The 72,089-nt window shown below is 41.5% G+C and overlaps 2 protein-coding genes, 1 long non-coding RNA gene and 1 pseudogene across 3 annotated transcripts; 2 read left to right on the forward strand and 2 right to left on the reverse strand.

Annotated features, from left to right (window-relative positions):
• Positions 1 to 6,764: 6,764 nt before the first annotated feature.
• On the forward strand, positions 6,765 to 26,100 carry LOC120037241. The gene is made up of 6 exons (XM_038983413.1): positions 6,765 to 6,864; positions 7,678 to 7,767; positions 7,876 to 8,766; positions 22,670 to 22,735; positions 22,929 to 23,000; positions 24,931 to 26,100. The coding sequence occupies exons 2-6, from the start codon at positions 7,686 to 7,688 to the stop codon at positions 25,884 to 25,886; spliced, it is 2,067 nt and encodes a 688-aa protein (XP_038839341.1). The 5' UTR covers positions 6,765 to 6,864; positions 7,678 to 7,685; the 3' UTR covers positions 25,887 to 26,100.
• A 3,606-nt stretch (positions 26,101 to 29,706) lies between these two features.
• On the reverse strand, positions 29,707 to 42,799 carry LOC120037248 (serine/threonine-protein kinase 3-like). Its single transcript, XM_038983422.1, has 9 exons — positions 42,665 to 42,799; positions 41,022 to 41,185; positions 34,776 to 35,106; positions 34,433 to 34,581; positions 33,632 to 33,693; positions 32,939 to 33,094; positions 32,646 to 32,728; positions 32,211 to 32,331; positions 29,707 to 32,081 (listed from the first exon to the last, which is right to left on the reverse strand). Exons 1-9 carry the CDS (start codon positions 42,668 to 42,670, stop codon positions 31,096 to 31,098), a joined length of 2,058 nt encoding a protein of 685 aa, XP_038839350.1. The 5' UTR covers positions 42,671 to 42,799; the 3' UTR covers positions 29,707 to 31,095.
• Positions 42,800 to 46,178: 3,379 nt separating this feature from the next.
• LOC120037235 lies at positions 46,179 to 48,788 on the forward strand. Its single transcript, XR_005474788.1, has 3 exons — positions 46,179 to 46,413; positions 46,908 to 46,981; positions 47,961 to 48,788. It is a non-coding gene; the product is annotated as an uncharacterized LOC120037235 (long non-coding RNA).
• A 7,091-nt stretch (positions 48,789 to 55,879) lies between these two features.
• The window catches only part of LOC120037242, a 16,833-nt pseudogene continuing 623 nt past the window's right edge, over positions 55,880 to 72,089 (reverse strand).

A 72,089-nucleotide genomic window follows, 5' to 3' on the forward strand; every position in this document is an offset into this window, starting at 1 on the left:
AGTGTATGTATTTAGTGGGGATACATAGAATAAATTAAATGGTAGTGTATGTATTTAGTGGGGATACATAGAATAAATTAAATGGTAGTGTATGTATTTAGTGGGGATACATAGAATAAATTAAATGGTAGTGTATGTATTTAGTGGGGATACATAGAATAAATTAAATGGTAGTGTATGTATTTAGTGGGGATACATAGAATAAATTAAATGGTAGTGTATGTATTTAGTGGGGATACATAGAATAAATTAAATGGTAGTGTATGTATTTAGTGGGGATACATAGAATAAATTAAATGGTAGTGTATGTATTTAGTGGGGATACATAGAATAAATTAAATGGTAGTGTATGTATTTAGTGGGGATACATAGAATAAATTAAATGGTAGTGTATGTATTTAGTGGGGATACATAGAATAAATTAAATGGTAGTGTATGTATTTAGTGGGGATACATAGAATAAATTAAATGGTAGTGTATGTATTTAGTGGGGATACATAGAATAAATTAAATGGTAGTGTATGTATTTAGTGGGGATACATAGAATAAATTAAATGGTAGTGTATGTATTTAGTGGGGATACATAGAATAAATTAAATGGTAATGTATGTATTTAGTGGGGATACATAGAATAAATTAAATGGTAGTGTATGTATTTAGTGGGGATACATAGAATAAATTAAATGGTAGTGTATGTATTTAGTGGGGTGTATGTATTAAAGTGTTTTAGATACATTTTTAAATTAAGCTGTTTTTTGATGATTTGAGGTGACAGTTGTAGCCAATGTTGTATCGTGTTTCCAAATTGTCAACAAGACTATAATAAAATTAATTGATCTTGTTCTACACTTCATGTATATACTCTTTGTTTCTTGGTAAAGTCTGTTTGTTCTGAGAGGTGGAGGAAAGAACAGGAGACAGAATGAGTGGAAATATATAGTCAAGAAGAAGGAGATTTAAGATGGCTTGTTGACAGTAACAGCAGTTGTTCTGACGGTGGTAGCAGCTGTTTTAACAGGGTATTTTCAGGGTTCAATGTCTTCAAAAAGACTGAAAGACCCTGACATATAAAGATGTGGACGATAAGAGGTTGGAGTGGGGAAAACACTCAGAGGGGTTTAAGTGTAGCAGTAGAGTAGATTAATACTGTACAATGAGAATCAACAGACGTCAGATTCAAAGCAAACTTTATTTGTCACATGCACCAAATACAACAAGTGTAGACCTTACCGTAAAGTGCTTACTTACAAGCCCTTGACCAACAGTGCAGTTCAAGAAGTGTTAAGAAAATATTTACCAAATAAACTAAAGTAAAAAATTACATAAGTAAGTAACACAATAACATAACAATAACGAGGCTATATACTGTACAGGTCAGTTGAGGTCATTTGTACATGGGGTGAAGTGACTATGCATAGATAATAAACAGCGAATAGCTGCAGTGTACAAAACAAATGGAGGGGGGGGGGGGGTTCAATGTAATAGTTTGGTGGCCATTTGATTAATTGTTCAGAAGTCTTATGGCTTAAGCTGTTAAGGAGCCTTTTGGTCCTAGACTTGGCGCTTGCTGTGCGGTCGCAGAGAAGACAGTCTATGACTTGGGTGACTGGAGTCTCTGACAATTTTATGGACTTTCCTCTGACACCGCCTATTATCTAGGTCCTGGATGGCAGGAACCTTGGCCCCAGTGATGTACTGGGCCGTTCGCACTACCCTCTGTAGCACCTTAACGTCAGATGCAGAGCAGTTGCCATACTTGGCGGTGATGCAACTCGGTCAGGATGCTCTCGATGGTGCAGCTGTAGAACATTTTGAGGATCTGGGGACCCATGCCAAATCTTTTCAGTCTCCTGAGGGGGTACAGGTTTTGTCGTGCCCTCTTCATGACTGTCTTGGTGTGTTTGGACCATGATAGTTTGTTGGTGAAGTGGGTACCAAGGAACTTGAAACTCTCTACCCGCTAAACTACAGCCCCGTTGATGTTAATGGGGGCCTGTTTTGGTCTTCCTTTTCCTGTAGTCCACAATCATCTCCTTTGTCTTGCTCACATTGAGGGAGAGGTTGTTGTCCTGGGACCACACTGCCAGGTCTCTGACCTCCTCCCTATAGGCTGTCTCATCGTTGTCGGTGATCAGGCCTACCACCGTTGTGTCGTCAACAAAGTTAATGATGGTGTGGAGTCATGTTTGGCCACGCAGTCGTGAACAGGGAGAACAGGAGGGGACTAATTATCAAGTATACCGGTACTAAGTATGCCGCCTTATCTCAGCTCACTTCTCACCATAGCAACACCCACCCGTAGCATGCGCTCCAAAGCCAAAACCTCCTTTGCTCGCCTTTCCTTCCAGTTCTCTGCTGACGATGATGGGAACGAATTGCAAAAATCACTGAAGCTGGAGACTTATATCTCCCTGTCTAACTTTAAACATCAGCTGTCAGAGCAGCTTACCGATCACTGTACCTGTACACAGCCCATCTGTAAATAGCACACCCAACTACCTCATCCCCATATTGTTATTTGTTGTAATTTTTTTTGCACTTTTGCACCCCAGTATCTCTACTTGCACATCATCATCTGCATATCTATCATTCCAGTGTTAATGCCAAATTGTAATTATTTTGCCGCTATGGCCTATTTATTGCCTTACTTCCCTAATCTTACTACATTTGCACACACTCTACATGGACTTTTTCTATTGTGTTATTGACTGTACGTTTGTTTATCCCATGTGAAACTCTGTGTTGTCATTTGTGTCGCACTGCTTTGCTTTAATCTTGCCCAGGTTGCAGTTGTAAATGAGAACTTGTTCTCAACTGGCCTACCTGGTTAAATAAAGGTGAAATAAAAAATACAATAATAAAGAAGTACACACTCCTGTGGGGCCCCCGTGTTGAGGATCAGCGTGGCAGACGTGTTGTTGCCTTAACACCTGGGGGTTGCCCTTCAGGAAGTCCAGGATCCAGTTGCAGAGGGAAGTATTTCATCCCAGGGTCCTTAGCTTAGTGATGAGCTTCGTGGGCACTATGGTGTTGAACGCTGAGCTATAGTCAATGAATAGCATTCTCACATAGGTGTTCCATTTTTCCAGGTGGGAAAGGGCAATGTGGAGTGCGATTGAGATTGCGTCATCTGTGGATCTGTTGGGGCGGTATGCGAATTGGAGTGGGTCTAGGGTTTCCTGGAGGATGCTGTTGATATGAGTCAGCCTTTCATGGCTACCGAAGTGAGTGCTACGGGGCGTTAATCATTTAGGCAGGTTACCTTCGCTTCCTTGGGCACTGGGTGCATACACGTCTTATCTTTATAGATATTAAATTATTGGTAACACTTTACTTGACACCCAGCGTCATAACATGTTATGAGACGGTTATAACCATTTTTTATTTTTATTGATCCTTTATTTAACTAGGCAAGTCAGTTAAGAACAAATTCTTATTTACATTGAAGGCCTACACCGGCCAAACCCGGATGACGATAGGCCAATTGTGTGCCGCCGTATGGGACTCCCAATCACGGCCGGTTGTGATACAGCCTGGAATCGAACCAGGGTGTCTGTAGTCTGCACCTGACAATAATGGGCTACTCTCCCTTTTATTTACCTGTCACTCTCCTGTCATGTCTCTGATATGAGCTGAGACGGCAAGGAAGGAATCCATAGGACTCAATATGATCGATATGACAACAGCCAGTGTCAAATTCAAAACAACAGAAATCTCATAATTAAAATTCCTCAAAAATAAAAGTTTCTCATACCGTTTTAATGGTAATCTTGTTTTTAATCCCACCACAGTGTCCGATTTCAAATAGGCTTTACAGCGAAAGCACCACAAACAATTATGTTAGGTCAGAGCCAAGCCACAGAAAAACACAGTCATTTTCACAGTCACTTTTATTCACAAATAGAGATAAAATGTATCACTAACCTTTGATGATCTTCATCAGATGACACTCATAGGACTTCATGTTACACAATACATGTATGTTTTGTTTGATAAAGTTCATATTTATATCAAAACATCTGAGTTTACATTGGCGCATTATGTTCAGTAGTTCCAAAAACATCCGGTGATTTGGCAGAGAGCCACATCAATTTACAGAAATACTCATCATAAATGTTGATGAAAATACAAGTATTATACATGGATCTTTAGATACACTTCTCCTTAATGCAACCGCTGTGTCAGATTTCAAAAAAGCTTTACGGAAAAAGCAAACCATGCAATAATCTGAGAACGGCGCTCAGAAAACAAATACATATATCCGCCATGTTGGAGTCAACAGAAATCAGAAATAGCATTATAAATATTCACTTACCTTTGATGATCTTCATCAGAATGCACTCCCAGGAATCCCAGTTCCACCATAAATGTTTGATTTGTTCGATAAAGTTAATCATTTATGTCCAAATAGCTTCTTTTGTTAGGGCGTTTAGTACACAAATAACGTTCCAACTGGAGAATTCCTATGTCTGAAGAAAAGCAAAGGAACACAGCTCCCTCATGTGAAATGCCTATGACCAGCACGTGGCTCTCTGCCAGACCTCTGACTCATTACCCTCCCATTCGGCCTCACTTCACAGTAGATGCCTCAAACAAGTTTCTAAAGACTGTTGACATCTAATGGAAGCCTTAGGAAGTGCAACATAACCAATATCCCACTGTATCTTTAATAGGGGCTGAGTTGAAAACCTACAAGCCTCAGATTTCCCGCTTCCTGTTTTTTCTCAGGTTTTTGCCTGCCATATGAGTTCTGTTATAATCACAGACATCATTCAAACAGTTTTAGAAACGTCAGAGTGTTTTCTATCCAATACTACTAATAATATGCATATATTAACAACTGGGACTGGCAGTTTACTCTGGGCACCTTATTCATCCAAGCTACTCAATACTGCCCCCAGCCATAAGAAGTTAAGAGCTGCATAACCAAGACCAAATTTGTGGGCTAGAAGAACCATCCTCACATTTATATTAAATGCCCTATCTCCCCTGGAGCACTCCTGTAACCTGGAGGAAAGTGTGAACACTCCTCCTAAATGCATCACGATCACCTTCAGTGTGCACATTCTATCCTAACAGAATCCCTGGTTGGTGGGGTCTATGGTGATTTTCAGTCCAGTGTTTAGACACTTAGGGCAAATCAAATCACGTACAAGTTGGTTTATTTGACGTGGAATAAAAGCAACTGTTGGCTGGCTGATATCTGGTTGATCGTTGCTATCTGTCATCTTCATCTCAACTAATTTGTGACGCGCTGCTGCCTGCTACCTCCTTTTCCTCCTCTACCTGTACTACCACTGTCTCGATCGGCTGATCAGGCAAATGTTTTCTTTCATTCACTGCTTTTCTCGTATTGGCTTACTGAGATCGCCTATTTTTATTCACATACTGTCGGTATATTCTTGTTGATTTTCTCCTTTTGTCTCTCTTTACGTGGATTCCTTGCGGGAGATATTTTCAAACAAGAAAGTGCTGCACGGGACGCGAGGCATTTTAACCAATCAGATTGCCGGAATGGGCGTTTAAATACCAGTAACCAATCGGATATCTGGAAATTACTCATCTTTCAGCGTGAAGTACTACGTCTACAAAGGATATATCCATTTATGGACCAAAATGCGCCTGAAAACTAGCTTTAAAAAATAATGGTTGATATGCTACATGTAACGGACGTCGTCGGGAGAAGGAGAAGAGTACCAAGGTGCAGCGTGGTAAGTGTTCATATTTTTTTTATAAAATACGAAACACTTGACAAAACAAAAAAAACGACAAACGAACAGTCCTGAAAGGTGAAACAAACACTAAACAGGAAACAACCACCCACAAACACAGGTGGGAACAGGCTACCTAAGTATGATTCTCAATCAGAGACAACAATAGACAGCTGCCTCTGATTGAGAACCACACACTGCAAAACACAAAGAAATAGACAACATAGAACACCAGACATAGAATGCCCACCCAAACTCACCAACCAAATACCAACCAAAATAGAGACATAAAAAGGATCTCTACGGTCAGGGCGTGACACTACATGAAACATGCTAACAAAAACTAAATGTATGCTAGGTGTAGTTGACGGAGTTGGGATACAAATATACAAATCAAGTATTTATATACATTTTTGTCGATTTATTTGTACATTTTATAGTTGCAAAATATCCCCAAATCTGAAAATTGACAGATGGAAGCAAAATCTAAATGTTTGCCTGTGGTGCCTGGCCTTAATATGTCTTAACAGCTGACATAACTTGTCATAATATGGTCATAAGACTGTCATGATACATATATTTAGACCTGTTGTGACATATCTTACATTATTTTATGGCTGGTTATGACACCTACATATGTGAAAAATGAAAGGTGGAAAAATGAATGGAACCATTTCCCTCTTTGACAGCTAGGTTTTATGGGTAATATGACTCATGCTGTGGTACTCTATGTATAAAGTTACAACTACAGTTACATTTCAAAATGCAGTTTTATTTGTTATTTCATTTTATCCAAAGATGTGGCCTATCTTATGATTCTGGCAAGCAGCCAAGGTTGAACAGCGATACCCAATCAAAATTCAGATTTTGCCTATCCTGAGTAGAATAATGTTTGCCTAGCAACATTCTCTCATTGGCTAGAATTGAGTACGTGCTGGGAAAATGAAACTTAACAGAATGTAAGCTGCAGCACAATGGTATTGTAAGGTGCAGCACTTTAGTTTTGCATGAGTTTTAGACCATTCCATTGGTCCTTAAGGTAAATCTCCACCCACCTGCGGCACCTGGCTATGCAAAACCAGCAGGACCACTGCTTCAGCTCTCTGTGACAACAGCAGACAACAATATACAGATCTGTGCAACCACACTAAAAGTGAGTATTCAACTTAACTACCTTACTAATTAAATGTTGTACAACAATCTACGTTAAGTATTTGAATAACTGTAGCACAATATTAGGTAGACATTTTATTGATACCAGGTCTGTTAACATTTATGCGTAAATAATCATAATCATCATAATCAATCAATCATCATCAATCAATAATCATAAATAATCATATTTATGTGTAAATACAGATTGCTTAAACATATGATGTGGTTAGCTGATATGTAAAATACCTATCCAGGCGTTGTAAGATCTGGTGTCAGCAACGTCAGAGCAGAAGAACAGAGGAACACATGCTTTGTGCTCAGACACCTCCTGATTTACACATTAAGTACTGGTTTCAGTTATACTGATTCCACTTGTTTATTGTCTGAACTCTTCCTGTCTGTCTACACAGTAGATGTGCTGTTTGATGGTAATGGGACACCACCTCTAACTGGGCTATCTGGTCTTAACAGCAGCAGCCAGGAAACTGTAGAATAGTAGCCACGTTTAGAATGTCATTTGATACGCCCCATATGAGTACATTATGTTCACCTGATGTAGGCTACTTTGTTAGGGAATGTAATTTTTCTTACAACAGTTATACCACATAACATTACTCTTTTTATAGTTTGTAGTTTAATAGTTTTTATCAGTTGAAAGTCAAATAGCTGAGAAAAATATATAATTTAGTTTATTCTCATCTGTAAACATTGGAACTCTGCCAAACACTCTCAGATGAGTCATTGAAGAAATGTGGACTTTTTATTTTGTAATGAGGTCATCGTCTGTTTCCATGTTTTTGACTGGCTGCAGTAGTAGTAATGGCACGAGGAAGAGGAAGGACTCTGAGGATTATGTTCCTGTTGACACTCTGTCTGCAAGACTTCACTGGTCAATGCCAAGGTACGCACACACACACACAGACACAGACACACACAGACACACACACACAGTTTTCAGAAGCCTTTTATCAAGACACTATCAACTCAAGCACTTCTTGTCTGTTTCCAGTTTCAGGGCAGCTCTCTGACCTGAGGATAGTTCTGGTAGGGAAGACTGGATCAGGGAAGAGTGCAACAGGAAACACCATCCTGGGGAGGGAGGGGTTTAAAGAAGACTCCTCCCCTGAGTCTGTTACCTCACACTGTATGAAGCAGAGTGGAATGGTGGCTGGAAAGAAGATTCATGTGATTGACACACCAGGACTCTTTGACACAAAATTGACTGATACGGAAATGAAAAGTGAAATAGAAAAGGCCATCTACATGTCAGTCCCAGGACCCCATGTGTTCCTGCTGGTGATCAGACTGGGGGTAAGGTTCACAGAGGAGGAGCAGAACACTGTTAAGTGGATCCAGGAGAACTTTGGAGAAGAAGCCTCAATGTACACCATCTTGCTGTTCACACATGGAGATCAACTGAAGGGAAAATCAGTGGAGGAGTTTCTGGCTGAGAGCAAAGAGCTACGGAAACTCATCAATATCTGTGGGGGCAGATATCACTCCCTAATCAATGACAAGAGAAAAGACAACACTCAGGTTACAGAGCTGCTGGAGAAGATTGAGGAGATGGTGAAGAAGAATGGAGGAAAACACTACACCAATGAGATGTACCAGGAGGCCCAGATGAAGATCGAAGAGCAGGAGGAGAGGAAGAAACAGGAAGAGGATAAGATAGAGAAAGAGAGGCAACAGAAGGAGAGAGAAAGGATCAAAAGAGAAGAAATATTGTCTCGATGCAAGATATCAGCATTGGTCAGTTCGGCCGTATTGGGGTGGGGATACAAATTCTCCTCTCCATTGTGGTTAGCAGCAGGGTCTGTATCAGCCATTTTTGAAGGTTATCAATGCATGGACGCCTATTTCAATTGGGGTGGTTCTGACTCAAAAGAGCACGAGGAATAGAACTTCACCATCTCAGATTGTTCTGAAGTTAAGATTAGTTTTCAAGCTATTTTTTGGGGGGGGTGGAAATATAATTTGATCACTGAGAAATTAAGCTAATTGACTGCACACAAATTGGCTATTTTAATTGATAAGATATTCAATAAATATACACTATATATACAAAAGTATGTGGACACCCCTTCAAATGAGTGGATTCGGCTATTTCAGCCACACCCGTTGCTGACAGATTTATAAAATTGAGCACACAGCCATGCAATCTCTATAGACAAATATTGGCAGTAGAATGGCCTTACTGAAGAGCTCAGTGACTTTCAACATGGCACTGTCATAGGATGACACCTTTTCAACGAGTCAGTTCTTGAAATTTCGGCCCTGCTTGAGCTTCCCTGGTCAACTGTAAGTGCTGTTATTGTGAAGTAGAAACGTCTAGGAGCAACAACAGCTGAGCCGCGTCTCTGTCCTCGGTTGCTCATCTCTGTCCGTCTCTGTCCTCGGTTGCTCGTCTCTGTCCTCGGTTGCTCGTCTCTGTCCTCGGTTGCTCGTCTCTGTCCTCGGTTGCTCGTCTCTGTCCTCGGTTGCTCGTCTCTGTCCTCGGTTGCTCGTCTCTGTCCTCGGTTGCTCGTCTCTGTCCTCGGTTGCTCATCTCTGTCCGTCTCTGTCCTCGGTTGCTCGTCTCTGTCCTCGGTTGCTCGTCTCATTACCGAGTTCCAAACGGCCTCTGGAAGCAACGTCAGCACAGGAGCTGTTCGTCGGGAACTTCATGAAATAGGTTTCCATGGCCGAGCATCCGTACACAAGCCTAACATCACCATACGCAAAGCGTCGGCTGGAGTGGTGTAAAGCTCGCCGACATTGGACTCTGGAGCAGTGGAAACACGTTCTCTGGAGTGTTTAATCAAGCTTCACCATCTGGTAGTCCGACAGATGAATCTGGGTTTGGCGGATGCCAGGAGAACACTACCTGCCCACATTCTGTTTGAATTTTGTTTGTTTCCATTCCTGTCATAACATTCTTTATCTGACCTGGACTTTACTTGCATAAAAATGTTGGATGTGAAATGGAAGGAATTCGCGTCTCGACATCAACAAAGTTACAGTAACCTATAATCACAAAACATTAAAAATATTCATATCATGTGTAATAGTACAGTATAAACACCATTAATCATATAAACTTTATAAGTCTAAAAACACTATTCTTTACATCTGCCAAGAGAAACAGAGATTCGTCCTCCTCTTTGAAGTGGGGCATCAACAAAAGAATGGCAGAATGGTCTTTTGGCTTTTAAAAATTTTGACAATTCTCTTACTCTTGTCCAGGAGAGCTTGAGTCAGGCGACTGTCAATCACGATGTCAGGGAGGGTTTTGAAGTGGTCGCAGGAAAGGCCACTGTTCCTGGAGGTCACTGATGCTTGGAGGAGGACAAGAGTCCTATCCATTGTTACAGATAATATCCATTCTTCATTTTCTTAAAAAATTACAAAGAAAAAAATGTGCTCCATACCAGCACAACAAGACAAACAAACAATTTAAAGAAACATTTGTATTATTTTGTACTTTTATGTATTTTTGGCATTTCTGTCCCTTTTATTACATTTGTCTCGCTCCCTCATAGCATAAACCATTTATTTTGAGGGCAAACAAATTAACTATTTCCAGAACCTTTTTAACCTTGTGTGTGTGTGTACACTTAGAAAAAGGGTTCCGAAAGGGTTCTTTGGCTGTCCCCATCGGAGAACCCTTTTTGTTTCCAGGTAGAACCCTTTTGGGTACCATGTAGAACCCTCTGTGGAAAGGGTTCTGCATGGAACCCAGAATAGTTCTACCTGGAACCAAAAGGGTTATAAATGTAATGTTACCTGGAATCAAAAAGGGATCTTCAAAGGGTTCTCCTATGGGGACAGTCAAATAACCATTTTACGTTCTAGATAGCACCTTTATGTAAATTTGTTACATTCGCCAATCAAGATCTCACCTCTTTGGTTGAAGGACTGAAGCAATTCCCGGCACTATGTTGGCGTCAAATGGTCTTTGATGTCCTCCGGTTGAACATAGTCAAGGTCTTTAATATTCTCCACTCCAACATTTGCCCTCAGATGCTCTGACAAAGATCTCACCGTCTCGGTCTCCAACTGGCCAATTGGTGTTTTATTGCATCTTGAAGACCCTCCATGCCTACACTGGTTTAAAACCTCTCTGGGATATGTGGGACGGTAGCGTCCCACTTGGCCAATAGCCAGGGAAAATGTAGAGCGCCAAATTCAAAAAAATTATATAAAATCAAACTTTCATTAAATCACACATGTAAGATACCAAATTAAAGCTACACTCGTTGGGAATCCAGCCACCATGTCAGATTTCAAGAAGGCTTTTCGGCAAAAGCATAAGATGCTATTATCTGATGATAGCACAACAGTAAACAAAGAGAGTGTAGCATATTTCAACACTGCAGGCACGACACAAAACGCAGAAATAAAATATAAATCATGCCTTACCTTTGACGAGATTCTTTTGTTGGCACTCCAATATGTCCCATAAACATCACAAATGGTCCTTTTGTTCGATTAATTCCGTCCATATATATCCAAATTGTCTATTTATTTGGCGCGGTTGATCCAGAAAAAAACAGCTTCCAATTTGCGCAAAGTCACTACAAAATATCTAAAAAATGACCTCTAAACTTTGCCAAAACATTTCAAACTACTTTTTTAATACAACTTAAGGTATTTGTAAACGTTAATAATCGATCAAATTGAAGACGGGTCTATCTGTTTTCAATACAGGAGATCAACAAACTAACGCTACTTTTCTAGTCTTGCTCAACTCTCAAACAGTACACATGACGTTACACTGTTTCCAGGTGGCCTTACTTCTTCATTTCACAAAGGAATAACCTCAACCTATTTCCAAAGAGTGGTGACATCCAGTGGAAGCGGTAGGAACTGAAAACAGGGTGATTAGAAATCCACTATTCCAATGAAATCTCATTGAACAGACAGTGACCTAAAAAAAATAAAAAAAATAATGGTTAGTCCTCGGGGTTTTGCCTGCTACATAAGTTCTGTTATACTTACAGACATGATTCAAACAGTTTTAGAAACTTCAGAGTGTTTTCTATCCAAATCTACTAATAATATAAATATCTTATATTCTGGGGATGAGTAGAAGGAAGTTGAAATTGGGCACGCTATTTATCCAATAGTGAATTTGCTGCCCCCTATCCTAGAGTTAAGAAGAACACACTAAGGGATTCAGGGAAACAGAGAAACCTGAAAGATCAATGCAACAGACCGACATGTCAACTTGGCTACTGTTGGCTAACACAATCCTAACAAGCTAACGTTAGCTAACACAATCCAAACAAGCTAACGTTAGCTAGCTAGTTAGCAGCTTAGTTAAGAAAACCTGCAGCAGGTATATAGAATAATATAGTGTATGGAATTACTACATACTAATCAGCTGCACAAAAATATTTAGGCGACTTTTCCACAGCAATAAAATAGCTAGAGTAGAACATAGAGCTTATTTTCTCATGAGTCTTCCCTCACAGACCGTTTGGCGAGGCGCATCGCATTAGTGGAAATCAAGTCTTTTATTGAAGTTATTGAAGTTAGTCATTCGATGTTAGCCATATTTGTTCGGTAACATTGAAAATGTTGGCACTGAAGATTACAGTCATTGCGGTTGTATTGATTCATGTGTGGGCAGTAGCAGCAATTTCATTGCAGTGAAAATCTGCTCTACTCAATAAAGGGCAAATAGTTAACTGACAAAAGCTTTCTACAGCTCAAGGTCTCAGAGTAATATCCTGGCTGATGGTTACCTCATAGCTTGCAATGACCGTTTCTAATCTCATATGAAAATATATGTACTTAATTAGGGTCAGTTAACCTGCCTGGTTGTAGATAGATTCGAGTTGCTTCGGGGACATTGTTAGTATTTTAGCTTTCCCTAACCTTTACCTAATTCTCCTAACCTGCTACGAAAAGTATATTCTGCTAGTCAAATCCGGCAGAGCTGCCCTGAGAACAGTCTTGGTTTCAACTATGAGATTACAGCTCTCTTTCTCTCTCTCACACACACCACAGACCGTTTGGCACCGCCAACTACAGCAGTGTTCCTGCACTACTGTAAAGAAATACAGTAAGTTAGAGTAATTTTTTACAGGAGGCTTACATTTACAGTTAACAGTATTTTTCAGCATTTTACCCATGATGCAGTGCAATCTACAGTATTAATGCTGTAAAACACATTTAAGTTATTTTACTGTGAATTCTACCGTGTTTTACTGTTGAAATTACAGAACAGTCTTACAGTGTACAGCATGGTCCAGAAGGTTAATGTTTTCTACAGTTTACTAAACCACTACTGATTTAGAACCATGAAGTTACCTCAAGTCAGCACAAAGACAACAGGAGCACCGCCTCCGCTATTCCAGCACCATTTACACTTAAACATTTAAACGTCATCAAATCAAGAAAGCTATATCTGCATAGTATAATACACAGAAAGCACACTTAAAGGTACCAAAAACAATTTAGTCCAATCAATGTTGCTAAATATCATGTGGCTTCCCTTGGTACTGATTTCTGTGTGCGCAAGTAAAACAAAACATGTTGACTCACCCTACTTGTAGACTAGTTGAACGCCAATGTCATCCTCCTTTCTTTCATGTTGGCTAAACGGTCTATGACTCTGTCATACAGTACACCATTCATTTTTTGTTGTCATATGCTACCTAGCTAAAATGCTTGCTAGCTTAAATTCCTCACATTGGCAACAATGAACCAGCTAAGTTAGCTAGCTAGTTAAAGTGAGCCTACTAGGCTACATCTAGGCTAAGATAGAACTTCAATCTTCTTAGGCCAGTGGCACAACATATTAATTTCTGGTTAGATCAGAATGCTGTCATAATCATTGACCTGTACAGAGAATTAAGTCAAAACTAGTCTCCATCCATGGCTTAGGAAAGGGCCAATTTAGCAAGCTAGCTACTGCAGGACACAAACACAAACAGACCAGAAACAGACACGTTTTTATGAAGATTAGGTTTTTCTTAGGATGTGATTTGATTGGTGTATCCCTTGGGGCCGTTTTGCTGCACCAGCACAACCCACATTTCAGCTCAACGCTGATCAGCAAATTATTTTATAATGTTTTTATCAAGAGAGGCTAAATGCTTGCTGGCATCAATCAAATTCTATGGCGGCAACATGTTATATATTCTATTTTGGTCCAGACGGCATCAGACACATGGGCTACACATCCTGAGACAGAGGGGCATTTTACTCGCTCGGATCATTTCTCTGTTGAGATTCAGCCACTTGCAAATTAACGGAAAATGATGTTGACATGGGTGAAAAGTGATTGCATTCGTTTTAGAAGAGGCTGCTTCCCGGGCCTCACTTTCAACAAAAGTGACGAAAGTTATGCACGTAGAGTTAAGAAAGATGCCCCTCCTTTTCCCCTTTTATCCGTTCACGTCACGGGCCAAAGCACGATGCACCACGGTTCAGGTTAATCAAACTCCCCCAGTGGAGGACTCAGGTAATCAAGGCAATGTAACTGAAATCCTCCTTCAGAAGTGTGGGCCTTTTTGAAACCAGCACCGCCTATTCTGTCCTCCACCTCCACCTCCCTCTTCCTCTCTTCTCTTCTTCCTATTCCAATCAGCACCTCCCTCTTCCTCTCTTCTCTCTTATTCCATCCAGCACCTCCCTCCGCCTCTCTTCCCTCTTATTCTGTCCAGCACCTCCCTCTGCCTCTCTTCCCTCTTATTCTGTCCATCACCTCCCTCCTCCTCTCCTCCCTCTTATTCTGTCCATCACCTCCCTCCTCCTCTCTTCCCTCTTATTCTGTCCACCACCTCGTTCCGCCTTTCTTCTCTTCCCTCTTATTCTGTCCACCACCTCCCTCCTCCTCTCTTCCCTCTTATTCTGTCCACCACCTCCCTCCTCCTCTCTTCCCTCTTATTCTGTCCATCACCTCCCTCCTCCTCTCTTCCCTCTTATTCTGTCCACCACCTCCCTCCGCCTTTCTTCTCTTCCCTCTTATTCTGTCCATCACCTCCCTCCTCCTCTCTTCCCTCTTATTCTGTCCACCACCTCCCTCCGCCTTTCTTCCCTCTTATTCTGTCCATCACCTCCCTCCTCCTCTCTTCCCTCTTATTCTGTCCACCACCTCGTTCCGCCTTTCTTCTCTTCCCTCTTATTCTGTCCACCACCTCCCTCCTCCTCTCTTCCCTCTTATTCTGTCCACCACCTCGTTCCGCCTTTCTTCTCTTCCCTCTTATTCTGTCCACCACCTCGTTCCGCATCTCTTCAACACCATCTACAGGACAATAAGAAATACTGCAGGCAAGTTATGGTATATTTTTCTGTGCTATGATGCCATATTTTTTAAATGTAAACAAATAACCTAAATTCTTCAACTTTTGCTCGTGGGCGTGGAGAGGTGTGGCCCTTTCTGTCCAATAAGATCACATTTCTGGGACCCGATCAAATGAACAGGGTCCCAGTGCTCCTGTCTTGAGGAGCAGACAGATAGGGAAGCCCTGGCTGCACAGACCAGAGTCTGAGGGACCTTTTCCTGTAAACAAACTCTTGTTTTAGACACTTCCCCTCTTTCGGGTCTTTTAGAGGTCACTGTAGAGCGTATGTGTGGTCTTATAGAGGTCACTGTAGAGTGTATGTGTGGTCTTTTAGAGTTCACTGTAGAGCGTATGTGTGGTCTTTTAGAGGTCACTGTAGAGCGTATGTGTGGTCTTTTAGAGTTCACTGTAGAGTGTATGCCTGGTCTTTTAGACTTCACTGTAGAGCGTATGTGTGGTCTTATAGAGGTCACTGTAGAGTGTATGTGTGGTCTTATAGAGGTCACTGTAGAGTGTATGTGTGGTCTTATAGAGGTCACTGTAGAGTGTATGTCTGGTCTTATAGAGGTCACTGTAGAGTGTATGTCTGGTCTTTTAGAGGTCACTGTAGAGTGTATGTGTGGTCTTTTAGAGGTCACTGTAGAGTGTATGTGTGGTCTTTTAGAGGTCACTGTAGAGCGTATGTGTGGTCTTTTAGAGGTCACTGTAGAGCGTATGTGTGGTCTTTTAGAGGTCACTGTAGAGCGTATGTGTGGTCTTATAGAGGTCACTGTAGAGCGTATGTGTGGTCTTTTAGAGGTCACTGTAGAGCGTATGTGTGGTCTTTTAGAGGTCACTGTAGAGCGTATGTGTGGTCTTTTAGAGGTCACTGTAGAGCGTATGTGTGGTCTTATAGAGGTCACTGTAGAGCGTATGTGTGGTCTTATAGAGGTCACTGTGTGGTCTTTAAAAACTTCTTACGGCTGTCTGAATACTTTTCGAAGGTACTATAATTATGTTACAACATCTTTGACAGAAATGTCACATATTTTTGGACTCACTGCCTCTTTAAGTGTTAAGAGTTCACATTTTACAATATTCACTACCAACCCTGACACTTGAGTGAATTGCTGTACAGTATGTATGGCTACTGGAACCTGATTTTCATTTCTCAAATACAGGGTTGTATCGTCGACTATCTGGGAAATCTTCACCTCTTAATCACATACAACAATTCCTTCAAATTGACTCTTGGTGACCATTGAACAAAGAGTTAGTGATACTAACAGGAATAGAAAGGGTGATGCTGGACAGCCCTGACGAGTCCCTTCATAATGATCAAGTCTAGGTGAGGATCCATGGGAAAGTTTATTACCACCATTATAAAGAGTTTTAATCATATTGATTAGAAAAAGACAAATTTGAAAGAGTGCAATGTTTAAAAAATGTACTCATGATGACTAACAGTATCAAATGCTTTTTTGAAATCCAATAATAGAATAACAGGATTGTCATCTAATTAATCGTTATATTCCATCAAGTCCAAGACCTGCCTGATATTTGTTTTTAGATTTGACGCTCTTTCAAAAATCCAGATTGGCACTCATTAATAAAACTACACAGACCAGATTTCTTGCATTTTGCTGGAATGGAAGCGAGTATCTTATCTTTGTTTAGGAGTGTGATTGGGCCTCAATTATCAAGAAAGAATGTAACCTTATGTGTTTTAGGGGTAAGAGTTATAACACCTTATTTTAATGACGCTGGAAGCTCTCGTTTTCCGATGTCTTTCTTAAATGTGGCAAGTAAGAATTAGAGGTTTGCCCATCAGTACCAGGGGATGTGATATTCTTTAACTGTGTGACATCAAATCTGATCTCCTTTGTGGTCAAATCTTCGCAGCAAACTTTATTGAATTCCTCATCAACAGAATTGCCATCAGGAATGGAGCTGAATAATTGATTTGAATTCAATCAGGCAAGAGTCATATTAGTATGAATTCTTCTAAAAGTTTCCAGTGAAGTCTAATATTGATTTATTATCCACAGTGACTATGGCATCAATGATAAGTCTCCTAACCATATTCAGTTCACCTCTTCTCATCAATGTTGAGTCTCCTAACCATATTCAGTTCACCTCTTCTCATCAATGTGCCGTCTTTCGGATGGGACGTTAAACGGGTGTCCTGACTCTCTGAGGTCATTAAAGATCCCATGGCACTTATCGTAAGAGTAGGGGTGTTAACCCCGGTGTCCTGGCTAAATTCCCAATCTGGCCCTCAACCATCACGGTCACCTAATAATCCCCAGTTTACAATTGGCTCATTCATCCCCCTCCTCTCCCCTGTAACTATTCCCCAGGTCGTTGCTGCAAATGAGAATGTGTTCTCAGTCAACTTACCTGGTAAAATAACGGTAAAATAAAATAAAAAAATAAAAAATGTTGAGTCTCCTAACCATATTCAGTTCACCTCTTCTCATCAATGTTGAGTCTCCTAACCATATTCAGATGACCTCTTCTCATCAATGTTGAGTCTCCTAACCATATTCAGATGACCTCTTCTCATCAATGTTGAGTCTCCTAACCATATTCAGTTCACCTCTTCTCATCAATGTTGAGTCTCCTAACCATATTCAGATGACCTCTTCTCATCAATGTTGAGTCTCCTAACTATATTCAGATGACCTCTTCTCTTTTACAAATGAAATAAATACCTGCTGTTCTTTTCTAACCACTGTTTTCTAGATCTTATAAAAGCACCTCTATCTTTAAACGTGACATAGGAGAATGCAGTGGATTGAGACGCAAACCAATGCAAAAAAAACATATGTCTAGCTTAAATTGAGAGAATTTTATGGGGATTTTGGTATTATGCTAATTTGATTTGCATGTGGCATTGACCTTAGGGGGTTAAGTTCTCAACTGGAAATAAAGTGCAATGAATTTAGGAAAATGTAGACATCAACTGTCTGCCGTACAGGAAGTGCACATTGCTAATAGTTCATTATATCTCTATGATGTGTATTATTGTGTACAGAATCGTTATTAGAGGACGGGACATGGTGCGTCTGTCGAGTGAGTATGTATACTCATGTTTTACCACACTAATTTAGTTCTGATTATGTTTCTAGTCAACGTGCAGTAATTATATTTAAGTTTTTAAAATGTAGTTGCAAGAGAAATCGTTACAGTTGTTATGTGAGGCTGAGAGAGTAATGTTGATGATTATAACGACAAAAATGTACTTATTCTGTCTCTCTATCTCCTCTTCCTCCTGTCTCATCATCCTCTCCTCCTCCTGAGAGAGAGAGAGAGAGAGAGAGAGAGAGAGAGAGAGAGAGAGAGAGAGAGAGAGAGAGAGATGACCTCTATCTCCTCCTCCTGAGAGAGAGAGAGAGAGAGAGAGAGAGAGAGAGAGAGAGAGAGAGAGAGAGAGAGAGAGAGAGAGAGAGAGAGAGAGAGAGAGAGAGAGAGAGAGAGAGAGAGAGAGAGAGAGAGAGAGAGAGAGAGAGAGAGACAGAGAGACAGAGAGACAGAGAGACAGAGAGTTGTAGAAAACACATGTCTAGCTACTTCCCTTACAGGTTCAGCAACACCTACCCCAGAAAGTCAGAGAAGTTTGAATCATCATTTTTTTATGTACAGATTTAAAATCTTAATTTGACCAATATTGTTGTAGCAAAATAACACTGCGGCAACAGGATTTTAAAGTTTTGTCGATAATGTTGCTTGATCGGTGGTTAGGCTATTAGCTAGACAAAAGTACTGTAGTACTGAGCAATAGTGTTAATATGACAATGTGTTAGTGTGAGTTTTCAGTTCATTTATGTTAATCACAAAGCAGGAAACTTCTCAGCAACAAAACAGTGATTAAATTAAGATCCTACAGCTGTATGCATTGCTGTACGTGGCTGAATCAACTCTATATGTATTCAAATCTGTCAAATAAAAATATTCATTCATTCATTCTTCAGAACTTGGCCTATATTGTCAATACCCACCCTATTGGGTCTCCAGGCCCAGTCCAGATTCAATCAACCCCTAGTCTGGCCACTGCCTGCCCACTACAGCCTGGCCCCTAGCCTGGCCTTGGCATGGCCCCTAGAGCCTGGCCCCTTACAACCAACCCCTAGCCTGACCTCAAGCCTGGTCCTTACAGGCTGGCTCCTTACGACCAACCACTAGCCTCATTACTACAGCCTACATACTTCCTGTAGATCTGGAGGAGATGGACAGGTATAAGCAACATGGTAGTGACTTCATCTTGCCTGCTGATAGGTTAGGTGGAACTTCCACCATACTGCTGATAGGTTAGGTGGAACTTCCACCATACTGCTGATAGGTTAGGTGGAACTTCCACCATACTGCTGATAGGTTAGGTGGAACTTCCACCATACTGCTGATAGGTTAGGTGGAACTTCCACCATACTGCTGATAGGTTAGGTGGAACTTCCACCATACTGCTGATAGGTTAGGTGGAACTTCCACCATACTGCTGATAGGTTAGGTGGAACTTCCACCATACTGCTGATAGGTTAGGTGGAACTTCCACCATACTGCTGATAGGTTAGGTGGAACTTCCACCATACTGCTGATAGGTTAGGTGGAACTTCCACCATACTGCTGATAGGTTAGGTGGAACTTCCACCATACTGCTGATAGGTTAGGTGGAACTTCCACCATACTGCTGATAGGTTAGGTGGAACTTCCACCATACTGCTGATAGGTTAGGTGGAACTTCCACCATACTGCTGATAGGTTAGGTGGAACTTCCACCATACTGCTGATAGGTTAGGTGGAACTTCCACCATACTGCTGATAGGTTAGGTGGAACTTCCACCATACTGCTGATAGGTTAGGTGGAACTTCCACCATACTGCTGATAGGTTAGGTGGAACTTCCACCATACTGCTGATAGGTTAGGTGGAACTTCCACCATACTGCTGATAGGTTAGGTGGAACTTCCACCATACTGCTGATAGGTTAGGTGGAACTTCCACCATACTGCTGATAGGTTAGGTGGAACTTCCACCATACTGCTGATAGGTTAGGTGGAACTTCCACCATACTGCTGATAGGTTAGGTGGAACTTCCACCATACTGCTGATAGGTTAGGTGGAACTTCCACCATACTGCTGATAGGTTAGGTGGAACTTCCACCATACTGCTGATAGGTTAGGTGGAACTTCCACCATACTGCTGATAGGTTAGGTGGAACTTCCACCATACTGCTGATAGGTTAGGTGGAACTTCCACCATACTGCTGATAGGTTAGGTGGAACTTCCACCATACTGCTGATAGGTTAGGTGGAACTTCCACCATACTGCTGATAGGTTAGGTGGAACTTCCACCATACTGCTGATAGGTTAGGTGGAACTTCCACCATACTGCTGATAGGTTAGGTGGAACTTCCACCATACTGCTGATAGGTTAGGTGGAACTTCCACCATACTGCTGATAGGTTAGGTGGAACTTCCACCATACTGCTGATAGGTTAGGTGGAACTTCCACCATACTGCTGATAGGTTAGGTGGAACTTCCACCATACTGCTGATAGGTTAGGTGGAACTTCCACCATACTGCTGATAGGTTAGGTGGAACTTCCACCATACTGCTGATAGGTTAGGTGGAACTTCCACCATACTGCTGATAGGTTAGGTGGAACTTCCACCATACTGCTGATAGGTTAGGTGGAACTTCCACCATACTGCTGATAGGTTAGGTGGAACTTCCACCATACTGCTGATAGGTTAGGTGGAACTTCCACCATACTGCTGATAGGTTAGGTGGAACTTCCACCATACTGCTGATAGGTTAGGTGGAACTTCCACCATACTGCTGATAGGTTAGGTGGAACTTCCACCATACTGCTGATAGGTTAGGTGGAACTTCCACCATACTGCTGATAGGTTAGGTGGAACTTCCACCATACTGCTGACACCTACACAAGCCTTTCAGATCTACTCCAGTCCCTGGGGGGTTGGGGCGAGGGGATGCAGGGGGGTAGGGGCGAGGGGATGCAGGGGGGTAGGGGCGAGGGGATGCAGGGGGGTTGGGGCGAGGGGATGCAGGGGGGAAGTTTAGAGAAACAGTCCACGTGTTCGTACCAAATGGCACTCTGTTTCCTATATAGTGCACTACTTTTGACCAGGGCCCTGCTCTAAAGTAGCAGACTATGAGGGGAATAGGGTGTCGTTTGGGACGCAGGCCATGTTTGTCAGAACTGTAGACAATCCAGGGAAGCAGGAACCTCGCCTCCATTCTGCCAGATGCACAGGATATTCGTTTCTTTGTTTGTGAGAAAACTTCAGTACTCAGACACTTGTTCAACACAGGCAGAGGAGCTGAACGAGCTGGTTCAACACAGAGGACCTGAACGAGCTGGTTGAACACAGGCAGGGGAGCTGAAAGAGCTGGTTGAACACAGGCAGAGGAACTGAAAGAGCTGGTTCAACACAGGCAGGGGAGCTGAGAGAGCTGGTTCAACACAGGCAGAGGAACTGAGAGAGCTGGTTCAACACAGGCAGAGGAACTGAGAGAGCTGGTTCAACACAGGCAGAGGAACTGAAAGAGCTGGTTCAACACAGGCAGAGGACCTGAACGAGCTGGTTGAACACAGGCAGAGGAGCTGAAAGAGCTGGTTGAACACAGGCAGGGGAGCTGAAAGAGCTGGTTGAACACAGGCAGGGGAGCTGAAAGAGCTGGTTGAACACAGGCAGGGGAGCTGAAAGAGCTGGTTGAACACAGGCAGGGGAGCTGAAAGAGCTGGTTGAACACAGACAGGGGACCTGAAAGAGCTGGTTGAACACAGGCAGAGGAGCTGAAAGAGCTGGTTGAACACAGGCAGAAGAGCTGAAAGAGCTGGTTGAACACAGGCAGGGGAGCTGAAAGAGCTGGTTGAACACAGGCAGGGGAGCTGAAAGAGCTGGTTGAACACAGGCAGGGGAGCTGAAAGAGCTGGTTGAACACAGGCAGGGGAGCTGAAAGAGCTGGTTGAACACAGGCAGGGGAGCTGAAAGAGCTGGTTGAACACAGGCAGAGGAGCTGAAAGAGCTGGTTGAACACAGGCAGGGGAGCTGAAAGAGCTGGTTGAACACAGGCAGGGGAGCTGAACGAGCTGGTTGAACACAGGCAGGGGAGCTGAAAGAGCTGGTTGAACACAGGCAGGGGAGCTGAAAGAGCTGGTTGAACGCAGGCAGGGGAGCTGAAAGATCTGGTTGAACGCAGGCAGGGGAGCTGAAAGAGCTGGTTGAACACAGGCAGGGGAGCTGAAAGAGCTGGTTGAACGCAGGCAGGGGAGCTGAAAGATCTGGTTGAACGCAGGCAGGGGGGCTGAAAGAGCTGGTTGAACACAGGCAGGGGAGCTGAAAGAGCTGGTTGAACGCAGGCAGGGGAGCTGAAAGAGCTGGTTGAACACAGGCAGGGGAGCTGAAAGAGCTGGTTGAACACAAGCAGGGGAGCTGAAAGAGCTAGTTGAACACAGAAAGGGGAGCTGAAAGAGCAGGTTGAAAACAGGCAGGGGACCTGAACGAGCTGGTTCAACACAGGGGAGCTGAACGAGCTGGTGACATTTGACAATATATTGGCAAAGAGGGACAGAACCATGGCTGAAGGTAAAACTCAATATTTGGTTTAATATCTTATATTATATAATGAAATATCATATACGTTCACTGTTTGAGAAGGATGTAGCAGACTGATCTGTTCATTAAACCTGGAACACGTGTAGCTATCACAATGATTCTGTACTTCAAATTCAGCTGTTTAACATTTAACTGAAATATACTTGTTATGTTATCCTAACAGCTATACCACTCAGAGAGATGGAGCTGAAACGGCTGCCTGAGTCTGATGGGTGTGGCTCAACACATCATGATGGTATGTACTCTGTTTGGACTGTGGCATGTACTCTGTTTGGACTGTGGTATGTACTCTGTTTGGACTGTGATGTTATGGTCTCTCATGGTTGAGTCACATCATGATGGTATGTACTCTGTTTGGACTGTGATGTTATGGTCTCTAATGGTTGAGTCACATCATGATGGTATGTACTCTGTTTGGACTGTGGTGTTATGGTCTCTAATGGTTGAGTCACATCATGATGGTATGTACTCTGTTTGGACTGTGATGTTATGGTCTCTAATGGTTGAGTCACATCATGATGGTATGTACTCTGTTTGGACTGTGATGTTATGGTCTCTCGTGGTTGAGTCAAATCATAATGGTATGTACTCTGTTTGGACTGTGATGTTATGGTCTCTCATGGTTGAGTCACATCATGATGGTATGTACTCTGTTTGGACTGTGATGTTATGGTCTCTCATGGTTGAGTCAAATCATAATGGTATGTACTCTGTTTGGACTGTGATGTTATGGTCTCTCATGGTTGAGTCACATCATGATGGTATGTACTCTGTTTGGACTGTGATGTTATGGTCTCTAATGGTTGAGTCAAATCATGATGGTATGTACTCTGTTTAGACTGTGGTATGTACTCTGTTTGGACTGTGATGTTATGGTCTCTAATGGTTGAGTCAAATCATGATGGTATGTACTCTGTTTGGACTGTGGTATGTACTCTGTTTAGACTGTGGTATGTACTCTGTTTGGACTGTGATGTTATGGTCTCTCGTGGTTGAGTCAAATCATGATGGTATGTACTCTGTTTAGACTGTGATGTTATGGTCTCTAATGGTTGAGTCAAATCATGATGGTATGTACTCTGTTTGGACTGTGATGTTATGGTCTCTAATGGTTGAGTCACATCATGATGGTATGTACTCTGTTTGGACTGTGATGTTATGGTCTCTAATGGTTGAGTCACATCATGATGGTATGTACTCTGTTTGGACTGTGATGTTATGGTCTCTAATGGTTGAGTCACATCATGATGGTATGTACTCTGTTTGGACTGTGATGTTATGGTCTCTCATGGTTGAGTCAAAACATAACACACTGCGCATTACAGCTGGGCAACTTATAATACTAACTCTACTAGTAACTTATAATACTAACTATACTAGTAACTTATAATACTAACTCTACTAGTAACTTATAATACTAACTCTACTAGTAACTTATAATACTAACTATACTAGTAACTTATAATACTAACTATACTAGTAACTTATAATACTAACTTTACTAGTAACTTATAATACTAACTCTACTAGTAACTTATAATACTAACTCTACTAGTAACTTATAATACTAACTATACTAGTAACTTATAATACTAACTATACTAGTAACTTATAATACTAACTATACTAGTAACTTATAATACTAACTATACTAGTAACTTATAATACTAACTATACTAGTAACTTATAATACTAACTCTACTAGTAACTTATAATACTAACTCTACTAGTAACTTATAATACTAACTCTACTAGTAACTTATAATACTAACTCTACTAGTAACTTATAATACTAACTCTACTAGTAACTTATAATACTAACTCTACTAGTAACGTATAATACTAACTCTACTAGTAACTTATAATACTAACTCTACTAGTAACTTATAATACTAACTCTACTAGTAACTTATAATACTAACTCTACTAGTAACTTATAATACTAACTCTACTAGTAACTTATAATACTAACTCTACTAGTAACTTTGAGCAGGATGTTATGGTTAAAATAATCATTGAATGAATCATTGAATCAATTGAATGAATTAAATGAATCAACATACATTATCTCTATTTTACAGTGTGATACTTGAATTACTTTTAATGTTTTGTTGTTGTTATAGTTACTGGTAGCTACATTGACTTTATCTGTGTGGTTTTTACAGGGTCTGGTTTGACCGCTGACCTGAGGATTGTGTTGCTAGGGAAGACTGGAGCAGGGAAGAGTGCAACAGGAAACACCATCCTGGGGAAGAATGTATTTAAAGTCGACTCTTCCCCTGCGTCAGTGACCGGACAGTGTGAGAGACAGAGTGGAGAGGTCAACGGGACCACGGTTCATGTGGTTGACACACCAGGCCTCTTCGACACAGCCAGGTCGGACGAAGAAGTGAAAGAGAAAATAGAGGAGTGCGTTAACATGTCCGTCCCGGGACCCCACGCCTTCCTGCTGGTGATCAGGCTGGGGGTGAGGTTCACAGAGGAGGAGAGGAACGCCGTGAGGTGGATCCAGGAGAACTTTGGAGAGGACGCCTCCATGTACACCATCTTGCTGTTCACCTGTAAAGACCAGCTGAAGGGGAAACAGGTGACAGATTCTCTGAAGATGTGTAAAGAGCTACGGAGACTCTCCATCACTTTAGGCGGCGGGTATCACTCGTTCAACAACGACGCCAAAGACGACCCCGCTCAGGTCCCAGAGCTGCTGGAGAAGATCAAAGAGATGGTGGAGCTGAACGGAGGAGAGCACTACACCAACGAGATGTACCAGAAGGCTCAGAGGAAGATCAGAGAGGCGGAGGAGAGGAGGAAGGAGGAGGAGAAAATACGGAGGGAGGAGGAGGAGAGAAAATTAAAAGAAGAGGTAAAGGTAGAGATAGAGAAAGAAAAGGAGGAAGAGAAAAGGGAGAAGGTAGATAAAAAGAGGAATCTCCACATCGCTCTCGCAGTAACAGTAGTGTGTGTAGTAGTAGGGGTGATCATAGCAGCTGCTGCTGATACCACAGTGGCCCTGGCTCTAGCTCCACTCTTACTGGTGCTGGGAGCAGCCAGTGGAATAACGGCTATCTGCCTAAAGAATGGAAGGTGTGGAGCTAAAACACCTGTCTCTGTAGCTGTATAACAATCACATACTGTATACCTCATTAAGGCTGTTTTTACACAGGCAACCCAATTCTGATCTTTTGCCACTAATTGGTCTTTTGACCAATCCGATCTATTATCAATAATTGGGCAAAATATCAGAATTTGTCTGCCTGTGTAAAGATCAGAATTAGGCTGCCTGTGTAAAGATCAGAATTAGGCTGCTTGTGTAAAGATCAGAATTAGTCTGCCTGTGTAAACGAAGCCGAACAAGACCAAACAACAGAAACATAGATTGAATGATTGATTGATAGATAGATAAAAATTGTCTTAAATCTGTTCCCTTAAGTATTTCTCTGGGTGTCCAGTGATCTATTTATTTAATCATGTGTTCAGGGATAACATTTATGAACACTTAATAAAGAGAAGTAACGAGTCTGACTGATGACTAATGTTTTTATGACATTTCTCTGATATGCTTTAGAACATGTTTCATCCCTGTATTATGTCAGAGTGACTGTCTGCCTTATAGTTTCACCATCTAGGTTTCAAACCTCGAGAGGAACCAGGCTATGAGGGGTGTACCGGGTGGAGATTATAACAGAACATGGCCAAGATGTTCAAATGTTCATAAATGACCAGCAGGGTCAAATAATAATAATCACAATGGTTGTAGAGAGTGCAACAGGTCAGCACCTCAGAAGTAAAATGTCAGTTCGTTTTTCATAGCCAATCATTGAGAGTGTCTCTACCGCTCCTCTTGTCTCTAGAGACTTGAAAACAGCAGGTCTGGGACAGGTAACACGTCCGGTGAACAGGTGAGGGTTCCATAGCCGCAGGCAGAACAGTTGAAACTGGAGCAGCAGCACGACCAGGTGGACTGGGGACAGCAAGGAGTCATCAGGCCAGGTAGTCCTGAGACATGGTCCTAGGGCTCAGGTCCTCCGAGAGAGAGAAAGAAAGAAAGAAAGAGAGAAAGAAAGAAAGAAAGAGAGAAAAAGAGAGAAAGAATTAGAGAGAGCATACTTAAATTCACACTGGATAAGACAGGATAAATACTCCAGATATAACAGACTGACCCTAGCCCCCCGACACATAAACTGTTGCAGCATAAATACTGGAGGCTGAGACAGGAGGGGTCGGGAGACACTGTGGCCCCGTCCGACGATACCCCCGGACAGGGCCAAACAGGCAGGATATAACCCCACCCACTTTGCCAAAGCACAGCCCCCACAACACTAGAAGGATATCTTCAATCAACAACTTACCATCCTGAGACAAGGCCGAGTATAGCCCACGAAGATCTCCCCCACGGCACAACACAAGGGGGGGGGCGCCATCCCGGACAGGAAGATCACGTCAGTGACTCAACCCACTCAAGTGACGCACCCCTCCTAGGGACAGCATGGAAGAGCACCAGTAAGCCAATGACTCAGCCCCTGTAATAGGGTTTGAGGCAGAGAATCCCAGTGGAGAGAGGGGATATCGGATATCACAACATATATAGCCTGCTATGAGGACAGCAGGAGGAATGAATGGATATCACAACATATATAGCCTGCTATGAGGACAGCAGGAGGAATGAATGGATATCACAACATATATAGCCTGCTATGAGGACAGCAGGAGGAATGAATGGATATCACAACATATATAGGCTGCTATGAGGACAGCAGGAGGAATGAATGGATATCACAACATATATAGGCTGCTATGAGGACAGCAGGAGGAATGAATGGATATCACAACATATATAGCCTGCTATGAGGACAGCAGGAGGAATGAATGGATATCACAACATATATAGCCTGCTATGAGGACAGCAGGAGGAATGAATGATATCACAACATATATAGCCTGCTATGAGTACAGCAGGAGGAATGAATGGATATCACAACATATATAGGCTGCTATGAGTACAGCAGGAGGAATTAATGGATATCACAACATATATAGCCTGCTATGAGTACAGCAGGAGGAATGAATGGATATCACAACATATATAGGCTGCTATGAGGACAGCAGGAGGAATGAATGGATATCACAACATATATAGCCTGCTATGAGGACAGCAGGAGGAATGAATGGATATCACAACATATATAGCCTGCTATGAGGACAGCAGGAGGAATGAATGGATATCACAACATATATAGCCTGCTATGAGGACAGCAGGAGGAACGAACACATAAGCTATAAAGCAGGTCACATCAGGGATATTGTCCCTGCGTATTGAAACAGGTAAGATCAGGGATATTGTCTCTGCGTATTGAAACAGGTTGGTATTGTGGTGAAATGGAAGAGGAAAGACGATGTAACTGTGTAACTGCTGTGAATGTTGTATTGTCAATTTGTTGTCTGTTGTATTGAAACGGCACTTTAAACATGTAGGTGATACTGCAACGTTTCCCCATGGGGACAGTGAAGTCAGTAAAGTGAAGTATATCACCTCGGAGAGATACATTTTCTCCTCTATTGCCCTTTCTACCACAATATACAATGTGAAATATTGTGATTAGTATATCTGTATAATCACGTATTGTTTCCCTATTATACAGTCTGAACGTAGTGAAAAGTGGATCCTTTTTCGGGGTACATTTGAAACCCCATTGGAGCTCACAGGACTATTTATTCTCTCTTTTCTCATACCTTCTCTCTTTTCTCATACCTTCTCTCTTTTCTCATACCTTCTCTCTTTTCTCATACCTTCTCTCTTTTCTCATACCTTCTCTCTTTTCTCATACCTTCTGTCTTTTCTCATACCTTCTCTCTTTTCTCATACCTTCTCTCCTTTCTCATACCTTCTCTCCTTTCTCATACCTCTCCATCCAGAACTGACACCATTCAGCCAGCAGCAAACCACCCTGCATCCCACAGCTGGCTTGCTTCTGATGCTAAGCAGCGTTGGTCCTGGTCAGTCCCTGGATGGGAGACTAGCTCCTGCTGGAAGTGGTGTTGGAGGGCCAGTAGGAGGCAGCCTTTCCTCTGGTCTAAAAAAAAATCCCAATCCCCAGGGCAGTGATTGGGGACATTGCCCTGTGTAGGGTGCTGTCTTTTGGATGGGATGTTAAACGGGTGTCCTGACTCTCTGTGTTCACTAAAATATCCCATGGCACTTATCATAAGAGTAGGCGTGTTAACCCTGGTGTCCTGGCTAAATTCCCAATCTGGCCCTCATACCATCACGGTCACCTAATAATCCCCAGTTTACAATTAGCTCATTCATCCCTGTAACTATTCCACAGGTTGTTGCTGTAAATGAGAATGTGTTCTCATTCAACTTGCCTGATAAAATAAGGGATAAATAAATAAAAGCAGGCAATATTTTAGCTCTGGATTTTCAAGATTAGTAACACTGTAAATGCAATTAGGAATGATGAATACATTGTCTTATAAACCAATGTGGGCTGGGCATTCTGAAGACGCTTAATAATACAATCAATCAAATCAAATCTACCTTAAGTTTGTGTGTGAGATGAATTCAAACTCAAAGGCTGTCTGTGATGTTCCTGCATCATCATTCCTTAAATCACAGACAGTATTCAGAGCTGGTTACTTGTGGAATAGACACCAACTGGAATGCGGTTTTAACCAATCAGCATTCAGGATTAGACCCACCCATTGTATAAAAGGGCATAACTGTCCTGAATCTCTAGTACATCTGTAGTTCTCTGAGTCTCAATAAAATACCAGAGGGGAAAACTCACTAGAATTCTGGATGATTTCATTTGTTTTTACGTCAGCAAGTAGAGAGTGAATTACATCTCATATGTAAATACAAACAAAGTAAGTCTGATGTTGACAAACAAACAGGATGAGACAAGCACAAGTAGCCATGAAACCAGGAAATCAACCAGAAGGTGGGAACCATTCTTTAATAACGTTGGTGGACAGTGGACACTAATGAACAGAAAAACATTAGTTTAGGTGGGAGATGGTGCTGGTGACTGAAGCTCAAAGGAGGGTTAGGGTACGTTTATCATTAGCTGAGCCATAAAAAAGATGTCGTGTCTGTGACTATCATTAAATGTGAAGACTGCTTTTTTATCAAATAAATGCTCTATGTGTAATTATTATTACGTGATTAAACTAATCATGCACACTTTAATTAACTAGGAAGTCGGGGCACCACGGGAAATGTTTATAGAGTCTCTATTTCCCGAATCGACTCTTCAGATATTTTCATATCTTATCGAGTACAGTCTTGTATTAATGTATCATTATTACCTCATCAGTTGTCATTATTGAACGTCGCAAACCCTTGGATGTCTGCACGAACCCTAGCATAAATTATGAATCAGCGATATACAAATTGGCTTAATTATTTATTTACTGACTAACTAAATAAGCACAGAAATACATAACAAACAGTAGATATTGGTTACTAACACAATGCATTGATAAGTCCCTAGTGGGCTAAACCGGTATGACGGCTTGGTAGACAATGGAAAGGGGTGGGGACAGATAAAAGAGCGGGAAAGACAAAATGGATTCACTACACACAGTTGATAATTAATTAATTGAAATGCTAATCGTTTGCACATGAACGGCTGCTCATTCGAGAATATTTGCAATGTATATATTTACGCCCATATGTCGTTGTTGTCTTCTCTGTTGGAATCCGGTCCGTCTGCTGGAGAGTCAGTTCATCAGAGTCTCTGGTTAACTTCCCCAGAAGTCACAATGTCTTTTGTGGTTGTAACTTCCTCAGTGGCTCTGGATAGTGTACAGTGGGTTAACTGCCTTGTTTAGGGGCAGAACGACAGATGTTTACATTGTCAGATCGGGGATTCAATCTAGCAACCTTTCGGTTACTGGCCCAACGCTCAAACCACTAGGCTACCACACCCCCTTGTGTGTTATTGCTTAAATAACATTGGTGGACAGTGGACAGTAATGACCAGAAAAAAACATGAATTTAGGTGGGAGATGGTGCTGGTGACTGAAGCTCAAAGGAGGGTTAGGGTACGTTTATCATTAGCTGAGCCATATACCGTCATAGAAACAGACAGCATATTTTTTTTTCAATTACCTTCCTACAGAGAGTAAAGTCTACAATCAACGACCCAGTAATAGTCAGCATGTTTTTGTATTTATTGAAGAACAGGGATTTAATGTGAAAGGAAAGTTGACGATTGGTATGATTATGGCATGTTATGGCGTTAAAAGTCTGGTTAATGTTTGTATAAAGATGAAAGTACACACAGTTCCGCTCAGTGGATTAGAGCATGGTGCTGGCCACAACAAGGTTAAAGGTTTAAAACCCGCTCGAACCAATTTCTCCTCCTCCTCCTCCTCTCCTTTTCCATCTTCCCCCTCTCCTCTTCCATCTTCCCCCTCTCCTCTTCCATCTTCCTCCTCTCCTCCTGTCTCTCCTCTTCCATCTTCCTCGTCTCCTCTTCCGTCTTCCTCCTCTCCTCCTGTCTCTCCTCTTCCATCTTCCTTCTCTCCTCCTGTCTCTCCTCTTCTATCTTCCTCAACTCCTCCTCTCTTTTCATTTCCTCCTCTCTCCTCACCTCCTCTTCCCGTTTCCTGATTGCCTCCTCTTCTTTCTTCATTTCTTCCTCTTTTTTCTTCCTCTCCTCCTCTCTCTTCCTTTCCTCCTCCTCTTCGATCTTCCTCTGGACCTCCTGGTACATCTCGTTGGTGTAGTGTTGTCCTCCATTCCTCGTCACCATCTCATCTATCTTCTTCAGCAGCTCTGGGACTTGGTCAGGGTTGGCGCTACTGTCACTGTCATTGATGACAGAGTGATATCCACCTCCACATTTGCTGATGAGATCCTGGAGGTTAACACTTTCTCCTATAAACTGCTCAACAGATTTTTTTCTCAGCTGGTCTCCTCCAGTGAACAGCACCATGGTGTACTTTGAGGCTTCTTCTCCAAAGTTCTCCTGGATCCACTTCACAGTGTTCTGCTCTTCGGGTGTGAACCTCCCCAGTCTGATCACCAACAGGAACACATGGGGTCCTGGGACTGACATGTAGAAGCACCTTTCTAGTTCACATTTCATTTTCTCTATAGTCACTGATGTGTCAAAGAGTCCTGGCGTGTCAATCACATCAATCTTCCTTCCATCCACCTCTCCACTCTGTTTCTCACACTGAGCAGTCACAGACTCAGGGGAGGAGTCTTCTTTAAACCCCTCCCCACCCAGGATGGTATTTCCTGTTGCGCTCTTCCCTGCTCCAGTCTTCCCCACCAGAACTATCCTCAGATGAGCTAGACCAGTTTCTGTGAATAAAAACAAATAACATAGAGGCACCATTATATGCTGAATAAATGATCAAGTAAATTATTCAAATAATGTAATTTACAGTACATAGTAATGTTGATGATTATAACAACAAAAAATGTACTTACTCTGTCTCTCTCTCTCCTCTTCCTCCTGTCTCCTCATACTCTCATCCTCCTGTCTCTCTCTCTCCTCTTCCTCCTGTCTCCTCATCCTCTCCTCCTCCTGTCTCCTCATCCTCTCCTCCTCCTGAGAGAGAGTGGGAGAGTAAAGAGAGAGAGAGAGAGGGAGGGAGGGAGTGAGGGAGGGAGGGAGGGAAGGAGAGAGGGAGGGAGGGAGGGAGGGAGGGAGGGAGGGAGGGAGGGAGGGAGGGAGGGAGGGAGGGAGGGAGGGAGAGAGGGAGGGAGGGAGGGAGGGAGGGAGGGAGGGAGGGAGGGAGGGAGGGAGGGAGGGAGGGAGAGAAAAGGTGGAGCTAAAATGAGGAGTTGATCAGTTATGTTGCTATAAGTGAATGTTACACATACAGAACGAGAGGCTTTGAATCAGAGTGTCTTGTACAGTACCAGTTTAAGGAGCACTTGATGGACAACGTCGTTTATTGATTGCTTGTGCCTCTCATATGTTCTCTCTGTCACAGTGAGGCAATCTGAATAATAAGCAAAAAGAGTTAACAACCAAATAGTCTCCTGTGACAGACCGCTGAGATAAATATCCAATCAGTATTTGGTCCTGGGTTCCAATACGAACAACCAAACAACATACCAAGGTATACAAAAAGGTTCATGATCATGATTAATGACACCTGTTCCTCATCAAGTAACAGGGCAAAGTATAAACAACCTTCCTGTAGTCTCACCCAGGAAATGGGGTCTATTAGAAGGCTGTTGGTCCCAGCAATTCACCATGAGGTCCACCATCTCCCCGAGCCCACCAGCCTGGTCCCTGTCCACTGCCTCCAGAGGGGGCCTGTCGCCCAAGGGGACCCGGAACCTCACCATACTGGACTGGAGATCTACAGGAGAGTGAAATAAGAGAAGAAAGTCTAAATAATAGTGAGAAGTGAGGGGTGAGATGGATGAGAGACGGAGAAGAAGACGTGTGTGTTAATGTGTGTGTGTTAATGTGTGTGTTAATGTGTGTGTTAATGTGTGTGTTAACGTGTGTGTTTAGGTGTGTGTTAACATGTGTGTTTATGTGTGTGTTAATGTGTGTGTTTAGGTGTGTGTTAATGTGTGTGTTTAGGTGTGTGTTAATGTGTGTGTTTAGGTGTGTGTTAATGTGTGTGTTTAGGTGTGTGTTAACGTGTGTGTTTAGGTGTGTGTTAATGTGTGTGTTTAGGTGTGTGTTAACGTGTGTGTTTAGGTGTGTGTTAACGTGTGTGTTTAGGTGTGTGTTAACGTGTGTGTTTAGGTGTGTGTTAATGTGTGTGTTAATGTGTGTGTTAATGTGTGTGTTAATGTGTGTTAACGTGTGTGTTAACGTGTGTGTTTAGGTGTGTGTTAATGTGTGTGTTAATGTGTGTGTGCTTAACAGTGACACTACCACTTACGAGGGTTATCTGCATAATAGGGCTCTTTTCCAGTGAAGATGGACCACAGCAGTATGCCGTAACTGAGACAGAGGAAAGAGAGAGAGTTATCGAATGCCCACGGTGCTTTCTGAGTGCTGTCTCTCTGTGTTGTACCTGTAGATGTCAGTGGTGCTTTCTGAGTGCTGTCTCTCTCTCTGTGTTGTACCTGTAGATGTCAGTGGTGCTTTCTGAGTGCTGTCTCTCTCTGTGTGTTGTACCTGTAGATGTCAGTGGTGCTTTCTGAGTGCTGTCTCTCTCTGTGTGTTGTACCTGTAGATGTCAGTGATGCATTCTGAGTGCTGTCTCTCTCTCTGTGATGTACCTGTAGATGTCAGTGGTGCTTTCTGAGTGCTGTCTCTCTCTGTGTTGTACCTGTAGATGTCAGTGGTGCTTTCTGAGTGCTGTCTCTCTCTGTGTTGTACCTGTAGATGTCAGTGGTGCTTTCTGAGTGCTGTCTCTCTCTCTGTGTTGTACCTGTAGATGTCAGTGGTGCTTTCTGAGTGCTGTCTCTCTCTGTGTTGTACCTGTAGATGTCAGTGGTGCTTTCTGAGTGCTGTCTCTCTCTGTGTGTTGTACCTGTAGATGTCAGTGGTGCTTTCTGAGTGCTGTCTCTCTCTGTGTTGTACCTGTAGATGTCAGTGGTGCTTTCTGAGTGCTGTCTCTCTCTGTGTGTTGTACCTGTAGATGTCAGTGGTGCTTTCTGAGTGCTGTCTCTCTCTCTGTGTTGTACCTGTAGATGTCAGTGGTGCTTTCTGAGTGCTGTCTCTCTCTGTGTTGTACCTGTAGATGTCAGTGGCTCGAGTTGGTTCATATGATGATTCAAAAGCCTCAGGGGGCATGTAGCTTAGAGTGCCTCCTTCTGTCCCAGGCTCCTCTCTGGGCGTCTTCAAAGCACTATGGGAGACTTCAGCAAGGCCAAAATCTGTAAGCTAGAGAGAGAGAGAGAGAGAGAGAAAGAGAGTGAGCGTGTGAGAAAGAGAGAGAGAGAGAGAGATGGGCTTCACATAGACTAAAGAGAAATAGTCATGTTCAGTAAATATGTATACTGCCAGTTGGTAGTGATGACTGCACATAGTTCAGACGTATCTCACCACTAGTAGAGACTCAGGATCTTGGGACTTGCCTTTGCATTAAGGTTGTCATCCAGCAGCACGTTATTGGGCTTCAGGTCGCGATGCAGAAGTGGCTGAGGGAGGTTGTGAAGGAAGTTAATTCCCAGAGCGATCTGGTGGGCCAGGCGGAAGGCCAGGGGCCAGGGTGGGGGGCCAGAGAGGCTGGCCTGGAGGGTGGCCAGTGAACCTATCTTCATTAACTCCATCACAATACCCAGCTGGGTGGAGAGGCCTCTACCTGGAGATGGAGGGCACCCCTGGTACACCCCCAGAATCCTCACCACATGGGGGCTCCCTCCCTTCTGCATATTTTTTACCTCCTTAAGCAGGGAAGTGCTAGAGCTGGAATGAGGTGTGTGTGTGTGTGTGGGGGGGGGGGGGGGGGGGGGGGGTGATAAAGACAATGAGCCAGACCAACAAGTTATTGATCACATACTGCACACCCTTTTAGAAAGATTAGAGTCACAGCTATCCATCAGACTAATTTTCGGGAAAAGTTCAGGTCAACATAACTTTAGGTTACATATTAGAATAACCTGTATAAATTGCTTTAAAAAAGAAATATACATTTTAACTTTGTTTGACAAGTGGTACTGAAAGGTCATGAAATTACCTTTCAAATTATATATAACATAACCCACTTTGAAAGGACCAGCTACAACTATTGTTTAAAAATCAGCCATATTATGCCATTGACATTAGAATGTTGGAAGCTTTGCCATAGAATTCCATGAAGAGGGGAAGCTATGTTATTGGATTGTACACTTTGTTGATAGAGGCACCGCATTTCACACACACGGCTAGAACAGGGTTTAAAAAAAGATTTGTAGATACAGGGCCATCACAGGATTTACACAATAACCCGACAGAAGACTAATTCCGATATGGCCGCCAAACAACTCAATGGGGTCTTATTGGATTAATTTTGAATGACCGACCATACCTGTATGAAATATAATTGTAGTACGCCCAATAATGTCTTAAAATGTCCATAGTGATGTAGAACACACAACCACATGACCCAAATATATAAAGATGTCACATTATGATGTCACTTTATGCTGTCACATTAAGATGTCACATTATGATGTCACTTTATGCTGTCACATTAAGATGTCACATTATGATGTCACACTATGATGTCACATTAAGATGTCACATTAAGATGTCACATTATGATGTCACACTATGACGTCACATTATGATGTCGCATTATGATGTCACATTATCCACAGAATTGTGGTGTCTTAAAAGCTGTACGACGGATATGTACAAGTGAATAGTCATGGATGTGAGCTTATTCAAATGACATACAATGTTATCCTATCAACTGTTTTCATAAAAGGTTAATTAAAGAAAAGAGCAGAAGCTCTGAATGATCCGTTCAGACTCCAGTTCTACCGACCTACAGGTTATGGAAAATGTGCTGCTTTAATATTTCACCAGTCGGTTTCCTCAAGTAGAAAGCCTGCACTTCTATGTAAAAAAAAAAAACAACAACAACAAAAACACTTTAGTAAAAGCTACGGTAATGTCCGCAACAACAACAAAAAATATTAAATACTACAGTATACTACAATTAGCAAAAACACCACATTAATTACTATGGTATATACTACATTTTCTTTCACTACAGTGTTTATACTCTTAGAAAAAAAGGTGCTATCTAGAACCCTAAAATGGTGCGGGACCAGTTTACCCCAGTATTTCACTGAGCTACACGGGACCAGTTTACCCCAGTATTACACTGAGCTACACGGGACCAGTTTACCCCAGTATTTCACTGAGCTACACGGGACCAGTTTACCCCAGTATTACACTGAGCTACACGGGACCAGTTTACCCCAGTATTTCACTGAGCTACACGGGACCAGTTTACCCCAGTATTACACTGAGCTACACGGGACCAGTTTACCCCAGTATTTCACTGAGCTACACGGGACCAGTTTACCCCAGTATTTCACTGAGCTACACGGGACCAGTTTACCCCGGTATTTCACTGAGCTACACGGGACCAGTTTACCCCGGTATTACACTGAGCTACACGGGACCAGTTTACCCCAGTATTACACTGAGCTACACGGGACCAGTTTACCCCAGTATTTCACTGAGCTACACGGGACCAGTTTACCCCAGTATTACACTGAGCTACACGGGACCAGTTTACCCCAGTATTACACTGAGCTACACGGGACCAGTTTACCCCAGTATTACACTGAGCTACACGGGACCAGTTTACCCCAGTATTTCACTGAGCTACACGGGACCAGTTTACCCCAGTATTACACTGAGCTACACGGGACCAGTTTACCCCAGTATTTCACTGAGCTACACGGGACCAGTTTACCCCAGTATTTCACTGAGCAACACGGGACCAGTTTACCCCAGTATTACACTGAGCTACACGGGCCCAGTTTACCCCAGTATTACACTGAGCTACACGGGACCAGTTTACCCTAGTATTTCACTGAGCTACACAGGACCAGTTTACCCCAGTATTTCACTGAGCTACACGGGACCAGTTTACCCCAGTATTACACTGAGCTACACGGGACCAGTTTACCCTAGTATTTCACTGAGCCACACGGGACCAGTTTACCCCAGTATTTCACTGAGCTACACGGGACCAGTTTACCCCAGTATTTCACTGAGCTACACGGGACCAGTTTACCCCAGTATTTCACTGAGCTACACGGGACCAGTTTACCCCAGTATTACACTGAGCTACACGGGACCAGTTTACCCCAGTATTACACTGAGCTACACGGGACCAATTTACCCTAGTATTTCACTGAGCTACACGGGACCAGTTTACCCCAGTATTACACTGAGCTACACGGGACCAGTTTACCCCAGTATTACACTGAGCTACACGGGACCAGTTTACCCCAGTATTTCACTGAGCTACACGGGACCAGTTTACCCCAGTATTTCACTGAGCTACACGGGACCAGTTTACCCCAGTATTACACTGAGCTACACGGGACCAGTTTACCCTAGTATTTCACTGAGCTACACGGGACCAGTTTACCCCAGTATTACACTGAGCTACACGGGACCAGTTTACCCCAGTATTTCACTGAGCTACACGGGACCAGTTTACCCCGGTATTACACTGAGCTACACGGGACCAGTTTACCCCAGTATTACACTGAGCTACACGGGACCAGTTTACCCCAGTATTACACTGAGCTACACGGGACCAGTTTACCCCAGTATTACACTGAGCTACACGGGACCAGTTTACCCCAGTATTACACTGAGCTACACGGGACCAGTTTACCCCAGTATTTCACTGAGCTACACGGGACCAGTTTACCCCAGTATTTCACTGAGCTACACGGGACCAGTTTACCCCAGTATTTCACTGAGCTACACGGGACCAGTTTACCCCAGTATTTCACTGAGCTACACGGGACCAGTTTACCCTAGTATTACACTGAGCTACACGGGACCAGTTTACCCCAGTATTTCACTGAGCTACACGGGACCAGTTTACCCCAGTATTTCACTGAGCTACACGGGACCAGTTTACCCCAGTATTTCACTGAGCTACACGGGACCAGTTTACCCCAGTATTTCACTGAGCTACACGGGACCAGTTTACCCTAGTATTTCACTGAGCTACACGGGACCAGTTTACCCCAGTATTTCACTGAGCTACACGGGACCAGTTTACCCCAGTATTTCACTGAGCTACACGGGACCAGTTTACCCCAGTATTTCATGTGGGTGATCAAATAAAACCACACTGAGATTAAGTCACAATGCATTATAGATTTTAAGTCACACAGCAGGGTGTCAGCGATGTGCACGCCGAGGGATTTTAAGCTTTTCATCCTCTCTACTGTGGCCCTGTCGATGTGGATGACCTCTGTTGTCAAAATGGGATTTGCTGAAGGGAGGGCATGGAAGGGCCTTGTAGCCTTCCTGGAAGGGGGAGTAGTAATAGTCAAGATCCAAGAGTAGCAGAGGAGGTGTTTATAAAACGTTGGCAGCATTTGTCAGATTTCCTTTATTAAAGTCCCCAGATACAATAAATAAGGCCTCAGGATACGCGGTTTCCAGTTTGCACAAAGTCCAGTGTAGTTCATTGAGAGCCGTCGCAGTGGGGTGTGTGTACACAGCAGTGACGATGACCGAAGTAGGTTGGGAGGTAATACAGGCACCGTTTGATGGTGAGGTATTCCAGATCGAGAGAACAAAAGGACTTGACTTCTTGTACGTTACTACGGTGACTTAATCATGAAACAAACACCTCCTATTATTTTTCCCCAGAGGGTTCTTTCTTCCTGTCCGTGTGATGGACGGAGAACCCCGCTGGCTGAATGGACGGGGACAGTATATCCGGAGAGAGTGATGATTACGTAAAACAGAGTCCCTGATATCTTTCTGTACCCCAGGGGAAAATACTGTACCCTAACCGTAACCTCATCTCTAAGAGTGTAGATTCACCCCTTCCACATATTCTAGACTGCCCCTTCAGCCCTGCGTCTACAGATGCTGTTTAAACCCTGTTCTAGCTGTGTGTGTGTGAAATGTGGTGCCTCTATCACCAAAGTTACAATACAAAAACATAGCTTCCTCTCTTCGTGGAATGTCAATGGTACAATTTTCACAATGTTTTAATAGTTGTAGCTGGTATTTTCAAAGTAGGTTATATTACATATAAGTTGAAAGGTAATTTCCTGATCTTTTAGAACTACTTGTATGAGGGTTTTTCTTGGTTAAAGCAATTTATACAGGTAATTCTGATGTGTACCCTAGAGGTCAAAGGTAACATTTCTGTTGACCTGAACATTCCGAAAATGTGTCTGACGGATAGCTGTGAATCTTAGCTTTCCAATGATGAGGGAATACGTGATCAGTAACTTCTTGTATACTGGCATTGTTTGTCATAGGGTAAAATCCCTATGGGAAAATGGATGGGATGGATGAATAAAAGAGTGATAACACAGAGAAAATGGATGGGATGGATGAATAAAAGAGTGATAACACAGAGAAAATGGATGGGATGGATGAATAAAAGAGTGATAACACAGAGAAAATGGATGGGATGGATGAATAAAAGAGTGATAACACAGAGAAAGCTCCCATTGCTACACTGCTATCACACATTTTCAAACTTGAGGGAATTAGACCTTCAACAAAAATCTCTATGAGACATCGTCACCCCAAGTGAGCCGGTCCGACCCCCCTGGCTCATGAACTAGAGCAGGGGTGTCAAACGCATTCCATGGAGGGCCTAGTGTCTGCAGGTTTTTATCCTTTCAATGAAGACCTAGACAACCAGGTGTGGGGAGTTCCTTACTAATTAGTGACCTTAATTCATAAATTACGTACAAGGGAGGAGTGAAAACCTACAGACACTCGGCCCTCTGTGGAATGAGTTTGACACGTGGACTAGAGCCTTAACGAATCCTTTACTTCCCCTAGTGGTACCTTGACGTAAATACATTTGACCTAAGAGCAACAACAACAACAAAAATATTTAACAAAGACTGTAGGGGCAGCACTTTAAACCAGAAATAAATTACAGATTGCACCTTTAATCAAAATGGTTGACATCATTAAAACATATACACTACCGTTCAAAAGTTTGGGGTCACTTAGAAATGTCCTTGTTTTTGAAAGAAAAGCACATTTTTTGTCAGTTAAAATAACATCAAATTGATTAGAAATACAGTGCAGACATTGTTAATGTTGTAAATGCCTAATCCAACCCACAAATGCTGATGCTCCAGATACTCAGCTAATCTAAAGAAGGCCAGTTTTATTGCTTCTTTAATCAGGACAACAGTTTTCAGCTGTGCTAACATAATTGCAAAAGGGTTTTTCTAATTATCAATTAGCCTTTTAAAATGATAAACTTGGATTAGCTAACACAACGTGCTATTTGAACACAGGAGTGATGGTTGCTGATAATGGGCCTCAGTACGCCCATGTAGATATTCCATTAAAAATCAGCTGTTTCCAGCTACAATGGTCATTTACAACATTAATAATGTCTACACTGTATTTCTGATCAATTTGATGTTATTTAATGGACAAAAAAATGTGCTGTAAAAATAAGGACATTTCTAAGTGACCCCAAACTTTTGAACGGAACGGTAGTATATATTGTTTTTTAAATGTAATACAGTTCTATTAGTTTTCTTTCATATTGGCCAGGGCCCTTATTTGGAGATTGTGAATGCACCGGAGCAAACAGAATGAACATATTGTCTTATGCACGGCTGTGGGATGGTCATATTTACCCATCATCATAATGCAGCAACTTGATGGCCACATCAAACCTCCACTTTCTATGCCTGGCCTTGTGGATCTGTCCAAATCCCCCTCCACCAATCACTTCCCAGTCCTGCAGGCTGTCATTCCCCATCAAGTCCAGTGCCGGGCTGCTGGGCAGCGGCAGCGCCATCTTTCATTAAAAAAAATATTTAAAAACACTGATGTTAAATACTTTACCTAAGACTTATCAAAATAGCATGAAAACATTTACAGTCAAGATATGGAGTTGATACAATAATTAGATAACAGCCTTTCACAACAGTTATTTGGCCAAATTAGTTTGTTTATATATATATATGTATATATATATATATAGTTTAATTAAGAGTTTAATTGTTTAGTGCTATATATAGATATGGAGTTGATACAAAAAGTAGATAACAGACTATTGCAACAGTTATTTGGGCTAATTAGTTTGTTTATATATATATATATATATATATTTATATATATATATATATATATATATATATATATATATGTAGTTTAATTGAGAGTTTAATTGTTTAGACTCTGTGTTGGGATTCGCATGCCAATAACCTGTGAAATGAACCTTTCGCTTCACTTCAGTATCATGTCCTAAAGGTCGTGTTAACCTGCTCAGCGGTTGCATTCATCAACCAATGGTTGAGTAGCATATCATCAACTGTGCCGTTGGGCACCAGATTGCTATAACATATGATGTGGTTAGCTGATATATAAAATAGCTATCCAGCCGTTGTAAGATCTGGCACGTGTCAGTAATGTCTGACCAATGGAACATGACCATAATTTATTTAAAATGCAGTCATTTAATATAATATATATATATATATACAATTACATTCATATTGGGTGCGGGGGTTCTGAATTAATGTAAATTTAGAAAATGCAAAAAGATAGTTGTTTTAGACCGGCAAACTGTGGAAAAAGAGACATCATACAGCTGGTGGGAGTTGTAGTTCCTGTTTGTAGTTCTAAATAAACAAATGTAACTTTTCGGCTTCGCGCTTCTTCTTGGGAGTCAAATACAGAGTTTCGAAACCCAGAGGTGCAAGACTAGACTTCCGGGAAAGATTGCGATACACACCAAACAGACCAGCCCGGGGTTTGGGGTTTCAGAAGTCAATTAGAGAAGTGAAAGACTCTTCCGAAGTTGTTAACTTTCTCGAAATCTAAAGGCACAACCTAGATTGGAGCCAATGTCTTAAGTAGTTGAACATGGTATTATTCCAACCTCTGAAAGTAAAAACGGACACGTTTTCATTTTCGAAAAAACTTTATATTGAAGTAGTGCCTTTGATTTGACGGTCCGCACATGCGCAGTTTGCGTTAGACTAGATGACGTCATCAGTTTGAATAGCTTCATACTGTACGGTCTTTGTCAAATACTTTGAAAACCGGCAAATAAAAGTAAATTCACCCGGAAACACTTACACGTTTTAATATTTATCTTAATATGATCGCGTTTTCATGTCTTTGACAATGCAAACTTTTAGACAAATTTTTAGCGTACAAAATAAAAATACGGAAGTTACATTTCAGGATCTGACAGTTTCTTCGACGTAAATAATGTAAATGTTATTCAATAGAAAATATTATTAGCGATCATTATGAAACAACCACGTACCTGCATTTGGTGTGATTTGTTGAAACTGATGGTCAATCGTGGGCAAATCGATGTCGGTTTCTTGGTTCAGTTTAGCGAAGCGTGAATTACTCGCTGATAGTTTATTGGAAAAGAGTCTGGCTGCTCTGTGTCTGGGAGTAGGGGGGATTTCCACTCTTATGCCATTTTCTATCACGTCATTTCTGGTGAAATATAATTCTTGTAGGATTTACTGATTCTGTTACACATAAAGGCAACAACAATAACAACATTGTTGAGATTTGTAGTGACCTGATATTAGCCTTTAGCTGTTGGGTGGACAGTCCCTGGGTTCGTGCCCCAGCTGGGGCTCACTATTTTTGTGTTCATAAATGATTCTTTGATCGTGTATATTTGTTTGATCTAGACATGCACAGTGCTTAATTTGAGCCGGATCCGGTACATCTACATGAGAAAGAAAATCACTGTTTGTAATGTAAAAGATTATAATAAAAGCAACCAGAGTTCATTTGAGTTGTCCCCTCATTACCTAATTATCCTGCCCCCTAAAAAAAACGTAATTGTGAAACGTAGATGTTCAGCCCGCGCCTGATATTCTTAAAATTCATTCGTGTTGGTCCGGCCCGGTTTTATGGTTTGCGCAATATTATAGACTATGTTTTTGAGACCAACGCGTGGCCGTTGCTGCGGTGAGAGAGAGATCTATGATCTCGCTCCCTCTTTCTGCTCTAATAGACACGCAACTCTCATCTCTTAACGGTTGCACTTCATCATTTATACACTTATAGAATCATACCGCGGCAAGGTGCTGGAGGAGCTGCAGCACCCCTGATTCATTTAAATACATTTGCCGAAGTTATAAAATTACTGCTATCTGTTCAGAAAGAAATTCAGTTATTCTGAATACTACACCAGGAGCAGGTCTATAATTTAGCCACAGAAGAACAATAGCTTTTTAAAACAATAGACTAGCTGTGGATTGTGTTTGTGTAGCCCAATCATAAGGCATATAGACCTAATCCAGGAACGCGCGGCAAATCTGTCAGTGAACAGCATGCAGCCAGAACAAACCTTTACCAATATTTCAAATAGGCAACAATCGCAGGAAAACACAGGTTGGAAAGCAAATGTCTCCTGCTTAAAACAGAAGACTCTACTCTGACTGTAGGCTAACAAAATATTGTATAAACTTCCAAGTAGGCCTAATGAGCAAACATTGTTTTACAAAGTAATACAAAAGAGAAGAGGCTTTTGACAAGAGACTATTGGCCATCGCCAATGAGTGAGCTGTGCATCATTGGGTGAGTCAGTGAAAGTGGAAAGCTTTTCTAGCTCAGGAGGTTGGTGGCACCTTAAATTAGGGAGGACGGGTTTGTGTTAATGGCTGGAGCGGAATCAGTGGAACGGTATCAAACACATGGTTTCCATGGTTTCCAGGTGTTTGTTGCCATTCCATTTGCTCCGTTCCAGACATTATTATGAGCCGTCCTCCCCTCAGCAGCCTCCACTGTTTTCTAGGACTATCATTTCCTCCTTATATTGTACAATATGTCACACCTAGACATCTGATGGATCCAAGACAAGTTTACTTTATTGATCTCAGTTTGCCAGTGTCAAAGTAGCCTGTCGTAGTCCCGTGTGGCTCAGTTGGTAGAGCATGGCGCTTGCAACGCCAGGGTTGTGGGTTCATTCCCCACGGGGGACCAGGATGAATATGTATGAACTTTCCAATTTGTAAGTTGCTCTGGATAAGAGCGTCTGCTAAATGACTTAAATGTAATTTAGATAATTTGTGCGGAATAAAAAATTATTCTGCCAGTCTCCAGCCATATAAAATGAGTTAGAATTGCATGAAATGTGTTCATAAAATGCAAAAGGCATTTCTTCCCGGACCCAAGTAACATATATAAACGCCATGAGCGCAACTTCTGTAAGTGTAACTCTACTTTAATGCCACGATGCAAATGCTATGATGTGCAATGCTTTATTATGAAGGAAATATTGTTTTTCATCTGTTCCGTTACCTCAGAGCCCCTCAGGTCCTTTTCTGTTCTGGCACCACCCGATGTACAACTTAAACACTGGTCATGTTCTGTTCTGGCACCACCCGATGTACAACTTAAACACTGGTCATGTTCTGTTCTGGCACCACCCGATGTACAACTTAAACACTGGTCATGTTCTGTTCTGGCACCACCCGATGTACAACTTAAACACAGGTCATGTTCTGTTCTGGCACCACCCGATGTACAACTTAAACACTGGTCATGTTCTGTTCTGGCACCACCCGATGTACAACTTAAACACTGGTCCTGTTCTGTTCTGGCACCACCCGATGTACAACTTAAACACTGGTCATGTTCTGTTCTGGCACCACCCGATGTACAACTTAAACACTGGTCCTGTTCTGTTCTGGCACCACCCGATGTACAACTTAAACACTGGTCATGTTCTGTTCTGGCACCACCCGATGTACAACTTAAACACTGGTCCTGTTCTGTTCTGGCACCACCCGATGTACAACTTAAACACTGGTCATGTTCTGTTCTGGCACCACCCGATGTACAACTTAAACACTGGTCATGTTCTGTTCTGGCACCACCCGATGTACAACTTAAACACTGGTCATGTTCTGTTCTGGCACCACCCGATGTACAACTTAAACACTGGTCATGTTCTGTTCTGGCACCACCCGATGTACAACTTAAACACTGGTCATGTTCTGTTCTGGCACCACCCGATGTACAACTTAAACACTGGTCATGTTGTTGTTATTGTTGTTGTTATTGTACACTGTGATGGTTTTACAGGGTAGGATAGAGGCTTATCATTGGCCTGGCCATAACTCCTGTCACACAATATCTGAATACTTTAAATAATTGAATTTAAGTTAAAGGTCGGGTGAAAACACAACGAAATGCCTTTCACGTCATCCACTTTTTACAAAACCAATCGTTGTTTGCTTGAAATGACGTAGAAACAACGTTGATGCAACCAGTGGGTTGAATCAGGATTATCTGATCATGTGTTTTTGGTGAACTAGTCATAAATTCTGGTTAATGTTATTTTTAAGGATTTTACAGGGTAGGATAAAGGCCTTTAATTCAGTGGCCTGGCCTGTAACTCTCGTCACACAATATCTGAATACTTGGTCAGATGAAAATCAGGGAACGATATTTCTGGATGAATCTCTGTTTTAATCCCTTCATGACTAACAGGTTCAGACCCATATCAGGACTGACTTCACAGAAGTAGGTTAGCACTGGTGATGAATATGAGAGTTTCATCTCTCTTTAAAATAATCAATATATTCTCTGTTTCTTTTCTCTCTTTATTGGGATTTTATTCACTTCCAAATGATTCATAATTAAAGTTTGATAATCGCATCAAGAAACATGATCCATCACCAAAGCCCTTCCATCTATACACATCAGAATAGGTGTTATTATCCTGTGTTAATAATGGTTTGTATCTGTCACTTAGCAGTAGTGAACTATGAATGGGGGTGGTGCCTCTCATCTTGGTTTCAGTTCAGGGAAAATGAAACTTAAATCCTCACCATGACAATATCATCAACTAAGGCAGCAGAGACAGACGGAACAAAGTAACAGACACCGCTATATCTCGGCCACCTTCTTCCTCCGCAGATGCAGATATCCGATATAGGCGGATTTGGTAGATTGAGAAGCAGTGGAAAACAGAAAGGAAAACGCTGCACACTTTTCCATGAGTTTGCCTACAACTCCAGCGCCTGCGGAAAGTGCTTGGACGTGCGTATGTTCTTCCGTTTTGAGTTTGAGAAGCAGCCCATGCAAAACAACACACACAGTATCTTTAACTTAAACTGAAGGATTTTAATGGGGATTTTTTAATTATTTTTACTTTGATTGAAGCAAGGATGAATCAATAGACTCGTTGTTTATTGTGAAACAGTCTGTTCTGTTTAAATCTGTTATTGTGTTCTATGTTTATTCTGTTCTATATTTATTATCTTCTGTCCTGTGTTTATTCTGTTCTATGTTAATTATGTTCTGTGTTTATTATGTTCTATGTTTATTCTTCTCTATGATCTATGTTTATTCTGTTCTATTTTCTGTGTTTATTATGTTCTATGTTCTATGTGTATTCTTCTCTGATCTATGTTTATTTTGTTCTATGTTTTATGTTTATTCTGTTCTATTTTCTATGTTTACTCTGTTCTATGTTCATTGTTTAACTAGTAAACAACCTCACTTCGTTGTCTAATTTCTGTGCTTTATTGTAGACACCCTCTTCATTGAGTTGAATTGAGTTCAGGATCAACAACAGAGGAAAAGTACAACAACATGACGACTTCAGGTGAGTGCTTTACCGTGATTAAAACCCAAACTTCCCTATCCTATAGGAGAGGACAGTTCAGTAGTGATGCTGTACTATTGTAGTGTAACAGCTTCCCTATCCTATAGGAGAGGACAGTTCAGTAGTGATGCTGTACTATTGTAGTGTAACAGCTTCCCTATCCTATAAGAGAGGACAGTTCAGTAGTGATGCTGTACTATTGTAGTGTAACAGCTTCCCTATCATATAGGAGAGGACAGTTCAGTAGTGATGCTGTACTATTGCAGTGTAACAGCTTCCCTATCCTATAGGAGAGGACAGTTCAGTAGTGATGCTGTACTATTGTAGTGTAACAGCTTCCCTATCCTATAGGAGAGGACAGTTCAGTAGTGATGCTGTACTATTGTAGTGTAACAGCTTCCCTATCCTATAAGAGAGGACAGTTCAGTAGTGATGCTGTACTATTGTAGTGTAACAGCTTCCCTATCATATAGGAGAGGACAGTTCAGTAGTGATGCTGTACTATTGCAGTGTAACAGCTTCCCTATCCTATAGGAGAGGACAGTTCAGTAGTGATGCTGTACTATTGTAGTGTAACAGCTTCCCTATCATATAGGAGAGGACAGTTCAGTAGTGATGCTGTACTATTGTAGTGTAACAGCTTCCCTATCATATAGGAGAGGACAGTTCAGTAGTGATGCTGTACTATTGCAGTGTAACAGCTTCCCTATCCTATAGGAGAGGACAGTTCAGTAGTGATGCTGTACTATTGTAGTGTAACAGCTTCCCTATCCTATAGGAGAGGACAGTTCAGTAGTGATGCTGTACTATTGCAGTGTAACAGAATGGGGAACATAGAACTGACAGAGATGCCAAAGGAAAAGATAACCACTTGTTTTGTTTTTATTCTTTCAAGAATCATTAAATGACAGATCTGCTGAATACTGTAAAATGCAGCAGATTCTAAATGATTAATACTCGGTGTGTATGTGTGTCACAGCTCCTGATAAGCCAGATTGTGGGCCGATGGTGATTACTGTTGGATTGTTGACGTTGGTCATTGGAATCGCCGTTGGAGTGAAACTGAAGGAGGCCACAGACCAGTTCATTCAGCAACATAAATGGAAGCTCATTGCCTTTGTCACTGTTTTTATTGTTCTTTGTATCATGGCGGTTCTGATCTTGAAGAAACAGGAAGTATAGAGGGATATTAAAGAAGGACTCATACAATTAGCAAACACTTCTCAGTCAGTCACACACAACTATTGAATGAATGACTGATTTCTACATTATGTACATTTGTTATACATAGCAATAAAATGTATTTTCCAAAATGCATATGTCCATTGTTGATGAAAAAGGGTCTGCAGATATCCTAGCTGTTGAGATTGTTGGGCCAGTAATTGAAAGGTCGCTTGTTTGAATCCGCAAGCAGCCTTGGTGAAAAATCTGCCGATGTGCCCTTAAGCAAAGCCCTAATTGCTCCTGTAAATCGCTCTGGATTAAGAGTGTCTGCTAAATTACTGAACTGTAAACAACATTTGGAAAAAGTGATTTATAGTAGGCTAGATGTATTTGTCTAAGATTGCATTTGTCATCCTATTTTAATGTGACCAAGATCCCTTGCCATCCCTGGCCATCTCTGTCCTCGTACTTTGTCAATGTGTGTGAATTGTCATTGTAAGAGCCGTTATTGATCAGGTGAACATTGACTTAATAACATGTTTTTGTAACCAGTTGCATGTGTCACTTCAACTCATTTGTTTGTGCTCATCAACATGTCAGTATCTTCTGGGCTGATTAAACCAAATAGTAAATCAAATTTTAACTAACGTGGTCTATTATTTTACATGTTGACCTTAGAACTTTGACCCAGTGACTAAAAACATTTCAACTAGAAAAACACAGGGGACAACATCGAGGCCAACAACCCCAGCACGTAAGAGGGTTTGCCGCATACGTCGGGGGAAGAAGAAATCCCCCCCCCCCCCCCCAATTGAGACCCAGGACGGGCCCCAGTCCAACAGGAGCTAAATGTCTTCAACTTATCAAGTAAGACCCTGACATCAGCTCACCTCAGTGTTCTCAATAAGGGGTTATGACCCTGACATCAGCTCACCTCAGTGTTCTCAATAAGGGGTTATGACCCTGACATCAGCTCACCTCAGTGTTCTCAATAAGGGGTTATGACCCTGACATCAGCTCACCTCAGTGTTCTCAATAAGGGGTTATGACCCTGACATCAGCTCACCTCAGTGTTCTCAATAAGGGGTTATGACCCTGACATCCGCTCACCTCAGTGTTCTCAATAAGGGGTTATGACCCTGACATCAGCTCACCTCAGTGTTCTCAATAAGGGGTTATGACCCTGACATCAGCTCACCTCAGTGTTCTCAATAAGGGGTTATGACCCTGACATCAGCTCACCTCAGTGTTCTCAATAAGGGGTTATGACCCTGACATCAGCTCACCTCAGTGTTCTCAATAAGGGGTTATGACCCTGACATCAGCTCACCTCAGTGTTCTCAATAAGGGGTTATGACCCTGACATCCTCTCACCTCAGTGTTCTCAATAAGGGGTTATGACCCTGACATCAGCTCACCTCAGTGTTCTCAATAAGGGGTTATAACCCTGACATCAGCTCACCTAAGTGTTCTCAATAAGGGGTTATAACCCTGACATCCGCTCACCTCAGTGTTCTCAATAAGGGGTTATGACCCTGACATCAGCTCACCTCAGTGTTCTCAATAAGGGGTTATGACCCTGACATCAGCTCACCTCAGTGTTCTCAATAAGGGGTTATGACCCTGACATCAGCTCACCTCAGTGTTCTCAATAAGGGGTTATGACCCTGACATTCTCTCACCTCAGTGTTCTCAATAAGGGGTTATAACCCTGACATCAGCTCACCTCAGTGTTCTCAATAAGGGGTTATGACCCTGACATCAGCTCACCTCAGTGTTCTCAATAAGGGGTTATAACCCTGACATCAGCTCACCTCAGTGTTCTCAATAAGGGGTTATGACCCTGACATCAGCTCACCTCAGTGTTCTCAATAAGGGGTTATGACCCTGACATCCTCTCACCTCAGTGTTCTCAATAAGGGGTTATAACCCTGACATCAGCTCACCTAAGTGTTCTCAATAAGGGGTTATCATTTGTACCCACTGAATACATTAATGTCCAGATAGATCTATTCAAGTTTTTCCTTAGTCTGAGATTGCGTGAGTTCTTTGATAAGAGTGAAACTACATGACTCCAGTTGATATGTCCTCCTCAGTGAGATGTAAACACAGGTCTACCACGCTATTCAATAGACGTACCTGTCCTACCGTGAGTCAACGAGGAGATGGAGCCTTTAACCCAGCTGAGGTACCTGAGAACTCTGAGAGAACAACATTTAGAGCAGAAAGTTTGTTTGTACCCCCCCCCCCAAAAAATGCAATGCGTCCATAGAAACCTTGTGTAGGATTGTTGAATATTATGTAGGTGACCTACTGAAAGACCAACAGAAACACAAATCCTCTGATAACCTGAGTAGAGACAAGAGAATGGCTCTTAAGTCAGATCCTTCGATTATCATAAAATAAATGTGACAAAGGAGGAATTTGTATACAAAACAAATGTGACTATGTGAATGAATGTCGCCGACAACTATCTAAAGCACCAAATAAGAGCACCAGTACAAAATGCAATACAAACAACAATACCAACAACAATACCAATAACAATACCAACAACAATACCAATACCAACAATAATAATACCAACAACATTACCAACAACAATACCAACAACAATACCAACAATAATAATACCAACAACAATACCAACAACAATACCAACAACAATACCAACAACGATACCAATAACAATATCAATAACAATATCAATAACAATATCAATAACAATACCAACAACAATACCAACAACAATACCAACAACAATACCAATACCAACAATAATACCAACAACAATACCAATACCACCAACAGCAATACCAACAACAATACCAACAACAACACCAATAACAATACCAACAATAATACCAACAATAATACCAACAATAATACCAATACCAACAATACCAATACCAACAATACCAATACCAACAACAATACCAACAACAATACCAACAACAATACCAATAACAATACCAACAATAATACCAACAATAATACCAACAATAATACCAATACCAACAATACCAATACCAACAATACCAATACCAACAATACCAATACCAACAATACCAATACCAACAACAATACCAACAACAATACCAACAACAATACCAACAACAATACCAATACCAACAACAATACCAATACCAACAATACCAACAACAATACCAACAACAATACCAATACCAACAATACCAACAACAAAACCAACAACAATACCAACAACAATACCAACAATAATACCAATAACAATACCAATAACAAAACCAATAACAAAACCAACAACAATACCAACAACAATACCAACAACAACAACAATACCAACAACAATACCAACAACAAAACCAGCAATAATAATACCAACAACAATACCAACAACAATACCAACAATAATAATACCAACAACAATACCAACAACAATACCAACAACAATACCAACAACAATACCAACAATAATACCAACAACAATACCAACAACAATACCAACAACAATACCAACAACAACACCAACAACAATACCAATAACAATACCAACAATAATACCAGCAATAATAATACCAACAACAATACCAACAACAATACCAACAATAATAATACCAACAACAATACCAACAACAATACCAACAACAATACCAACAACAATACCAACAATAATACCAACAACAATACCAACAACAATACCAACAACAATACCAACAACAACACCAACAACAATACCAATAACAATACCAATAATAATACCAACAACAATACCAACAACAATACCAACAACAATACCAATAACAATACCAATAACAATACCAACAACAATACCAACAACAATACCAATAACAATACCAATGTCAACAACAGCATAACCAGCTATACAAATATATCATATGTGTTAGGGTAGTAGTTGTCATAGGGACAACACCACAACTCAGTTATGTTAGGATATGTTTTAAGGTAGTAGTTGTCATAGGAACAACACCAAAACTCAGTTATGTTAGGATATGTGTTAAGGTAGTAGTTGTCATAGGAACAACACCAAAACTCAGTTATGTTAGGATATGTGTTAAGGTAGTAGTTGTCATAGGAACAACACCAAAACTCAGTTATGTTAGGATATGTGTTAAGGTAGTAGTTGTCATAGGGACAACACCAAAACTCAGTTATGTTAGGATATGTGTTAAGGTAGTAGTTGTCATAGGGACAACACCAAAACTCAGTTAAGGTAGTAGTTGTCATAGGGACAACACCAGGACTCTAGTGGGTTACTGACTTCCCTGAGGAAGATGCCATCCTTTTTTGTGTCAGGTTTCCCCTGTAAGTACTATTGCATTGAATATGAACTCAAAATCAGTTAAACAATCATATTGAAATGTTTAAAGATTGCCCACCCACCTGTGTCAGGTGATCTTCCAAGAAGCAATCAAAAGTTGTCTCAGAACATTTTAGGGTATCAATGAAATGCAGGTTGACATTTATTTTCATTCATCTTGACCTGGAGGCAGAACTGAGAGATTTCCGCTAGATGGGTCAGCTGCAAAGTCTAAATTGGCTCTATCGTAAAAAATTATTGAAATAAAAAACTTGCTTTTTGGTCTAAATTTAAGGGTTAGGCATTAGGGTTAGCAATGTGTATAGGGTTATGGTTAGGTTTAAAATCTGATGTTTTGACTTTAGTGTTAAACTAGGGTTAAAGGCGCAATCTAGGGTTGGTACATGTATTTTATTTTATTAGTGATACTGCCATTCGTTATTGAAGATTCGTCATTCGTTATTGAACCGCATCATGAGGCCGATTCAGACATTTTTACGCATTTTGATTCAGCACTTCTCAGTATTTGGTATTCAGACTATCTATTGCAGGTGCAAAACAAGGTTTGCAGGTGTGGCTCCCATGCACACCCTAAATACATTTAATTAATTCCCAGAAAACACACCCACTGGATGGCCTACCAACTTGATTAGGGAATTTTTCTTAAATGTAATTGTTCTGTGTATTTATCTAAAGCAATCCCTTTAGATACTGTGTGCATTTAATTAGAGTTTGATTGGCACAAATGTTAGAATTTAGCCATCAAAACAACACAATATTAGAATGTAGCCATCAAAACAACACAATATTAGAATGTAGCCATCAAAACAACACAATATTAGAATGTAGCCATCAAAACAACACAATGTTAGAATGTAGCCATCAAAACAACACAATATTAGAATGTAGCCATCAAAACAACACAATATTAGAATGTAGCCATCAAAACAACACAATATTAGAATGTAGCCATCAAAACAACACAATGTTAGAATGTAGCCATCAAAACAACACAATGTTAGAATGTAGTCATCAAAACAACACAATGTTAGAATGTAGCCATCAAAACAACACAATATTAGAATGTAGCCATCAAAACAACACAATATTAGAATGTAGCCATTAAAACAACACAATATTAGAATGTAGCCATCAAAACAACACAATATTAGAATGTAGCCATCAAAACAACACAATATTAGAATGTAACCATCAAAACAACACAATATTAGAATGTAGCCATCAAAACAACACGGTATTAGAATGTAGCCATCAAAACAACACGGTATTAGAATGTAGCCATCAAAACAACACAATATTAGAATGTAGCCATCAAAACAATAACATTCCATAAGGTCACAGCATTCCATAAGGTCACAGCATTCCATAAGGTCACAGCATTCCATATAAGGTCACAACATTCCATAAGGTCACAGCATTCCATAAGGTCACAGCATTCCATAAGGTCACAGCATTCCATAAGGTCACAGCATTCCATAAAGTCACAGCATTCCATAAGGTCACAACATTCCATAAGGTCAAAGCATTCCATAAGATCACATCATTTTTAGGGCCTTCATTTGACACCGCCTGGTATAGAGGTCCTGGATGGCAGGAAGCTTGGCCCTTGTGATGTACTGGGCCATACGCACTACCCTCTGTAGTGCCTTGCGGTCGGAGGCTGAGCAGTTGCCATACCAGGCAGTGATGCAACCCGTCAGGATGCTCTCGATGGTGCGGCTGTAAAACCCTTTGAGGATCTGAGGGCCCATGCCAAATCTCTTCAGTCTCTTGAGGGGGAATAGGTTCTGTCGTGCCCTCTTCATGACTGTCTTGGTGTGCTTGGACCATGTTAGCTTGCTGGTGATGTGGATGCCAAGGAACTTGAAGCTCTCAACCTGCTCCACTACAGCCTGTCGATGAGAATGGGGGCGTGCTCGGTCCTCCTTTTCCTGTAGTCCACAATCATCTCCTTTGTCTTGATCACGTTGAGGGAGAGGTTGTTGTCCTTGCACCACACGGTCAGGTCTCTGAACTCCTCCCTATGGGCTGTCTCCTCGTTGTCGGTGATCAGGCCTACCGCTGTTGTGTCATCAGCAAACTCAATGATGGTGTTGGTGTCATGCCTGGTCGTGCAGTCATGAGTGAACAGGGAGTACAGGAGGGGACTGAGGGCCCCCGTTTTGAGGACCAGCGTGGCGGATGTGTTGTTGCCTACCCTTACCACCTGGCGGCAGGCCGTCAGGAAGTCCAGGATCCAGTTGCAGAGGGAGGTGTTTAGGCCCAGGTTCCTTAGCTTAGTGATGAGCTTAGAGGGCACTATGGTGTGAAAGCTGAGTTGTAGTCAATGAATAGCATTCTCACATAGGTGTTCCTTTTGTCCAGGTGGGAAAGGGCAGTGTGGAGTGCAATAGAGATCTGTGGATTGGAGTGGGTCTAGGGTTTCTGGGATAATGGTGTTGATGTGAGCCATGATCAGCCTTTCAAAGCACTTCATGGCTACAGACATGAGTGCTACAGGTCGGTAGTCATTTAGGCAGGTTACCTTAGTGTTCTTGGGCACAGGGACTATGGTGGTCTGCTTGAAACATGTTGGTGTTACGGACTCAGACAGGGAGAGGTTGAATATGTCAGTGAAGACACTTGCCAGTTGGTCAGCGCATGCTGGCAGTATACGTCTTGGTAATCCGTCTGGCCCTGCGGCCTTGTGAATGTAGACCTGTTTATTAAAGGTCTTACTCACATCGGCTGCGGAGAGCATGATCACTCTGTCACTGTGGGGACAACGTTCTCGATGCACTTGTGACGGATGTGGTGTACTCCTCAATGCCATCAGAAGAATCCCGGAACATATTCCAGTCTGTGCTAGCAAAACAGTCCTGTAGTTTAGCATCTGCTTCATCTGACCACTTTTTTATAGACCGAGTCACTGGTGCTTCCTGCTTAAATTTTGGCTTGTATGCAGGAATCAGGAGGATAGAATTATGGTGAGCTTTGACAAATGGAGGGCGAGGGAGAGCTTTGTATGCGTCTCTGTGTGTGGAGGGAAGGTGGTCCAGAGTTTCTTCCCCTCTGGTTGCACATTTAACATGCTGATAGAAATTAGGTAAAACTGATTTAAGTTTCCCTGCATTAAAGTCCCCCGACCACTAGGAGCACCGCCTCTGGATGAGCATTTTCCTGTTTGCTTATGGCGGTATACATTTCACTGAGTGCTTTTTTAGTGCCAGCATCGGTCTGTGGTGGTATATAAACAGCTACGAAAAGTACAGACGAAAACTCTCTAAGTAGATATTGTGGTCTACAGCTAATCATGAGATACTCTACCTCAGGCGGGCAAAAACTTGAGACTTCCTTAGATATCGTGCCATAGCTGTTTTTTACATAATGTGTAATTTGGTGTCACTCTAAAGCGGAAATGTGGAATAAACGAGTCAGGAGTAGTTTTTTTTGATTGAACACAGTTCTCTACTGAGGGATTTCGTGGATAGCTCCCGTCTCTTGGTGGCCATCCTCCAGATATAGTTTATCTTCTTCTTCTCTCCTTTTCGCTGGTTCCCTCCTCCCTCTTGTAGGGAAAAGAGAGTAAGTCATTAGTACCGTCAGCTTAATTGCCTCTGGTCACATTGACTCACATGCCTGGTTGGGCTACTATCCATGATCCAAGCCTGCCCTCTGGTGGTCCTTCCACAATAAATACATAGGCCCACGCCCCGTGTCTTACCAGAGGATGCTGTTCTGTCTGTTCTTAATGTCATCGTTAAGCCACGACTCGGGGAAATGTAATATATTACAGTTGTTAATGTCCCATTGGACATTAAGGTCACAACATTTCATAAGGTCACAGCATTCCATAAGGTCACAACATTCCATAAGGTCACAACATTCCATAAGGTCACAGCATTCCATAAGGTCACAACATTCCATAAGGTCACAGCATTCCATAAGGTCACAGCATTCCATAAGGTCACAGCATTCCATAAGGTCAAAACATTCCATAAGGTCACAGCATTCCATACTTTACAGTGGAAAAGGGGCACTTGTTGGTAGACTTGAGTTTTCAGTTTTCTTCCACTGGTTTCACATTTGTCTCCAGCAAACGGAACAAAAAATTATCTAAAACAATCTGTTTGTATTTACAATCCCCTTCTCCAAACAGATTAGAACCTACTCACTAGCTGACATTTTACATATATTTATATATTTTTTTACATTTTAGTCATTTAGCATTTCATTTTAGTCATTTAGCAGACGCTCTTATCCAGAGCGACTTACAGTAGAGTGCATACATTTTATTACATTTTTACATACTGAGACAAGGATATCCCTACCGGCCAAGAGCAGACGCTCTTATCCAGAGCGACTTACAGTAGAGTGCATACATTTTTATTACATTTTTTTTACATACTGAGACAAGGATATCCCTACCGGCCAAACCCTCCCTACCGGCCAAACCCTCCCTAACCCGGACGACGCTACGCCAATTGTACATCGCCCCACGGATCTCCCGGTTGCGGCCGGCTGCGACAGAGCCTGGGCTCAAACCCAGCCCAGCCTGGGCGCGAACCCAGAGACTCTGGTGGTGCAGCTAGCACTGCGATGCAGTGCCCTAGACCACTGCGCCACCCGGGAGATACACTCTTATCCTTTTAGCAGACACTCTTATCCAGAATGATTTACAGCAGTGAGTGCATACATTCTCTTACTTCTTGCTAGGTCTTATCAATAGTTCTTATCAATTTATATACACACTAACCCTAACCCATACTCAAGTTTAAGGTCAGAATGTGTCACGTTCTGACCATAGAGAGCACTCAGGGTTTTCTATGGTGTAAGAGGTCAGGGCGTGAATAGGGGGATTTCAGGTTAGTTTATTTCTATGTTGGTGTATGTGTGTGGTTCCCAATTAGAGGCAGCTGATAATCGTTACCTCTAATTGGGGATCATACTTAGTGTGTTCTATTTCCCAGCTGCGATGTGGGATATTGTTTTGTGAGTGCCTTTGTGTGCTACGTTTTGCAAGATCGTTATATCTTTTTTTTTTTTTTTTTAAGTTTCACGAGAAATAAAATGTGGAACTCTACTCACGCTGCACCTTGGTCCAGTTATTTAAGCAACGATTGTGACAGATTGTGCATAGAGAGAAACGTGCATAACAAGGGAATGGAGTTCAATTTACACACGCACAATTCTGGTCTAAATTTTCCCTCATGAGCTTAGTTAAAATAATAATTGTGAACAAACACTATAGCTTGTTTGTTTAAAAATAGCATAACATGGTTAAAACTATAATTGTCATGTCATGGTTAGTCCTTAAACCCATAGCCCTGTTTATGTTTATGTGACAGATATCTCCAGACCCATTCCTCAGCTGTTCAACAAAAACGTGGCAGAGTAAGAGCTTTTTTTTATCATTCAAATCCAAGATTACACCTTGCGAATGCCTTTAATATCATGAGAAAATAACTCATAATGATTTCAATCAAAGTTTTATTTGCCTTAAAATCATGTAGATAGTAAATGACATTTCATATACATTAATATAAACACAATAGGTTTGAGGACAAGAACTACGTGATCGGGTAAAACACATTTGGCTTTTGAAGACTTGAATTTGATTTGAAGATGATAATAGTTCAAATAAATCAACAATATGGTGGAAATAATCCTGAAATAACACTGGTGATAAAGCAAAATAGTTGAATTAAAGGAAGGTTGGGGACTGGTTCAAAGATCATGTAATCCCATCAACATACAGCAGGGGGCACCAGTCAACTCTTATAACTCAACAAGCTTCATCTCTACTGATAACAGGCTTTTGGAAATCCTAAAGTCAAAAGTCATACATCATTTACAGTACCAGTCAAAAGTTTGAACACACCTAGTAATTCTTTACTATTTTCTACATTGTAGAATACTAGTGAAGACATCAAAACTATGAAACGACAATCATGTAGTAACCAGAAAAGTGTTAAACAAAGTAGCCACCCTTTGCCTTGATGACAGCTTTGCACATTCTTGGCATTCTCTCAACCAGCTTCATGAGGATGCACTTGCATGGAATGCATTTCAATTAACAGGTATGCCTTGTTAAAAGTTAATTAGTGACATTTATTTGCTTTTTAATGCATTTTAACCAATCAGTTGTGTTGTGACACGGTATGGGTGGTACACAGAAGATAGACCTATTTGGTAAAAGTCCATATTATGGAAAGAACAGCTCAAATAAGCAACGAGAAATGACAATCCATCAACGAGAAATGACAATCCATCATTACTTTAAGACATGAAGGTCAGTCAACACGGAACATTTCAAGAACTTTGAAAGTTACTTCATGTGCAGTCACAAAAACCATCAAGTGCTGTGATGAAACTGTCTCTCATGAAGACCACTACAGGAATGGAAGACCCAGAGTTACCTCTGCTGCAGAGGATAAGTTCAGTAGAGTCACCAGCCTCAGAAATTGCAGCCCAAATAAATGCTTCACAGAGTTCAAGTAACAGACACATCAACTGTTCAGAGGAGACTGCGTGGATCAGGCCTTCATGGTCGAATTGCTGCAAAGAAACCCCTACTAAAGGACACCAATAACAAGAAGAGACTTGCTTGGGTCAAGAAACACGAGCAATGGACATTAGACCGGTGGAAATCAGTCCTTTGGTCTGATGAGTCAAAATTTGAGTATTTTGGTTCCAACCGCTGTGTCTTTTTGAGATGTAGATTATGTGAATGGTGGATTTCTGCATGTGTGGTTCCCACCGTGAAGCACGGAGGAGGAGGTGCAATGGTGTGGGGGTGCTTTGCTGGTGACACTGTCAGTGATTTATTTAGAATTCAAGGCACACTTAACCAGCATGGCTTCAACAGCATTCTACAGCGATACGCCATCCCATCTGGTTTATGCTTAGTGGGACTATCATTTGTTTTTCAACAGGACAATGACCCAACACACCTCCAGGGCTATTTGACCAAGAAGGAGAATGATGGAGTGCTGCATCAGATGACCTGGCCTCCACAATCACCGACCTCAACCAAATTGAGATGGTTTGGGATGATTTGGACTGCAGTGTGAAGGAAAAGCAGACAACAAGTGCTCAGCATATGTGGGCACTGCTTCAAGACTGTTGGAAAAGCATTCCAGGTGAAACTGGTTGAGAGAATGCCAAGAGTGTGTAAAGCTGTCATCTAGGCAAAGGCTGGCTATTTGAAGAATCTAATCTGTAAAATATATTTTGATTTGTTAAACACTTTTTTTGGTTACTACATAATTCCATATGTGTTATTTCATAGTTTTGATGTTTTGACTATTATTCTACAATGTAGAAAATAGTAAAAATATAGAAAAACCCTTGAATGAGTAGACGTTCTAAAACTTTGGACCGGTAGTGTATATACTTTCTTATCCAAAAATGTACCTAAATAATCTACAGGATTAGAGTATTTTTTTCAGCCAATTGTTGCTGAAACTGAGACAATATGCATATATTTCTTTCATTGATCCCTGTATTCTGAACACATTCTCTCTATGTATTCTATTGAGACTGTTGACACATTTTTTATTAAAGGTACACTGTATTTAAAGGGATGGCTTAAGATAAATGTATTGAAAACGCTATTAAATGAAACTCCATGACAAAATCTGTTGGCCAGCAAGTGGGAGGGTTTTCAGCAGTTTAAAACCTTTTGTCAATAGGGGGAGCTGTTAGCACTATTTATTTTTTTACATTTCCAAATTAAACTGCCTCGTACTCAATTCTTGCTCGTACAATATGCATATTATTATTACTATTGGATAGAAAACAATCTCTAGTTTCTAAAACCGTTTGAATTATGTCTGTGGGTGAACCAGAACTCTTTCTACAGCGAAAATCATGACAGGACATGCGAAGGTCAGAAAAATAGTCTCTGTCCTCAGTTCAGTTTAAAACTCTGTGTGTGCCCTATGGATCGAAATGAACTGCACCCGCCTTCCCCTGGATGTCAGTAACCAATGAGAAGTGGAATGGACTCTCTACGTATTTCTCAGAGTTTATAAAAGGCCATGGAGTGACATGTTCGTTCTTTTGGACACTCGTCAAGACGCAAGAGAGGACATCAGAATGGCATGCTCAAAAGCTCTCGTTATCGGGCTAAGATATATCCGTCTGTGATTTAATTCGATATAGGTGTTAGAAACATCATAACGAAGTTATTTTAAACCGATTTATATCAGTTTATGCGAGTATATTGCTATTTTCGGAATTTTCGTAGTATTGCGTTTGAGGATTTGGACATGTGTGTGCCACGTAGCAATTGTTAGCTGCTAGTTCCGAAGTTGAAGAGGTCGTTTTACAACAAAGCAACGATTCTTTTGGACAAAGGACACCAAGCCCAAGATACTGATGGAAGCTCGTCCAAAAGTAAGAGCTATTTATGATTTTATTCCGTATTTATGTGGAAAAATGTAAACGCATTTGTCGGCCATTGTTGCGGCACTAGTCTGGCTGTAACGCACACTGTATGTCTAGAAAAGTTAATTTTAAAAATCTAACTCAGCGGTTGCATTAATAACTAATGCATCTTTCATTAGCTGTCCAACCTGTATTTTTTTAGTCAATCTAATCGATAGATAATCGTAAACTTACGTGCCTTTCCAAGATGGCGCCGGCCAAAATGCATGCCATGTTTTGACAGATTACATTGCATAACCACGATTTGTGATGCTAAATATGCACATTTTCGAACAAACTCTATATGCATTGTGTAATATGATGTTACAGGACTGTCATCTGAAGAATTCTGAGAAGGTTAGTGAAAAAATTAATATATTTTGGTGGTGATAACGTTATTGCTCTTTTTGCCTTGAATCAATGCTGGGGTGATGTTAGCTCATGTGGTATGCTAATATAACGATATATTGTGTTTTCGCTGTAAAACACTTAGAAAATCTGAAATATTGTCTGGATTCACAAGATCTGTGTCTTTCAATTGCTGTATGCTGTGTATTTTTAAGAAAAGTTTTATGATGAGTAATTAGGTAATACACGTTGCTCTCTGTAGTTATTCTAGTCGCTTTGGTGAGTTTTGTGATAGTGGCTGCAATGGTAAACTATGATTTTTACCTGAAAAATGCACATTTTTCTAAAAAAACATATGCTATACCATAAATATGTTATCAGACTGTCATCTTATGAAGTTGTTTCTTGGTTAGTGGCTATATATATCTTTATTTAGTCGAATTAGTGATAGCTACTGATGGAGTAAAAAACTGGTGGAGTAAAAAAAGTGGTGTCTTTTGCTAACGTGGTTAGCTAATAGATTTACATATTGTGTCTTCCCTGTAAAACATTTTAAAAATCAGAAATGATGGCTGGATTCACAAGATCTGTATCTTTCATCTGGTGTCTTGGACTTGTGATTTAATGATATTTAGATGCTAGTATTTACTTGTGACGCTATGCTAGGCTATGCTAGTCAGCTTTTTTTACTGTGGGGGGTGCTCCCGGATCCGGGATGCGTAGCAAGTAAAAGTGAATTAAATCTATTCAGTGAGTCCAAGTGAACCACACCTGAAACTCGTTATGCACGTTATTAAGGAACGTCTGAATACCAACTACTGAGAAGTGCGTAGGAAAGGTGTGCATAGGAAATACATTACCACGACAACCCCAATGAGAGAGAGAGAGAGAGAGAGAGAGAGAGAGAGAGAGAGAGAGAGAGAGAGAGAGAGAGAGAGAGAGAGAGAGAGAGAGGTAGGTAGAGGTAGAGGTAGATGTAGAGAGAGGTAGATGTAGAGAGAGGTAGATGTAGAGGTAGAGGTAGATGTAGAGGTAGAGGTAGATGTAGATGTAGAGAGAGAGAGGTAGATGTAGAGAGAGAGAGAGGTAGATGTAGAGAGAGAGAGAGGTAGATGTAGAGAGAGAGAGAGGTAGATGTAGAGAGAGAGAGAGGTAGATGTAGAGAGAGAGAGGTAGATGTAGAGAGAGGTAGATGTAGAGAGAGGTAGATGTAGAGAGAGGTAGATGTAGAGAGAGGTAGATGTAGAGAGAGGTAGAGGTAGAGAGAGGTAGAGGTAGAGAGAGGTAGAGGTAGAGAGAGGTAGAGGTAGATGTAGAGAGAGAGAGAGAGAGGTAGATGTAGAGAGAGAGAGAGGTAGGTAGATGTAGAGAGAGAGAGAGGTAGATGTAGAGAGAGCGAGAGAGGTAGATGTAGAGAGAGAGAGGTAGATAGAGAGAGGTAGATAGAAAAATTAAGTAAACCACCTGGCCTGTATGCATAGTGTTTTTTGAACAAAATATGAAATTATCATTTTCTTGATTTCACTTTATTATATATTGTTGAAATCTGGGTAAATTATACTCTAACAATGATTAAATCTCCTTTAAACATCCAAAAAGTTGGCAAATCATGAAACATCATATGAAGCAGAGGCATGAAACAAACAAAAATGTAATAATCGATACAACTTAAAGCGGCAATCAGCAGTTAAAACAATAAAGTCTGTTTCGGTAAAACCTGAGGGATGGAGCTGGAGAAATGTAACCACTATCCCATTCATAGACAGAGCTCTGGATACAAGGACTGACCATCCATGATATCAACATTATAGTGTTGATGTTTTAAGGGCTAGTGTGTGTTTACATTTACTTTGATCACAAAGATTAAAACAAGCTGCTATTTCTGGTTATTTGATGGGGTATGACAGTTGAACTAAGCTCATGAGACATTTGTAAGTTAAATTCTTCAAGAACAAATGGGTACGTTTAATTAATTTATAAGTCTTAAAATGGATGTAGCAACTGCAGATTGTCCCTTTAACCTGGGCATGTTTTATCATTAAATACAGGTCAGCACACTTCCCCTTTAACCTGGGCATGTTTTATCATTAAATACAGGTCAAAACACTTCCCCTTTAACCTGGACATGTTTTATCATTAAATACAGGTCAACACACTTCCCCTTTAACATGGGCATGTTTTATCATTATATACAGGTCAATACACTTCCCCTTTAACCTGGGCATGTTTTATCATTAAATACAGGTCAACACACTTCCCTTTTAACCTGGGCATGTTTTATCATTAAATACAAGTCAACACATTTCCCCTTTAACCTGGGCATGTTTTATCATTAAATACAGGTCAACACACTTCCCCTTTAACCTGGGCATGTTTTATCATTAAATACAGGTCAAAACACTTCCCCTTTAACCTGGACATGTTTTATCATTAAATACAGGTCAACACACTTCCCCTTTAACCTGGGCATGTTTTATCATCAGGTCATCATCAAGGGCAGTTTCAATTGATCAACAACATCTTACATTTCTCTATTTTGTAAATAATCAAAAAGTATTACAAAGTTTTTAAATAAATATAATATTATGTAATGAAAGACAGTAAAGATGGGCATCAATATCGATAATTCAATATGATATCATTTAATATCAATATGAGCAAGGCATATCTTGATATGGCCTTATCCTTGCTGTTAACCTTACTGTATGTAAAATAGCAAACATGACTGTTCCTACAGGCACAACACCTTCTCACAGGCTCTCAACTTAGCATACTAAACTGTCTGCCGATGGCCATCAACAAGCTTCATATTGTAATACAACTGGTTGGGTAGGTTAGAAACAATACAACTGGCGTCGATATAGATGTTCCATATCAGTGCCCATCACTACCTAACAGCATGTTAAAAGTACATAACAAAAGACTATAAATACATGTGATTAGTGAGCAGCACATTAAACTAGATTACAACCATGATTACAGCTTCAACACATCAGGTATGGAAGCCATGTTGTACAAACGTACTGTCTCTTCTACGCAAAGTAAAACTCTTACAATTAACTTAATAACTTTAATGAATGATTTAGTCATTTGGTTAAATGCAGAATGCAGTGACATAACCACATGAGGGTCAAGGTTAAACCATATCAAAGAAATATTAAATCAGACAATAATCATTTTGGTCCTTCAGGCCTTATTTACAGACACTAACCCTGCAGTTATGTATTGATTTTCTTCTTGGTTACAAGTTGAGTTATCCCTCCTGCTATAGCTGTTGCTGCTCCTCCTGCTATCACTTTCCCTACAACTGCAACTTTTATTGGGGCTGCGATAAGACCTAGTCCTACTACTGTAGTTGTGCAGCCAACTGCTATAGCTCCTTTTGCTGCTTGTTTACCCAACTCCAACAACTGTCTGTTCCTGATCTCTTCCTGAGCCTTCACATACATCTCATTGGTGTAGTGTCCGTTGAACTTCACCATATTGTCTATCATCCTCAGCAGCTCTCTGACCTGGGTACGGTCTCTCTGCTCTTTATTGTTAAAGACATGATATCTGCCTCCACAGCTGTTGACCAGTGTGTGAAGACTCTCACTCTCCTTCAGAAACTCCTCTACTGTTGTGTTATCCAGCTGATCTACACCAGTGAATAATACCATAGTGAAGTCTGAGGCCCCTTTTCCCAAGTTCTCCTGGATGTACTTCACTGCTTTTCTTTGCTCCTCTGTGTATCTATCCAGTCTGATCACCAGCAGGAACACATGGGGTCCTGGGACTGACATCTTGATGCATCTCTCTATTTCTACTTTATCTGGTCTCTGGAACGGTTCACATATTTTGTCAATCAAATGTGTTTCTGTCAATGATATGTCATCGATCCCAGGAGTGTCGATGACATCAATCTTCCTCCCATCCACCACTACACTTTGTTTCTCACACTGTTTAGTCACTGGATTTGGACTTGACTTAGAATTAAACACCGTTTCCCCCAGGATGGTGTTTCCTGTTGAACTATTCCCTGATCCAGTCTTCCCCACCAGAACTATCCTCAGATCAGTTGGCTGCACTAAACCTGTGGAAAAACAAAATGTAAACAGTTTCATCATTATCAGTTACTAAATTCATAAAATTAGAATCATTATCATTTACTAATAATGTCAAATCAAATCAAATGTTATTGGTCACATGCACATATTTATCAGATGTTATTGCGGGTGTAGTGAAATGCTATTGTTCTTAGCTCCAACAGTGCAGTAGTATCTAACTATTCAGTTGTATCTAACAAAATAATGGAAGTAAGAAATGTATGAATATTAGGACTGTGACGTATTCGCAGTGAGTCAGGAAGCAGGTGCAGAAAGAGAGTTTAATAATCTGTAGCAGACCAGGTGGTTTGGTCAAGACGTTTACATAGATCAGACACGGACAGAGTACGATTAGCTCGGTTTCAAGGGTGTTTATTAAAAAATAAATCAAAAAGAAAAGAACAGGTCTCCCCCATGAGACCCTCTCCAGGATACCTTCTCCTGGGCTCCGGGTCTTCCTGCACACAAACTCAACTCCCTCGGGTAACCGTATCCAACCACATGGAAGTCACCTCACTTCCCCTATTCCTCTCCCTGTGTGCTGCCCTTCTGGCAGATTTATGGGCCTCGCACAGCTGGTGAGAAATCCGCCCTTGATTACTCACCAGCTCCCAATCAGCCTCAATTAGTCCTGGGCGGAGAGCCCATGGAGACCTGGCACGTCCAGCAGATGGAGCCATCATCTCGTGATGTATACTCCATCTGTTACCAGGCCTCGACGAGTCTCCCCCATGTGGCTGACCTGCTGTACGCCACAAATCATACAAGGCAGATAAACAAAACAGGAGTCGCGTACTGAACATGAAAACAAACCAATATTGCCTGATGACTGAGGCTACTGAGGGATAAATAAAGGGAAGGTAATCAAGGTGATGATGAAGTCCAGGTGTGTAATGATGGGGAGCAGGTGTGTTTAATGATGGGGAGCAGGTGTGTAATGATGGGGAGCAGGTGTGTGTAATGATGGGGAGCAGGTGTGTGTAATGATGGGGAGCAGGTGTGTATAATGATGGGGAGCAGGTGTGTAATGATGGGAAGCAGGTGTGTAATGATAGGAAGCAGGTGTGTTTAATGATGGGAAGCAGGTGTGTAATGATAGGAAGCAGGTGTGTTTAATGATGGGGAGCAGGTGGGTTTAATAATGGGGAGCAGGTGTGTTTAATGATGGGAAGCATGTGTGTTTAATGATGGGGAGTAGGTGGGTTTAATGATGGGGGAGCAGGTGTGTTTAGTGATGTGGAGCAGGTGGGTTTAATGATGGGGAGCAGGTGTGTTTAATGATGGGAGCAGGTGTGTTTAATGATGGGAAGCAGGTGTATTTAATGATGGGGAGCAGGTGTGTTTAATGATGGGGGAGGAGGTGTGTTTAATGATGGGGAGCAGGTGTGTTTAGTGATGTGGAGCAGGTTGGTATAATGATGGGGAGCAGGTGTGTTTAATGATGGGGAGCAGGTGTGTTTAATGATGGGGAGCAGGTGTGTTTAATGATGGGGAGCAGGTGTGTTTAATGATGGGGAGCAGGTGTGTTTAATGATGGGGAGCAGGTGTGTTTAATGATGGGGAGCAGGTGTGTAATGATGGGGAGCATGTGTGTTTAATGATGGGAAGCAGGTGTGTTTAATGATGGGAAGCAGATGTTTAATGATGGGGAGCAGGTGTGTTTAATGATGGGGAGTAGGTGTGTTTAATGATGGGGAGCAGGTGTGTTTAGTGATGTGGATCAGGTGTGTTTAATGATGGGGAGCAGGTGTGTGTAATGATGGGGAGTAGATGTGTGTAGTGATGGGGAGCAGATGTGTTTAATGATGGGGAGCAGATGTGTAATGATTGGGTGCAGGTGTGTAATGATGGGGAGCAGGTGTATTTAATGATGGGGAGCAGGTGTGTTTAATGATGGGGAACAGGTGTGTATTGATGGGGAGCAGGTGGGTTTAATGATGGGGAGTGGCTTTGTTTAATGATGGAGAGCAGGTGTGTTTAATGATGGAGAGCAGGTGTGTAATGATGGGGAGCAGGTGTGTGTAATGATGGGGAGCAGGTGTGTTTAATGATGGGGAGCAGGTGTGTAATGATGGGGAGCAGGTGTGTTTAATGATGGGGAGCAGGTGTGTAATGATGGGGAGCAGGTGTGTAATGATGGGGAGCAGATGTGTGTAATGATGTGGAGCAGGTGTGTTTAATGATGGAGAGCAGGTGTGTTTAATGATGGGGAGCAGGTGTGTTTAATGATGGGGAGAAGGTGTGTTTAATGATGGGGAGCAGGTGTGTGTAATGATGGGGAGCAGGTGTGTGTAATGATGGGGAGCAGGTGTGTGTAATGATGGTTGCAAGGATCAGTATTTAGTAAACCGGCGACGTTGACTACAGGGAAAGGAAGTAAACGTAACAAGGACGAGCAATGTCGGAGTGGCATTGACTAAAATACAGTAGAATACAGTATATACACATGAAATGAGTAAAGCAGTAGGTAAACATGATTAAAGTGACTAGTGTTCCATTATTAAAGTGGCCAGTGATTCCATGTCTATGTATATAGTGCAGCAGCCTCTAAGGTGCAGGGTTGAGTAACCGAGTGGTAGCCGGCAAGGGATGGCCATTTAACAGTCTGATGGCCTTGAGATAGAAGCAGTTTTTTAGCCTCTCGGTCCCTGCTTTGATGCACCTGTACTGACCTCACCTTCTGGATGATAGCGGGGTGAACAGGCAGTGGCTCATGTGGTTGATTTTGACATCGGGTGCTGGAGGGTACTATGGTGTTGAAGGATGAGCTATAGTCAATGAACAGCATTCTTACATACAGTGGCAAGAAAAGGTATGTGAACCCTTTGGAATTACCTTGATTTCTGCATTAATTGGTCATAAAATTAGATCTGATCTTCATCTAAGTCACAACAACAGACAAAAGGGTTCACATACTTTTTATTGCCACTGTATGTAAGAATGCTGTTCATTGACTATAGCTCATCCTTCAACACCATAGTACCCTCCAAGCTTATCATTAAACTCTGGCCTGGGTCTGAACCCCGCCCTGTGCAACTGGGTCCTGGACTACCTGACGGGCCGCCCCCCAAGTTAGAGGGGTGCGCGCTAATAGCGTTTCAATTGGTGACGTCACCTGCTCGGAGACCTTGAAGTAGTTGTTCCCCTTGCTCTGCAAAGGCTGCGGCTTTTGTGGAGTGATGGGTAACGGTGCTTCGAGGGTGAATGTTGTCGATGTGTGCAGAGGGTCCCTGGTTCGAGCCCAGGTGGGGCGAGGAGAGGGATGGAAGCTATACTGTTACACCACTCTGTGATGAATGTGATAGGTGATCCATTATGTTTGTCTCACTGCTTGCAGGTTAACATGGTGATTGAGCACAGCTCTGCCCTTCCCTTTAAAATAAGATTATATGGTGTTCTCTGGGCGCAAGAGAGATCAGAGAGAGGCAGCTGCTGGACTCCAAGCTGCCACCTTAAAAGCTCTTGAGTGTAGGGGGCAATATTTTGACTGTTGGATGAAAAACGTACCCAAATTTAACTGCCTATTTCTCAGGCCCAGAATCTAGAATATGCAAATAATTGTCAGATTAGGATAGAAAACACTCTAAAGTTTCCAAAACTGTCAAAATATTGTCTGTGAGTATAACATAACTGATATTGCAGGCAAAAACCTGAGGAAAATCAAACCAGGAAGTGGCTTCTATTTTGAAAGCTCCATGTTACATAGCCTGCCATCGCTCCATTTAAAGGGATATCAACCAGATTCCTTTTCCTATGGCTTCCCCATGGTGTGAACAGTCTTTAGACATAGTTTTAGGCTTTTATTTTGAAAAATGAGCGAGAAAGATCACATCGCGTCATTGTATGGCTGGGTTCCAGCAGCGTTTTGTATGCGCAACAGAATGGAGCATCCATTTTCTCTCTCTCTCTCTCTGAAGAAGCGACATTCCTGGTTGATATATTATCGATTATATATTGTAAAAACAACCTGAGGATTGATTATAAAAAACATTTGACATGTTTCCTCGATCATTACGGATACTATTTGAAATTTGTCTGCAATGTCGTGACCGATTTTGGATATAAAAATAATTTTTATGGATCAAAAAGAACATTTATTGTGTAACTGGGAGTCTCGTGAGTGCAAACATCCGAAGATTATCAAAGGTAAGCGATTTAATTTATTGCTTTTCTGACTTTTGTGACCAATCTAGTTGGCTGCTAGCTGTTTGTAATATTTTGTATCCTGAGAGAGATGTGCTTACATAAATGCTTGGATAGCTTTCGCCGAAAAGCTTTATTGAAATCTGACACGCCAGGTGGATTAACAACAAGCTAAGCTGTGTTTTACTATATTGCACTTGTGATTTCATGAAAATTGAATATTTTTAGTGATTTAATTTGAATTTGGCACTCTGCAATTCAGCGGTGGTTGACGAAAATGATCCCGCTAACGGGATGGGTGCATCAAGAAGTTTTTAAAGGTTGGGTTTTATTGAATTGTTGCAGGGTCATTTGGTGAATAAAAATAAAAGGGCAGGAAGGAAGCACAAAGGGAAGGAAGCACAAAGGGCAGGAAGGTAAAGACAACAACAATTGTCAGTTATGAGGTCATATGAGGTGATGGTGGCGGATGAATGTCACAACAATGGACATCAGCAAACCACTTTCCCACACAATGCCATACACGTGGTCTGTGGTTGAGAGGCCGATTGGACGTACTGTCAAATTCTCTAGAACAACAGAGAGGGCTTATTGTAGAGAAATTAACATTTAATTCTCTGGCAACAGCTCTGGTGGACATTCCTGCAGTCAGCATGCCAATTGCACACTCCCTCCACTTGAGACATCTGTGACGTTGTGTTGTGTGACAAAACTGCACATTATAGAGTGGCCTTTTATTGTCCCCAGCACAAGGTGCTCCTTTGTAATGAGCATGCTGTTTAATCAGCTTCTTGATATGCCACACCTGTCAGGTGGATGGATTGTCTTGGCAAAGGTGAAATGCTCACTAACAAGAATGTTAACAAATTTGTGCACAAACTGAGAGAAATACATTTTTTTTGTGCGCATGGAAAATGTCTGTAATATATTCAGGCTCAGATTGAAATCCTGTATAGTTTTACTTATTTAATGGAACTTTTCCAAATGTTTTTTTGTGAATCACATTACATAATAACTATTGTTCACCCCTTACACTAATTTCAGCCTCTTGGCAGAGGCAACCAGGTTTTTGGCTAACATGACCTGATACTTGGTAGAGTTCATGATGCCGCTGACCTTAACGCTCTACACTCGTGGGAATTGAATTCTTGATTGTATTTGTCCCATATAAAGACACAACCTATGTGTTTTAATAAAATCAACTATTTGCACTGAGCTGATGCTTTAAGCGCACTGTTTTATGAAATTATTAAGACACAAATGACAGTATTTATTTTGTGAAATTGCTTTATCCGACATGCTGTGGTTGTGTGAGGCTTGGAGCTCACAGAATCAGTAGGCTATTAATCCTTAAGAGTCTATTGATTCACCCGTGCGTCAATCTAAGTAACACAATAAAAATATCCCCATCAAAATCCGTCAGTTTAAGCTAGAGATATGATTATTTTTGCATGTGGGCTGTGTCTCAATTCACCACATCCCCCGATATCGGCCTTCTGCATCTGCAGTGGAAGGTAGCAGAGCTAGAGCTATTTCAGAGGCAGTCTGGAGGCAGTCTGGAACTCGGAAATTTTGATGGGGATTATTTTATGTTACTTAAATTGACGCAGTGGTGCCGGCCATTACCGTGGGATGGGCCATTACCGTGGTAACTTGGGGCACTCGCTTGTCTGTGATGAAAATAATCTCTAACTACAATGTCCTAGCAGCAGACAGTTGCCGCAAACTCAAACTAACAACTGCGTTGCGTCGTGCCTAAGAACAGCCCTTAGCCGTGGTATATTGGCCATATACTACACATTCCTGAGGTGTCTTATTGCCATTATAAAATGGTTATCAACACAGTTAGAACAGTAAAAATAAATGTTGTCATACCCGTGGAACACAGTTTTCAGCCAATCAGCATTCAGGGCTCGAACCACACAGTTTATAATTATGCCATGATGTGGTCTAGACATTTCAACTCAGTAAAAACACGTTGTCTAATCTTCTTTTCTTTTTTTTGCCGTTCAACAGTGAAAGTTATGTGTTGTTGCAAATTCCCTTGAACCACTTATTATTTCAGTGCCATTGGTAGCCTAGTGGTTAGAGCGTTGGACTAGTAACCGAAAGGTTGCAAGATTGAATCCCCGAGCTGACAAGCTAAACATCTGTCGTTCTTCCCCTGAACAAGGCAGTTAATCCACTGTTCCTAGGCTGTCATTGAAAATAAGAATTTGTTCTTAACTTGCCTAGTTAAATATAGAAACATTGCTGATACATCTTTATGGTGTTGCTGCTGGAAATGTGTTCATATTTTAAATTAGAAAGATTTGTGAATAAATTTGTGAATAAACGTTCTTACCGTTCTCATCTGACATCTTCTCTTCTTCCTGGATGTTCTTAGAAAGCTGTTCTGTAGTTCATCAGCTCCTGTTCTCAATGTAACTCTGGTTAGTTGGAGGAGAAGACAAACAATGATCTCAGATCCAACTCTTCAGTCTTTTAATGTTGCTTCAAACTAGTGACTACACCCTCTACTGCTGTTTTACCTGAACAGAGAAGTTTCCGAGAAACAGGTGTGTGTGTACGTGCAATTATGAAGGTGTTCATCAGCTCCAGTTCTCAATGAAACTCTGGTTAGTTGGAGGTGAAGACA

This window comes from Salvelinus namaycush, unplaced genomic scaffold, assembly GCF_016432855.1.
Source record: "Salvelinus namaycush isolate Seneca unplaced genomic scaffold, SaNama_1.0 Scaffold165, whole genome shotgun sequence".
NCBI lineage: Eukaryota > Metazoa > Chordata > Actinopteri > Salmoniformes > Salmonidae > Salvelinus > Salvelinus namaycush.

Excerpts from the sequence above, each read along its gene's own strand:
- LOC120037241 (XM_038983413.1), top strand. The coding sequence starts at position 7,686 with ATGGCACGAGGAAGAGGAAGGACTCTGAGGATTATGTTCCTGTTGACA. Across the intron at positions 8,767-22,669 it reads CTCAAAAGAGCACGAGGAAT|GGGAGCTGAACGAGCTGGTG; the intron begins AGAACTTCACCA and ends GGTTCAACACAG. Across the intron at positions 23,001-24,930 it reads TGGCTCAACACATCATGATG|GGTCTGGTTTGACCGCTGAC; the intron begins GTATGTACTCTG and ends TGGTTTTTACAG.
- LOC120037248 (XM_038983422.1), bottom strand. Across the intron at positions 35,107-41,021 it reads TTGCTGCATTATGATGATGG|CTCTAGCACTTCCCTGCTTA; the intron begins GTAAATATGACC and ends ACCTCATTCCAG. Across the intron at positions 33,694-34,432 it reads CGAGCCACTGACATCTACAG|TTACGGCATACTGCTGTGGT; the intron begins GTACAACACAGA and ends CCTCTGTCTCAG.